Source organism: Elaeis guineensis, chromosome 2 (assembly GCF_000442705.2).
Source record: "Elaeis guineensis isolate ETL-2024a chromosome 2, EG11, whole genome shotgun sequence".
NCBI classification, from domain to species: Eukaryota; Viridiplantae; Streptophyta; class Magnoliopsida; order Arecales; family Arecaceae; genus Elaeis; species Elaeis guineensis.
In genome coordinates this window covers 86,627,262-86,699,350 of record NC_025994.2, presented here as the reverse complement: position 1 = coordinate 86,699,350, position 72,089 = coordinate 86,627,262, and the positions used below count along the sequence as shown (strand labels likewise).

Here is a 72,089-nt window from a genome sequence, read left to right as displayed (position 1 = left end):
ATCGGTTCAAACGGTATATCGACGGAGGAGGAAGGAAAAGAAAGAAAAAATGAGAAAGAGAGAGAGGAGGAGAGGGAGGGAAGCGGGAGCCGTTGGAGGCCGATGGTGGCCCGCTGCGGCCACCGGAGGACCGCGAAAGCGTCCGCGGCTCATCGATTCGCCCAATAGGGCTTCAAAACGAGCAAGAAAGAGAGAGAAAAGAGGAAGATCATCGAAGATGGGAGCGGATGATGTCGCGATCACGGATGTGGGCTTCATCAGGGCTGGGGGAGGGGGTGGCGGAAGCGATGCGGACGGCGTCGCGATCGTGGAATAGGAGCTGTCGCCCCTGTTCATGTAATCCTCTTTTTTAAAATGAAGATCAACAGTGAAATCGGCAAACCATTTACCGGCTTCACTTGAGTTTCGATTTTTTTTAAAAAAAAACTATGAAACAAGGGCGTCACCTCTGTTTCACACCCGCAGCACCGTGCGCCTAGACTGCGCCATCCGACGGCCACGATGGCCAGTCGGAGAACATCTGATGGCCCCGCCCCCTCCTTCCCCTCCCTTCTTTTCTTTTTTCCTCCCTCTCTCTCTATTTCTCTCTCTTTCTCTTTTGGTTCAGATCCAATGCTTTCGTCGGTTCGCTACCGATTTGGTACAGTACGGAACCGTACCATCGATCGATCGAAACGACTGTCGGTACCGAGACGACGAACCTTGACTAGGTCAATGATTTTTACAAAAATTGACCTTAGAAGCGGATATCACCAGATAAGGATTAGGCCAGGAGATGAATGGAAAACTACCTTTAAGACAAAAGAAGGTTTATTCAAGTGGTTAGTCATGCCATTTGATTTAACAAATGCTCTAAGTACATTCATACGTATCATGAATCAAGTACTTCGACCTTTCATAGAAAAGTTTCTCATGGTCTATTTCGACGATATTCTGATTTATAGTAAAACCAAGGACAGACACCTAAGTCATCTTAGGCAAGTCTTAGATACTCTAAGGAGAGAAAAACTTTAGATTAATACCAAGAAGTGTGCCTTCATGCAACCTAAGGTTGTTTTCTTAGGCTTCGTGGTATCTGTAGATGGAGTATCGGCTGATCCTAATAAGGTCAAAGCAATCCAAGAGTGGCCCCAACCTCAGAACATTCATAAAGTTAGAAATTTCCATGGGTTAGCCACTTTTATCGGAGATTCATTTTAGGTTTAGTACAATTATGGCTGCGATTACGAACTATATGAAAAATGAAGAATTCAAGTGGACTAAGGGTGCAGATAAAGCATTTAATGAAATTAAAAAGCATATGTCTACTCCATCTATTTGAGGTAGCCTGATTTTAAGAAGATCTTTGAGGTTTCTTGTGACGCATCTGGAGTAGGAATAGGTGGAGTCCTAAGTCAAGAAGGTCATCCGATCGCTTATTTTAGTGAAAAGCTAAATGAGGCAAAGATGAAGTACTCCACGTATGATAAGAAATTGTACGTAGTTGTACAAGCCCTACGGTATTGGCGACATTATTTGTTACCTAAGGAGTTTGTTTTACTTTTGGACTATCAAGCCCTTAGTTATTTTAAGTCGTAAAAGAAATTGAATTTATGACATACCAAGTGGGTTGCGTTTCTTGAGGAATACACTTATATTCTTAACACATTTTACTGGAGTCGAAAATAGAGCTGCTGATGCCCTTAGTCGTGTTGTTATGACTTTGCATGCTGTGAGAGCACAAGTTATAGGGTTTGATCGAGTCAAAGATGATTATTCAACATGTCCAGATTTTGGTGAGACTCACAAGAATCTTCTAGATGGACAGCATGATAACCCTGATTTTGTTATTCATGAGGGATATTTATTTAAGGGTAGGCACTTGTGCATTCCCTAAGGCTCATTGAGAGAGTTTGTGATTTTGGAGTCGCATTCTGGAGGATTAGCAGGACATTTTGGCAGGGATAAGACTATTCTTTTAGTAGAAAACTGTTTCTTTTGGCCGAGTCTTAAGCAGGATGTTGCACGTGTTGTTGCCCAATGTGGTAGATGTCAGACTACTCAAGGCAAAACGAAAGAATACTGGTTTATATACACTTTTGCCCATGCCTCATGCCCCATGGCAAGATTTGAGCATGGACTTTGTTTTAGGACTTCCTAAGACTATTCGAGGTCATGATTCGATTCTAATGATAGTCGATAGGTTTTCTAAGATGGCATACTTTATAGCATGTAGGAAGACTTCTGACGCCACTCACATAGCAAAGCTTTTTGTTGATCAGGTCATAAAATTGCATGGATTACCCAAGACTATTGTGAGTGATAGAGATGTGTGATTTGTGAGTTACTTTTGGAAAACAATGTGAAAACTAATGAACACTAAATTATAATTTTCTTCGTCATATCATCCACAAAAAGATGGCCAAATCGAGGTTGTCAATCGAAGCCTAGGTGACTCATTGCATTGTCTAGTAGGTGATCATATTAAAAATTGGGATAGTATTTTGTCTATGGCTCAATTTGCTTACAATAACTAGGTTATCGCACTGTAGGGGTGAGTCCATTTGAGATTGTCACTGGTTACAACCTAGAACACCCATTGACCTAATTCTTTTACCGATAGATTATAGATCAAGCCAGCATGCCGAAGCATTTGTTCAACATATAAAAGACTTGCATGATAAGATAAGACAAGCAATTGTTTTAAAAACTGAGGTTTATACAAACAAAGCAAATGAACATCAGCGTGAAGGAAATTTTAAAGGAGATATGGTTATGGTAAGGATTCGACCAGAATGATTTCGCACAGGTACCACAAAAAAGCTATATGCGAGAAATTTGGGTCCATTCAAGATCTTGAAGCGACTAAATCTAAATGCTTATGTCTTGGATTTGCCCACTGATGTTGGTTTTAGCTCAACGATCAATGTTGAGGATCTTAGCTACTATCATAAATCTCTTTCCATCAACAGCCCCAGTTCCACAAGTATACCTCTACCACCACTTCCACTTCCGCCTATACCTAATATTCTGAGAAAGAAAGAAGAAATTGAACAAGTTTTCGACGATCGACTTGTTATCACACAATCAGGTGATTCGCATAGCTTTCTGATGAAGTGGGCATTCCGATCTGATGAAGAAGTAACATGGATATCCGAGCATGAGCTGAGAAAAATTGCCCCAGATCTCTATGAGGATTACATCAGCCATAATCCGTCAGAGTCGGATTTTTCCAAGCCGAAAAGAGATAATGCAGACCGAGCCCAACTTGCATCCACATCCAAACTTCAGGTCTATCAAAGAAGGCGGCACAAGTCAGCACCCGAATCCACTATCTGGATTTGAAGATTTTGCTGAATTTTCTATTTAGAAAGATTTTTTTCTTTCTTTTATATTTAAAAGATTTTATCATCTTTCTTTTTTTATTTAGGAAGATTTTATTCTATCATCTTCTTTTTAGAAAAAAAAATTATTCTGTCATCTTTCTTTTCTTGCTTGAGAAGATTTGGTCAAAATTTCTTTTTCTGTTTAAGAGGATCTTGTTTGATCATCTTCCTTTTTTTTAGATAAGTCTTTAAATTGAAAATATTTTTTTTTATTCGCAGAGGTGTTGGTCTATAAATAGCCTACAAGGCTTTGGCTATGGGGGAGAATGATTATTGAATAAAATTCAAGTTTTGTTAAAGAGTTGTAGTGAAAGCTTTGTTTCTTTCTTGGGGTGTTACCGGTTTTGACGAGATCCAAAGTTTAGTTCTTCTTTAGATATGTGTTCTCCTCTATTTTCTGTAAGTTGTGATTACTTATTAGTGAGATCTGATCGAGATTCGAGAAAATTTGGAAATTTCACAAAGTAGGAAGAAGACGGAGGTTGAAGACGAAGATCTTTTTTTTCCTTCTCCTTGTGCGTGCTATCCAAGACGTCCGACCAGCCATCCATACCAGCAATCTGGGCCAACTTCAACCCAAAGTCAAGTATTAGCTCTTCTTTACTTCACAAAAAAAAAGGTTATAGTGCTAATTTTTCTGTCCAGATCCAGATCTACACGTATCATCTATTGGTAATAAAAGCTGGGTTCATAAGATAGTTTGATTTCTATTTTCTTTCCTCGAAAAATTTATCATATTACTTCTTTCTAAAAAAAATCAGAAATTAATTCAGTCATTTCCCTTCCTACATGATACTTGATTGTGATTGTTGAGCAGGAATTGACTACGTGGACATCTACAAACTTAGCTAAGAGATCATTGTGGATGGACTGTGAATTGATCTGAGTTAATCATAATAGCATAACTGCATGCTTGTTGGACATCATATGGTATAATTTCTTATCTAATTTAATCTCTTTACTTTATTATTTTCTTTAGTCGAACATTTTTTCTTTATTAAAATTAATTTCAAAAAAAAAAATGCTCATTTAATCTTATTTTGCAATCAATTTTGTATGCCACATTTAAGGGATAGCAATCAGTAGGATAGGTTTGACATCTTATGTGCTGTATTGATGCATAACATATAGAATTTTGGACCGTCCAGCATCACTGTTTAATAATACGCACTTCATGAAAATGCAATATATTTGCATCACTTTTGTTCCTCGTCTTGAAGATGGCAGACACAAGATTTTAGATCTAGCAATAAAAAACTTTTAATAAATCAGCATACAGATATAAATAAACATGTATGCCATTATATGTCATATAGTGGTATGAGTATATCCAAAGTTCATCGCTTCAGTACCGGACCCCGTACCAGTACCATCCTATTACAGTGCCGATATGTGGTACAGTATGGATACAGTGAACCTTGGATATATCTATGTGTTCTAAGTTTGTATATTTACTTTTTTATGATTTAGTTGTTCTTGTGGCCCATGATTGGAATGAACTAGAAAAGAAGGCTTTGTAAAGCTAACCTAATGTCAAATTGGTGGAATGAGGTTTGGTTATATAGTTATGTATATAATAAGTTGATAGATGTTAAACATGTTCCATCAAAAATATTTTGGTTACATCAAAGATAAGGTAACTAATTGATGGATTAATTTTTTTAATTGTGGTTCATAACTTCTACTTTGTTCTGGTGTTCATCTCTTCCTCATCATCTTTAGCCTCCCTGCTTCATGGTCCACAAACCTCTTCCTTCATTCCCTTTACTTGTTGGACAATTTTCATCACAATAAAAAGAATCCATCATAAGCTACTAAATTGGTGAAAATGGAGGTTAATTACTAAGGGTTGAGAATGTGGACCACGACTAAAACTAAAAACAAACGATCTTTATGAAGTTAACAACTAAAATGATGTAATCTATATCAGAAGTTGATTATATTTGAAAGAACAAATTTAGAACCAACTTATTCAACTGCGTTGATAGATGATATATGAATTTGTAAAGAGATATGGTAGTCTGACCATGCAATGGATCTCAATATAGTGATCGAATTATATTTCAGAAAAAGAGATTGGCACCTAGCAAATTCAATAGCAAGTCAAGCTCTTATGGCTATATTATTCCATTTAAATGGTGAGCAATCAACCTATGACCGTAGATTAATCCCCCTATAAAGATTTGACCATATAATATGCAGAAGAAGTAGAAAATGAAGGAACAAGAACTAAAATGTCGATTTCTAAGAATATGGAGCTTAAGCCTTTAAAGAAAGATTTGGGCTTAGTCCCACAGTGATGCTATAGGCTAACTAAAAATTGATATAGGAGGGAAGAGTAATGATTCTGGGGAATATGATGTATGAAGAATCAAAAAATGTAAGAAAAAAGGGTCAATAACAAGAAGCAACTCATCAACCATGTGATAAAGTTAAATAAACAAAAGGCATATGCAAGGACCTAGGTATCAGGCCCATATCATACCATGCCATTTAGTCCAAACCATGCCGCATAGATACCAGCATGATTGAAAGAGTGCATGACGGTTCTAGTATCAGCATATACCAACATGTATGGGACTATATACAACATGTCTTGCTAGTACCCACTGGTCCACACATGCAAAAGTTGTTCAAAGCTTGTAAACCAAACTTGAATCCAACCTAATCTAGCCAAACTTGGATATACCATTAAAGTTCGTTTCTTATTTTCCTCTCTTGAAACTCCCTAGTAATATCTTTTCAACTTCTTCAATGTTATTGCTTCAATGATATACTCTGATCCAAATTCATGCTAGTTGTTTGTGAACCATCTAGACAATGCAATGCATATGTCCAGTATTATCTGTGAAACTAGCACCAGCCTTAGTAAGGTTTAAGATGATAATTGGATAATTAAGGAGTGTGATGGGTTAGAAATAAGTCTCCTTCCCGCAAGAAAGAAATCAACAACAGCCCAAATGGGAAAAAGGAAAAAGAATAAAGAAACAAGAGAGGGGCAAAAAGGAAAACTAGACCATGTCGGTCTGATAATTGTGGATCTGACAGAAATCCTTTGTCATATTTTGTATTAGTCAAGGATAAGTTCCACCAACCTACAAGATAACCCCATAACTAGCCCAAGGCCACAAGTGAAATCCCCTTAAATATAGGGGGCACAGCCATACTAGTCATTTTCAATTATGTGAGTCTGACCTACTTCAATGAAGTTAATGAACTCTACTTCTATGAGGTTTCTTTTCAGAATTTTCTAATGATTACGTGCAGGCTTAACACAATGGTCACATTTTAAGGGGACAAGAAAACAGTCTGAATCCTCTCAAGTTCAGAGAACAAATTTGACAGTCTAGTTCCCCAGCCATGGCTGTCCCTCTATTGTGGGACAGGGTCCAATGCATCATGGCCATCCTGCAATATACAGAAAGTCATAATTACAGAACCTGAGATGGTCTATAAACTTGAGAGGATCCCTAACTTGAAAGAGAAACATATGAAGTTAAACCATCTCACAATAAACCTGCCGTGCCTTCTTTATGAGTCTAAACAATGATCATTGAGCTCCACCGCCATCAAAATTGAGAGCAAGAGTTGGATGGTTTTGCCATGATTCGATGATGCACTATGGGAAAGAAGAGCTCAACAGATACAAGTTATACAAATGTAGTAGCATATATCATTTCATCTATCATGTGTAAATCATAAATTGCTAATTGGTAACGAGAATCAACAAGACTAATGTTTTTTTCCCCCTTCCCCCAGCCCTCCACCTCACAAGAGTTTTGCATGATGGCTTCATAAACACACTCCTTTTTGACAAGATACATCAACCACCCAACCTCTCCAGAAATTTGTATAATTGGAATGTTTGATTCAGTTGTGGGGTGTGGTCCTTGTTTTTCTACGTAAGTTAGTCCTATCACAAGTTCGTGATCAGAAAACCAACTGAACAATGGCTTCCTTTACTTTATCTAGTGCCCGACAACAAATAGCGACACACTTGTTGTTCCCTGACATCGATTGCTGGTCCCATATCCACAAAGATTAGCCTTTTCCATTGTGTTTTGACATAAAGATTTGTGTTATTAGTCTAAGCCCCGGAGTATGACGTATTAGGCTGAAGTTCGCTACCAAGAACAAGATAATTAGCCATTCTATACAAATGCAAATCCTCAGATCTTCCATCATATTATATAAACCCCACTTCCCTCTCAGACAAGAAGGCATCGGATCCTATTAAATTCCTCTATTAATTTCCTCATAAATTCCATCCAATGCTATAATTATTCCATGACCAATCCTGATGTTTTCCAAGATTAAGAAATCAAAAACGGAAAGAAGGAGAGAGAAGATTGAGGAGTACCTTGTTGCACCGATCGCACGTAAAAGGCAAGAAGTCGATCTGCCGGCAGTCATCAACGTTGCAGTGCTTACCAAGATCGGGGAACTCTGGCGTTCCCATCGATGGCAAGAGGGAGACAAGATCAATCAGAGAAGAGGCGAAGGAGATGGAGACGAGAGATACACGGCGATAAAAATAGTCCGACTCCAATTCGGATCGCCGTCCTCCTCTCTCTCTCTCTCTCTCTGTAGCTCTCGCTCCCTCCCTCTTTTCTTTTTCCTTTTTTTTTTTTTTTCTCTTTGTTTTTGTTCTTTTTCTTTTTGGAGGACGGGTTCAACGACCGCGTGAGGGGCTGCGCGGTCGAGGAACGGAAGAAGGTAAGATTTTTTTTTTTTTTTTGGTAAGAAGGAAATACTTTCGTATCTGAACCAATAATAGGTTGCCACGTAGAAGAGTGGGGGCGATATGGCGTGGGGCCTACGCGGTTTTGAGGCGTTTATAGGGCGGTCGTGGCAATGGCTGATTGTGGAAAATTTTGTATTGGGGTTTGTAGGGGATCTGGACCCTTTGAGGTTTCGGACAGAGAAACACGGATATGGGGTTCGCCTGCAGCGTTCCTTCTCGGCTGACCTGATCACGACTTCTTTTTGTTGGTCTATTGTCGTATCTACCGTCGGATCAGGATTTGACGACTAGTGGTGACCTACGCTCCACGATTTGTTTCTGGCGTGAAGGACCTGCTACGGTGGCCATGAGTTGTACCCCCTCTCGGCCTCTCCCCGTCGGTACGCATCTTCTTCCGACGGTGAACAGCTGCGGCGTTCTTGTCTGCGTCATGCTATGTTTGACTGAATCACGTCACTGAAAATTTTGAACATTGGACCATGAATGACTCGTACACTGTGCAAGTTGTTATATTTTATCCGAGTCGTTTCTTAAAATAGGGATTTTTTTATTTTTCTTTTCTCAATTTGGTGTCATTTCCAACTTATCTCTGACAACGGGTTAATTTTAGAAAAATCATTGCAAATAATATTTTTATTATTAAAAATACCATCCCAAATAGCAATTTTATTATCATATCAGCAATCCTTCGGTTCACGTAAAATTTTTTTAAAAAAAAAATTAAAAACATCATATAAAATAGTACTTATAAAATCATCATTAAAAATGATGTTTGTAAAAATATCATTCCTAATGATATTTTTAAAAATATCATTTCAAGTGGTATTTCTAGAAGCACCATTCACAATAACATTTTGTCAGTTTTTCACACACCACAAAATTTTGATGGTGTATCACATGGCACACAAAGGATAAGATTTGGTTTATTGACCCTTATACCAGCACCATTCAAAATGATGTTTTTTAGAATCCCTGATAAACTTAGAAGAATTGGAGTCGATCCCAGAGTAAGATTAAGAGAGTAGAAAGAGAAATTCAATTTGTTCATTTCCTAGAGAACCAAGCACTAAATTTAATAAAGGGTCATTAAGAATTATTTTTTCTTTTCTTGTTTTGTAAAATTAGATTATATAAATTATAAGAATGGAATCTGAAATTTGCTTTCAATTAGTACTTCAAAACAATTATGAGATTTCATTATGTCCCTTATAAACCATATGCTGAAGGCTTTAGCAAAATTTCAACCAAATTTCGATAGTAACTTTCTTTATAAAGAGGACAACTAAAATCAGTAAAACACCTACAATGGCACATCCATGTTTTTTTCTTGTAAATAAGATATGTTCAACATTCACAAAATTTATAAAGTAAAAAGACCAGCTATCTCAGACAGGTAGCAGGCATAAAATAATACAAATATATATAACAAAGCTAGTTAATTACTTAAACAATTATATTCATACAACTGACCCAAGAAAACTATGACAATATAACCTATGTATCACAAGATTATGGTCTCCCCCTTAGTCACTTTGACCTTCTTTGAAAGATCATCAAAGGCTGTTGGAAGTCCTTCTGAATTATTTGCAATACACTCACTCCTACATCAATAGTAGGATCTACCATATCAATATCAGTATGAGCTAAACCTCGCCCTCGCCCCCGCCCTCGATCTCTACACACATGTGCCCTATCCTCTGCCACAGCAAAACTAGCCTGTGGCTTAGATCCTCATGATCATCATAATGCTCTGAATCAAACAACCCCGATAATGGAGTAGTATCTATCTATTCAGTGAAAGATGGCATCGACGATGATGGACGATCCCGACTGCTCGTACCATACTGCATCTCAGAGATATGTGGGGAGCCCAACTGCCGCATCTCTGAAAAATATGGTGATGCCACTGGAACATATTGTGATGCTGTAGGTGATCCAGCATGATAAATGGGGATATAGTCAGCTTACCCAATATCCTAATATGTATGTCTGATAGTGTCATTCAGTTGGCCCAATATAATTAATCGCTTCAATTCATCATTAGCAACGATGGCACGTTGTGTGAAAATTACTATCTCATCCAAACGCTTCGTCTGCATAAATCATACAATATAGTTAACAATTAAAAGTAAAATAAAAATTTAATAAATTAAAATTCAATATGACATGACATAAAGCACAATTTCTTTGGCCTTACCAAAATGCGCATGGTAAAACTCTCACTCTTATATCTTGAAACTGTATACCGAGGCTGTCCAATGATCCGTACTGTAATACTAAAAAATCAAGCCATGTAGTCCTCGATATAAGGATGGCCTCCCAATATATGATCATCATAAATTATGTGATCTCACCGTGCATTCCAAATGGTGATATACTTAGCATGCTTGATACGCCAGTCAACATGAACTCTCTCTCATCGATCAACATGATGAAGTTGCTGATTGATATCAAACTGCTCTGAAATACCCTGAATCTGGCCAAATTACCACAACATACAATCTGAAAGGTGCCACTCCACCATATTAAAATAAATAAGTGATACTCTAGCAGCCCATATATCATGTCCATCTGTACACATCTGTAGTAATATGGACAATATCTCATCTGTGTATGGCTCCCAGAAAAACTGATAGAGTTAAAATAAAATTGAATTAATAAACTCATTTTTAGTAGATTATGAATACTATAATATTGTACGTAAATCAAAATTATCCATCTATGTGTACTAACTAATGTATTCAGCTGGCATCTATAAATCCGTGCCACCTTCGTCGACACGTGGTGAACATTGAATGCAACGTTCTATTTGTATGGCAGTGTATTCATATTAATTGAACTTCATTGGATTAAAAGCACTAAGTTTCAAGTAATAGAACCAATATTTTTATACCTATATCTTTAAGATGCATCTAGCCTGAATGGAATATTGAGCTTTTATTGCTCTAGTGGCATCTCAAGCAATTATCTCTATAATAGGCTGATAGTCGGTATCCTCTCCTATATCCAAATCTGTCAATTTCAAATAAATCATACATAATATGCCCAATTAGAACTACAATAGAATGTAGAAAATTAAAATTTTTATATTACATATCTACAATAATATAAAAAAAAATCATCAATCTCTAACTGATCATGATAAGAACCCCGACATATAGCTCTGTACACACAAGCTAGTACTGCACTACCCCAGCTGAGCCTACAAGTAAAATCTAAATCTTTCAATAATGAAAAAAATATCAACTTCATATTGTTAAATAAAGTATCAGATAAAAAGGTACCTCCTAGAATCACAGTATCTAGCCCTTGACATATTGTTGCACCATCTCCTCTGGTGCGTCATCTCCAATGTGTAAATGTCGATAGTGATCATCCAAATACTCAATTCTCAATCATAAATGATCAAAGAACTGAGCTTCGGGCTCAAACCCTAGTAACCGGAAGCACGTAGCTTGCCACTCTGGAATGCTATACATGGGATCAACTCCTATAACTACATCACCATCAACTGGTAGTCCAGTGAAGACACTAATATCCTATAACGTGATGGTCGCCTTACCGAATGTAAGGTGAAATGTGTCTCTAGACACCATCTTTCAAGAAAGATAGTAACAAGACCAACATCTAACTGTATCCGATCAATCTGATACATACTATAGAACCTTAGGTATCGTAAATAATCCACAACTCTACCTAGTATGTTCTCCGTCCTCCATAAGTCACCATTGGCTCATCATAATCGAAGGTGTCTAGGCTCCTGCAATAAGATAGAATAATTACATAACGTATATGACTTTAACAAGAATGCTCACATTGCTATCTAATATGGCCTATGACCGATGGATATCCTGCAATAAAAAAATACTACGACCTCGAGGGTTCGGATGCCATGAATCGTAAGTCATAACATACTAATAAATCTAAAATAATGACATACATCCCAAGTTTATTAGAGCATGAGAAATATGATACTAATTCATTACATGATAAATATAATTTTTAATACATGAAAATGATGATGTCACTAATTCTCACTGTAGAACAACCCATAAAGCCAACATTATCACATCATACAACTCATATAAAGCACTATATAAAAGATACTACATAAGATCAAAAATATTACATAAAAGATACTCAAATGAAAATAATAGTTAATTCTCAAAACATGAGGCCAAATATACTACATAAAGCACTAAGATCTTCCAACCCATTCACCCTTGCTAGGACATCTTTGCCATCATGACCTTCTTCTTTGCAAATGCCACAATGATTTTTACGGGCACCTTGATTTGAATCCATCTTATTTTGAATGCATGTTGACTTAGATCAGCCCCTTTGCTTTGGTCTCTCTCTGTGTGGATCAAGAAGTAGTATGTATATATCCAGATATATCCAATAATCTTCATGAGCGACTGGATGAAACTTACCATTCCAAGTGTTAATATAATTTTCAATTAAGTACTTATCATCCACGTATTGAGCAAAATGTACACCAATTTCTTGGGATACAGTCAAAACATGTGAACAAGGATATTCGTAAATTGTCCACTTTCCACGTGTACATGTCTTGATACTTAATGTCACGGTTTGGTTATTACCTCCAGCCTTTATACGTCCAGATTACCTATGTGTAACAACTTGATACATGCCCCAATTCAAATTGAAAGGTATAACACTATGTTGATTTGCTTTTATTTAATATTGAATAATCTTTATGGCAATATGAGATGTGAATAAACCGTGGTTGTTCTAGCATATGTTTATTTACCGGTGCACGCTTGACATGAAAGTACTTAACTAATCGATAGAATGTCATCTGCACACATGCTGTAATCAAGATATTTCTAACTCCTCGCAACACACTATTGAAGACTTTGGATAAATTTATTGTTAAGATGCCTTACCACAATCCACCATCATGTGCAAATGTCTAACTATCACGCACCGAATCCAGTACCCAGATCAGACACATGATGGTTGCACACTCCTTAAGGCAAGGTCTTAAAGAATATGCAAGGTCTATCTTTTTATCAATATACAATCCTATGCTCTTCATTGTTCGGTCTCAGCCTATAGAATCTTTCAGATCTGAAAAAAAAATAAAAAGAGAGAGTGAGCTTTACAAACTTAGTAAGTTACCAATATCTTTAAAAAATTAAGTATAATTATTTTTTAAAATATAATAATTTATTAATAATATATAATAACATAATTTTTTTCAAAATATACCATGCACGTTAGTAAAAGTCAAAAATTCTCTCTCAGTCTTCGTTAACTACGGCTACGATCAGTCCCATGATAAGGCCCAAGAGAGACTAGCCTCTAAAATACAGAACACTCAATCCTCCAACATGTATCAGAGGAAAACTAGCTCTAATTTATATGGCCACGATTTGTCCCATGACAAGACAAAGAGATTAGTCCTAAAATAAGAAATACACTGTGTATCAGTATGTACCAGCGATCAACTCTGATTGGTTAGACCCAGGAGGACTACCCCTACCAGTGATTAGCCCCAACTGGCTAGATCCAAGAGAAATATATTTCTGATGTGTAGTCAACGATCAGTCCCGATGGCTAGATATAAATCATAGTCTAACTAGAAAATTTTTCTCATAATTTTATCATAACTAATTTTTTATAAATAATCATACTTATTTTTGTAACAGTATCAACTCAAATTCTTATATAATCCAAAAGAGCCATAAAATAATTTTTATTTAAAATTTCATGCATACATGAATATGTATAATTTTTTTTCTCAAAAATTATGCAATATTAATACAAGAAAATCATCTTTTTCCAAAAATTTTGTACCAAGCAAGGATGACATCATGCTTGATCCAACTTTTTAAATTATTTTTCATGCATAAATACATACTTTTAACTTTAATAATTTCTTAATATTTTATGCATAAAATTTATTTTTAAAATTAAATATGTACAAAAATAAATCTAGAGATAAGAAAAAACTTACAGTCAGTTGAATTCAAAAATCACGATCTTTGGCATGTGGTCTATCCTCAGATCCATGCTTTTCTCAAACCAGATCAAAATCCTAGATCAGATTTCATTCATTGATCAAGAAAAGTTAAACTATTTAAGCTCGATCTGGTTAATCAGCAAAGGTACAAGAAAAAAAATAATCAAGATCCAATTTATTTGATCGGACTCAACTACCTAAAGAGGAGAAAGATGCTTGGTCTAGATCGTGATTTTGGTCAGATCATGGGCGAATCTAAACATCTCGAATCTGTTCCTTTTTTTTTCTTTTTTTTTTTCTCTCTTTCCTCTTCTTCTTTTTTTTTCTTCTTCTCTTTTCTCACAAATCTCTCATTCTTTCTTTCTCTCTTTGAGCAATTCTTTTGCACTGCGCACGGTGCAAAACGCACGCACCACACACAATGATTGGATCATGGGCGGGGGAGGGGGGTGGGGTGGAATAAAAAAGGGGAGTGGCTCTGTGCACGCCAATCACCGCATGCGGTGCAGCTCATTCTTCACCACGTGCGGTGCAATAAGAATTTTGCTTCTCTTTTTTCTTTCTTTCTCCCATCAAGTTGAGGGGGTTCCACCAAAGGGAGGGTAGAGGGGAAACAGAGATGGGGTCGACAGTGGTGGTGGCACGACAGCTATCCAGCTGGCAGCGGTGATGGCTCGGCTAGCTCTGCAGATTCACAACAAAACTAGCAAAGAACAAAGAAACAGGAGGAGAAATGGGGTTTCGAGTGACGACGGCTTGATTACAGAGTTCGACGACTATCGGAGGTAAGGAAGAAGGAAGAGAGAGGCGAGGGGCTTCGGTGATGGATCACTCGAGAGGGAAGATGGGTTTTAAATAAAGAAAAAGGGAAAGGGATAAGCTCGAGGTCCTCGGATAAAATCAGATTTCACCTGTGTATCTGACCAAATAGCATTCAGCTATTGCTCATTGGTGTACAGCACTCCTTGGCTCCCGCACGGCCTTATCCTCCTTCATGGCACATGATTGGGCAGGGGATGAGGTTCTCCTATTCCGATGGATCTCTTCTCCTCCTTTTTTTTTTCTTTTTTTTTGAGAAGCTCCGATCATGTTGAACCAGGTTTAAAGAGTCTGATTCTCACATTCTCCTCCTCTTACAAAAAAATTCATCCTCAAAATTTGAAAAATCTATATCTTTCGGAGTTAAAGATGCTCAACCCAAAACTTACATGCACCAAATTATCCTGCTTTGGAATTTTTGTCAAACCAAACACATGATCACATTGCTAAAATGCTCGCAAGCAATCTAACCCCTCGAGTCAACCATAATATTCATGTACATTTCTATATCAAAGCACAGGATCTTTCTAAGAATTCTTCACAATTCAGTACCTCTACATCAATTCAAAAATTTGGCCCTATGATATATATAATAAAAATCTCAACTTTCTCCACCAAAATCAGTGTGATTACCAAGTCAAAAGCTTTCAATTGCATTAAGATTAAAATATAGATTAATAAGATCGGCACTAATTGAGTGATCAAGACTTTGAGATGGAGATAGATACATATTTATAAGATTGAGTTAGAATCAATTGGATGCAAAAATCTAATAGCAAGATCGATTATTATAATCAATTTGATTTGCTATAGGGCTTGAGATAAATTCTACACAAACACTATGATGAAATTTTGATTTCATAAAAGATAATGATCCATCTTGATTAAAATCAAATCATCAGATGACTTTGAAAGTGATCATGATTATATAGCAATCGCTTTAGACAATAATGATCCATCATAATTATAGAGATGATCTTAAAATTGAATCATAAAAACTAAATCCAAGAAGATAATGCATCGATATCATGATTCTTATGTCAGAGTTAAGATCTTAAGGAGAGAACGAATCACACTGAATTTATTCAGATACTTGATAAATAGTAAATAGATCAGATTCAATTAATAATCATAGTAAATAGATCAGATTCAATTATCAATCAACTAATCTTAGCTATAAGGTGATTAAAACTTTCTTTAGCAAAATCATATCTTCTATCATATTATATTTCAAACCACAATCAATATTTTTGATCAATTTTAAGTGAGTCAACCACCACACTTCCACTGCACAGCTCTGATTAATATTCTCTAAAATTTCTTAATGATCCCAAATTTAAATTTTATAAAATTTGAGTAAAGATTTTGTTGTCAAGTACATTAAATCATAATTATCCCTCAAAATAATTGTCATATTTGCAACATTGTATGATCATGGTGTTGACTTCTAAAGTTGATTTGAGTCAAGCCAACAATTCAATTAGACAATTCAAAATTAATTTCTTGCTTTTGAGAAAATCAACTTCTGACTTATGATCTTATAAATTGTTAATGCATAATAATTAGAGAGGCAAATCAACTTTAGAAGATCCACTCAAAATATAGGTAGAAGAAATTATTTTGATAATAATTTATTAAATCTTTAGTACCAGTAATTATTTCAAGATATTTAATCAAAATCCTAATCTACCCTTCTCTCACTAACTTAAGTTCTCATGATTTTAACTTAAGCTCTGATACCACTCTGTCATACCTCGAATCCAGCATCCGGATCGGACACGTGATGGCCGCACATTCCTAATTAGGTCAAGGCCCTAAAGAATATGCAAGGCCTACCATTTTATCAATATACAATCCTATGCTCTTCATTGTTCGGTCCTAAGCTCCATAGAATCTTTCAAAACTGAAAAAAAAAAAAAAAGAGAGAGTGAGCTTTACAGGCTCATAAGTTATCAATATCTTTGAGGGATCAAGCATAATTATTTTTCAAAATATAATAATTTATCAATAATATGTAACAACATAATTTTTTTTCAAATATGCCATGCACATCAGTAAAAGCTAAAAATTTCTCTCAGTCTTCGTTGACTATGGCCACGATCAATCCCGTGATAAGGCTCAGGAGAGACTAGCTCTTAAAATACAGAATATTCGATCCTTTGGCATATACTAAGAGAAAATAGCTCTAATTCATATGACCACGATTTACCCCATGATATGGCAAAGAGATTAGTCCTAAAATAAAAAATATGCAATATATCAGTGTGTGCCAGCAATCAGCCCTGACTGGTTAGGTCCAGGAGAAACGCGTTTCTGACACATAGCCAACGATCAGTCCTGTTAACTAGACCAAATCATAGTCTAACTAAAAAATTTTCTCATGATTTTATTATAACCAATTTTTTTATAAATAATTATACTTATTTTTATAACAGTATCAACTCAAATTCTTATATCATCCAAAAGAGCCATAAAATAATTTTTATTCAAAATTTTATGCATAGATGAATATGTATAATTTTTTTAAAAAAATTATGCAATATTAATATAGAAAAATCATCTTTTTCTAAAAATTTTATACCATGCAAAGGTGACATCATGCTTGATCCAATTTTTTAAATTATTTTTCATACATAAATAATATTTTCAACTTTAATAATTTTTTAATATTTTATGCATAAAATCTATTTTTAAGAACATCAATATGTACAAAAATAAATCCAAAGATAAGAGAAAACTTATAGTAATAAAATTCAAAACTCACGATTTTGGCATGTGGCCTGTCCTTAGATCCATATTTTTCTCAAACCAGATCAAAACCCTAGATCAGATTTCATTCATTGATCAAGAAAAGTTAAATTATTTAAGCTCGATCTGGTTAATCAATAAAGATACAAGGGAAAGAAGATCAAGATCTGATTTATTTGATCTGACTCAACTACCTGAAAAAAAGAATGATGCTCGATCTAGATCACGATTTTGGTTAGATCAGGATAAATCTAAACATCTTGAATCTACTCTCTTTTTTTCTTTTTTTTTTTCTCTTTCCTCTTTTTTTTCCTTCTTCTCTTTTTTCTCAAATCTCTCGTTCTTTCTTTCTCTCTTTTCTTTCTTTCTCCCATCAAGCCAAGGGGTTCCACCAAAGGGAGGGTAGAGGGGAAACGGAGGGGATGGGGTTGACGGCGGTGGTGGCGCAACGGTAATCCGACTGGCAACGATGATGGCTCGCCTGGCTCTATAGATTCGCAACAAAACCAGCAGAGAACAAAGAAACAGGGAGGAGAAAAGGGGTTTCGGGCGACGGCGGCTTGATTATGGAGTTCGATGACTATCGAAGGTAAGGAAGAAGGAAGAGGGAGGCGAGGGGCTTCGGTGATGGATCAATCGAGAGGGGAGATGGGTTTTAAATAAAGAAAAAGGGAAAGGGATATGCTCGAGGTCCTCGGATAAAGTCGATTTCATCGGCATATCCCGACCAAACAGCCTTCGGCTATTGCTCATCGGCATAGGCACTCCTTTGGCTCCCACACGGCCTTATCCTCCTTCGTGGCACACGATCGGGTAGGGAATGAGGTTTTGATGGATCTCTTCTTCTTCTTTTTTTTTTTTTTTTTTTTTGTGAAGCTCCGATCACATTGAATCGGGTTCAAAGAGTCTGGTTCTCACACCAACTTTCAGACTCCAACATAGACAACCAATTCCAAGCCTTCTCATTTACTGTCTTAATTCTTTTTATAATGAAGTTGAACTTACATACTTGATGAGTGCTACCTGCTAGCCAAACCATCCTTTTAAGTTGTATACTGAAAAATCAACTGTTAAATTGGTACATATATACCTCAAACAAAATCGATGATGTGCACGTGGTGGACTCCGTCCATTTGATTCATCCATAATGACACTTAAAATTTCAGGATGCCGGTCAGAAATTAAACATATGCCATCTACTTCATCCACAAAATAAATTCTTAAATTATAAAGAAACCAACTCCAGCTGACGAGTGTTTCCTCATCGATAATGGCATATGCGAGTGGAAACATTTCATTTTTACCATTAGTATCTGTGGTAATAAGCATTTTACCTTTATACTTTCCATAAAGGTGGATGCCATCGATGTTGATAAAAGGATGACAATACTAAAATCCTTCAATGGATGCCTACAAGACCAAAAGAAATAGTTAAGAAGTCTTACATCAGAAGCACCAGTATTGCAGAAATTCCAACAGATAATGGTACCGCGGTTTGCATTTTGGTGGGCTGTTATGTAATAAGGCAACTTTGTATAAGAGGTGTCTCACTCTCCATAGATATCAACCAAGGCCTTCTACTTTCCATCCTATGCCTTTTTGTATGAGATAATGTAGCCAAATTGTCTTTGGCACTTGCTATAATTGCTTCAATATTGACACTAGGATCTTTCTCCATAATATGTCGAACCATAGTACCAATGAGTTTTGAACTCATATGCTTGTGGTCTCGACTTAAACCTTCATATAGGCAAGTATGAGAACCCTCATATCTACTGACAATCCAAATTTTTTTTTTTAAATGAAGCACGTAACCTCTACTTGCATTCATTTGCACTGCCACATGATACACACTGGATTGTCTAAGTTTTTGACTTGGACTCAACTACGATGTATGTTCGGTGTTTCTTTATATGATATAGATCAACAGTTCTTTTCAACTCCTCTTTACTTAGAAAGGCCATGCCTATAAAAAATTTATTCATTTCTGAATTTCAAAATAAATAGCCGTCCTGCAAGCATCAACTAGTAGCCATTCCACTACCATTAGGCATGTCCAGACTAGTAAAAAATTATGGTGGGTCATGCAGTCGTTCAAGTTGGTCTTCATCTTGATCTTCATCATGATGCATACTATCACCAGGCCAATATTCATCTCCATGATCTTCATCTGACTCAATACCTCGGTTAGCAACATTGGCTACAGTGATTGCCCATTCATGACCTGTGTTAATTTCATCAGTTTGTCCCATATATGAGGATTCATTGATAATAGGATATGTCATCATAGGGCTTGTCATAATAGAACTTCTGATCATAGGTCTTGTCATCATATGACTCCTCTCCTCGTCATTCCTCAAAGAATCATAGCACGATGGCACTGTGGTAGGGCAGCGGGACCCACATCCTATAACCATGATTAATCGTGGGATTTGACCAGCCATGTATGGACCTTGGAGAAAGTGATGGAGTATTTCCTGATTGTGTTAGTAAGCTTCTAAAATACCCTTTATTGTGGATGGTGGCTACAGCATTTGCAATATAGGAGTAGACTTCCTCTTTCTCAATATATAATTTCAAATACTTGCATTCAAAATTTTTTATAGAAAATAAAAGCATCTCCTCCACAACTTCGTCATCCTCAACCAATGTCACAGTATATTTAATCTGCATCGACGGTCCAAAAACAATAGGGCAATGCCATTTCAACTTTAAGTTGTTGTAATCCTTAATCTGATTGAAGAAGTAGGATGTACACTATATTCTACTCCATCAACACAACTCTATATTGTGCTGTCACAATACAATAGCATATGAACACATTCTGTAGCCATCAACTTAACAAAAAACAACCAACAAAAATATATCAACATTAAGCAAAAATGGGCAAATATAAAAGAGAATGAAATGAACTTGTCTGTTCTAACTACATATTGCTAACAATGACATTTTTCATTTTGGATTAAAATAAACTGATCTGTAAGGGCAGAATGAAAATGTTTTAACTAAATATCTTAGATTACGCATGCAATGTAGGGCAGAATGTGAAAAAAAAACATATGGGCTTCATAGGAAAATATATTCCCCATGTGAAATGCTAGATGAGAGAAAATGTGGGAAAAAAAAACCTAGTAGGGGGTGGGGCCACATTTTTCTTTCTTTTTTTTTTTTTCTATGCCGCAGGCGCTCAGAGCCACAGGGGGTGCGGGCTTCACCAGGGCCGGTGCTGGGATGGGGGGTGGAGGGTGGCGGAGCCGGCTGTGGACGACGTGGTCGCAGGTGGTGTGAGGGGGGAGGTGGTCTGGGGCGTGCAGAGGTCGGGGGACTCACGGTGGAAGAAGGAAAGGGGAGAGGGGGGGAGCTGGCCGTGGATGACGCGATCGCAGGCAGCACGAGGGGGAGGCGGTCGGGGGTGCGCGAAGGTCGGGGTACTTACAGCAGAAGAAGGAAAAGCGAGAGGGGGAGGGGAGCCGGCCGTGGGCGATGCGGTCACAGGCGACATGAGGGGGGAGGCAATTGGGGGCGCATGGAGGTCGGGGGACTCATGGGGGGAAGAAGGAAGGGAGGGAGGGGGGGCTGGAGGCGGCGTGGGGGACCTCGTCTCAGGCGGTACGAGGAGACAGAGTGAGTGAGATAGAGAGTGAGTAATCGGGATATGTGGGGACCAAAAAGAAATGCCATTGATAATGGTGTTTCTAAAAACACCATTTTTTTTTGGCGTTTCTTAAAAGCGCTATTCTCAATGGCGTTTATTCAAGGCCATTCTAAATGGTGATTATATGATTTTTTTATTTTTTTTTAAAACCGCAAAATTTCAGCATAGTGGTGTGGGGTGCTGATTGGGCACTAAAAGCGCCATTTCGAATGATATTTTTACTAATAGAAATGCCATTTCAAATAATATTTTTCAAAAAGATCCCATTCTCGGAAATAAAATGAAAGCCACAATATTTTACCGATTAAACACCATTCTAAATGGTGTTTTTCAAAAGGATCCCATTCCCGGAAATAAGATGAAAGCCCAACAAACCAGGAAAAAAGCTTAAAAAATTCCCTATTCTAAGAAACAACTCTATTTTATCCGGATCAAGGCAACCTAATGTCTAACATATCCTTTGCATGGGCAAGCTTAGTGCGTTATCTACGATTCTTGACATTATAATGCAATAGCAACACTAAAAGACTTTGGTGCTAATGTTAGTTAGCTACCGCATTTGTTAAACCTCGGGCTGAGATTAATTTTATCCTCTCAATTCTCCAAATAGAGGTCAAGAGAAGTCTGTTTACGGCTCCTCTCTCACACGCGCTCACTCTTCGATTTCTTTTGCTGGCAGTGTGACATTTACTGTTATATGGCATATAAAAGCTGTGTTTTCTTCTGGGAATGGTATGAGTGGAATTGGAATGGTTTTTTCCTTTTAGGATTGCTATTCCATGAGGTATTGCTAGAATATCTAGATTGGCTTTAGCTTAAGGGCAGTTTTGACCATGTCAGGTAAAAAGGAAAGCACGAATTAGTAACAACATGTTTACCTTATAGGTAATTCCAGTTGCTCTTGCTTCGGAAAGCTATATTGCTTTTATTAAAAAAAAAAAGCTATATTGCAGGTATAAAAATATATTCCAAGCCATAGGTTATTCCTCGGACCAAATTACTGTTGAAGGGGAATTTAAATTTAAAAATTCAAAACTTTTTAAATAATTTTCTCCAAATATATTTTTTTTTGACCGTCTTGATTGAGATTTTTTAGTCCTTATCCCACGTTGAAAATAAAAAGATTGTTTGAGTCCTTTATATGAGAAAATAATTTATTTAATCCTATCCCATCGTTTGATTCATGGAGGTAGAAGATATCGTTGTATTTTGGATGATATTCTTACATTGCTACATCATTTTTTTAAATTTTTTATAAAAAATAAATTTTGTTAATTATTTTAGATAACATTCAGCAAATTTCATGAACCATGCTTCAACAACTACCTCAAGATAATTGGCTATATGTTAGAAGAACCGCACTATATAACCATAACAATCAAGATGAAGCTATCCACATAATTCTGTTATCAGAGATTGGGGTCATATTAATCTCTAGAGAAATGCTAAGATTTTTCCATGATAAGGTGCAACATGAAAGCACCAAGATACGTACTACTCAATCAAGTTGATGGCATTATGCTAATATCAAGATCAAGATATTCTACTCTAGAAGGTTAGATCTGTTTACAAGCTATTATCACTCCCATTGGCAAACGAGTCAAATTGCAATTCAAAGATGGACGCAAATGGCAGATTTGATACTGTCCTCTTGCCCATATGCAAATTCGATGTTTCATTATGCTAAACAACATCTAATCATTCCAACTAAAATTTATAATTAATCATACAAACCATAACATCCATAAATTAGCCATTTAGAATGCTATTCCAAAATGGGCATGTGTCTTAAATATAAAATGATGATCATTAACAAAAATTGAAAAGATTAAAACTTGCCAAATATATTCCTAACCAAATCTGCCTCTTAATTGTAGTACCCCCAAAGATAAGACAGGCGAAGAGCACCACCAAAAAGCATCTTGCTTTGTATGTTGATTTCTGAGAATCATCATCTTTCATTGCCCTCCCTCTGCGACTCCTACACAAATATTCATTGACGTTAACCCCATCTGGCAAGCATTCCCGTTATCCTCCTGCAGCAGAAAGTGGATGGCTTAGATTCTTCCTCCTCTCATCAAGATTCTCACAACGTGTCAATCCGGCAAATCCGCACCGCAGACCCCTCTTTCCTATCTTAATCCAACAACCGCCCCAACCCACGCATTTTCTCCCGGTCCCCTGGCTCATTTCTCCTGACTATATTTTCACCACCCATTCCACCCACCTCGCATTTCCTTTTTTTTTTTTTTTTTTTTTTTAATATTTTCATTTCGTTTCCCTTTTCAAACAAATCAGCCGCAGCGCGATGCCCCGCTTAAACCCAAGAGCCTTTCACGTCGCTTGCCCGATCACTTGGTTCGCATCTCTCTTCCTCCCCCCACCCCCCACCTCCACTCTCTCTTTAGACCCTCCTTTGTTCGCGTTTCTTTTTAAATAGTTTCGTGAGTGTTGGCAGCCGGCTGATATGCGACTGCGAGCTCGGGTTCCCGGAGGAGCTACGGAACCCGCGGGCGAGGAGGGAGTTCGAGGAGCAGGCCGAGAGACTCGACGAGTTCTTGAAGGACCCGTGGCTTGTGAGGGCCGGCAGCGGTGGTGGAGGAGGGGGCACCGTGCAGGTTCTTGTGCTCAAGGTCGTGCCAACGCCGGCACCTCCCCTGCCGCCATCGGCCTCGGTGGACCATGACGGAGGCGGGCAGGATGCGCTGTCTTCGGCGCAGGCCCGGCGGGCTGCTGCAGCGGCAGGCGGCGGCCGCGTCGATGGCCGCCGAGGATTAGGTCTGGCGATTGGAGGCCGTCGGGGCCGCGGTGAGTTCTTGTTGGTTCTTTCGTGTTACTTGATTCATGGGATGGGGTTTCTTGTTTGATCGGGGTTTGATTCCGTCGTCCGTTCGGGGTTTTGGGAAGTTTTGAGGTTTTAAATGAATTTGACGGGGAAAAGATTTAATCTTATTTCTGACTTCCATGTTTTCGTAGTATATTACTTTTGCTTTCATTTGCGCGACAAATGCAACGTGTAGTCTCTTGTGATTTCTCTCGAGTCAGTTTTGAGATAGCATGCATCGCTAGATCCCCCCCCCACCTCTCTTGCTCTTAAAGCGATTATCAAATTGAGCTAAAATTGAATTGGTATATACTAATCTCCATTTTTGCTAGAATTGATGCTTATGTGCATTAATGACTTTTGCTGATATATGGTTTTTTTTCTTTCGGGATTTAATTGCCGCTCCCCCCTTTGACGCCACTCTAACAAAAAGTTCCTATTGACTAAAAGTGTAACTCCCGATCCCTCCTTTTAGGTTTACCATTATAGGACATCCTTTTGGCGCCATTTAACTTTTAAAAATACTTAAGTTACACTTTGACGCTACTCCTCTTTTGGAAACATTCCTTATTCCTTGGATTTCAGATTTTTTGGATGTTGTATTCCATGGTTCCCTGTTTTTTTGGAAGTGCTATTACATCATAAAAACCTGCTGATTAAGATTGGAAATAATAGGGTTTAAAAGTTGCCCCGTTTAGGTGTTCTTGGTCTTCCCCTTTTGGCGAAGTTACCCATTTAGAAAATCTGCTTAGCCTTGCCAAATCCCATTTCATTCACGCCGAAATGGTCAGAAATAACAGGGTTTAAAAGCTGCCCTATTTAGGTGTTCTTAGCCTTTTCCTTTTGACGAAGTTACCCCATTTAGAAAATCTACTTAGCCTTGCTGAATCCTATTTCATTCACGTCGAGAATATGGTGATACTAAGATTTAGGTATGTATGAAGTCTCTCCTTCACGATAAATTTTTTTTTTCCTGTTTCATTGAAGTGCTCAAGTCCTAAAGGTCTTTCCTTTTTGAAATATTTCATTTAGGTTTCTAATAGTCATGAATTGTCAGGACATTGAAAATCCTCTTTTTATGGCTGCGCTCTTATGGTATCGAAGTCCATATCATTTCAATTTTTCAAGATACAACTCTCAATTATATTTTCAATGAAATAGTGGAGAGATGGAAGTATTTATCCCCTACAATGATTGATATAAAATTCTATATCCTTAACAATTCGAGAATGCTCGTTACGCTCACGACAGATAAGGATGTTGGGAATATATACGAAAAACATCTAAAGTTAAAAGCTGCAATAATTGACATAGTTGTATATTATTCTGCGTGGTAACTGAATCGCCTAATGTGATAATCAATATAAGGTAATACAAAATCTATTTACAATTTATTTAGATTTTTTTTTTAATTAGATTGAATTGCCTAATATGATAATCAACATGATGTCATCTTTTTATATTGCAGGGATAGCGATCCATCCCAAAATGCTGAACCTATACATTGTTCCAAAAATTGTCAGAAGAGCAATTCATCTCATTTTTCCTCGTTTTGCAACTCAAGTATTTTTATTTGAGTAGTCGAAGAAACAAGAGCTACCATTGAAGATGAACCAAGTCCAAAGAACACATTGGATGCTTGGAAGAACTCTATAGAGGTATAGGTCAATAATTCAAGGATGTGGAAATCCTTCGTGATACAATTCGTAATTTCTGTATTGCAAATTGTAGAGATTTTGTATTTGTGAAGAATGATCATCAGCGTATGACCGTTGAGTGTGCATATAAAGGATGTGGATGGTGTATTCATGCATCTCGCCTTGAAAATCAAGATAGATTTGCAATTAAAATAATGAACAATGAACATATATACAGAGTAGGATTGCAAGGTCAATCTCATCCCAAGATTTCGAAGCATTGGATTTTAAATATTGTGAAGGAGAAAATTCAAGATATGCCTTTGTATAGGCCAATTGAAATTGTAAAAGATATTCGTCGTGAATTTGGTGTGGAATTGCCATATCATCAAGCTTGGCATGGGAAAGAAAGAGCTATCAAGGAGCTCTGTGATCAGAGATCAGTATCTTATGAACGGATAGGTGGTATTGTGATGCCATTCTTGAGACCAACCTTGACAGCATACCGCAGTATGAAACCCTTGAAAATCGATTCAGACATCTATTCATTTCTTTTAAAGCCTTAATCAATGGTTTCATGAAAAGGTTGTAGACCTCTGATATTCATGGATGCAACATTTATTAAGCATAAGGATGGAGGAGTTATACTTGATGCTACGGGCAAAGATGCGAATGATGATATCTTCTCTATACCTTATGTTGTTGTTGATATAGAGAACGATGACAATTGGGATTGGTTTTGTCGGATTTTGAAAGGAGCCTTGGAGTCTTGTGTCGACTATCATAGACAACCATTCACGATTATGATAGATAGACATCAGGGGCTTATGAAAGTAGTACTGAAGTACTTTACTAATAACTACCACTCCTACTACATCCGTCATATCATTAAAAATAATTTTAAAAATCAGGTATGCAGCATCTTTTTTTGATTTTTTAAGTTTCATCTTTAAAATATTTGAGTATGTTAACATACAAGTGCCGTATATATTAACATTTCATTGTTTTACATGTAGGTGCTTGTCAATTATCGTGCAGTTGAAAGGAAGTGGTTGGTTGATTTATTAAATGCTGCTATATATACTCCAAGACTGAATATTTTTCAAAAATTAATGAGCAAACTTATAATAGAAGTCCCAGGTGCAAGTAATTTTATAACATATGCGAAGTTGGAGCGTTGGGCAAATTCAGTCTTTCCAGTTTCGCACTGGGGTATCATGACATCTAATGTAGCTGTGTTTTAATAGTTGGAACCTAAAGGCTCGACATCTTCCTATTCCTCAGATGATTGATTATATAAGACTCCAAATTATGCAATTGATGCACAATAGACGGACTCAAGGTTATAGCATCCAAACCCATCTTTGCCCCAATCCTAAAAAAGTGTTGTACAGAAATGCAGAACAAGATCGGAGGTTATCTGTCTTTATATCAAGCATCATGATTTATGACATAAAGGACACAAAGTACTCATGTAAAGTTGACCTACACGAATGCACTTGCTCTTGTGGTGAATGGCAAATCTTCTGGATGCCATGCAAGCGTGCATGTGTATGCATTGAGAAGGCCGGTAGATCATTATATCACTTTATGATAATTGTTTTCGACTGAAATGTATATAGCAACATATACAGAATCTATCAATCCAATTTTTGATATCGAGTTGAGTCATAGTACATCAGTTGAGATACATATTTTACCTCCTATCACGAAGACTCATTCTGGCAGCCTAGGAAGAAGAGAAGAGCTTCACAGATGGATTCATCAAGAAATACAAAATGTAGGTGATGTGGGAAAGAAAGACATAATAGAAGGACTTGTAATAGGGCTATTGAGTAACATGTAGGATTGGAGTTATTTTGTGAGAAGTAGAATGGTTGAATGTTGCAAAAGTGCTATCTGATATGAACTTATAAAACCTAACAATATGTATCTATTTCAGTTATTCAAATGCTTTGACTTGAACTTATATGCATTTTTTTATTGTAAATTTTGTGTTTTATCTTAATAAATTTGAATCAAACAATGGTACACAGTTAAATTAACATGGTACACAGTTAAATGAATACTGTATACAGTTAAATTAATATTGTACATAGTTAAATGAACATTGCACATAGTTAAATTAATATGGTACATAGTTAACTAAATATGGTACACAGTTAAAATAACATGGTATGCAGTTAAATGAATACTGCATATAGTTAAACTAACATGGTATATAGTTAACTAAATATGGTATACAGTTAAATTAACATGGTATACAGTTAAATAAATATTGCACACAGTTAAATTAACATAGTACATAGTTAACTAAACATGAAACATAATTAAATTAATATGATACACAGTTAAATTAATATGGTACACAGTTAAATTAATACTGCACACAGTTAAATTAATATGATATACAGTTAACTAAACATGATATATAGTTAAATTAACATGATACATAGTTAAATGAGCACTGCACACAGTTAACTAAACGTGGTACACAGTTAACTATATATGGTATTGTTGCCCATGCTATGCAATCCATGAGGGAGGGGGGTGAATTGGATTCTTTAAAATGTTTAAGTGAAGAATATCACAAAATGTGCTTTAAAAGTGATATGTTTTGTGCAGTGGTACACAGTTAATCTTCCCTAATTTTTGGAATACTCAAAACTTGTACACACAAAAAAACTTATACAACATCAATTAACCTAAGCTCCTTAATGAGCACAATGATTAGGGGATGACCTTAGGTGTTGATCTCAGAAATGATTTTCATGATGACCAAACATTAGAGTATAAAAATATACTAATATCCTTCAAGTTTTCCTTAAGATTATTTTTGTAAAGAGAAAGCACCATTGAAAAAGAAGTAGAAGCCAATTGAGACAAGGGGTGGAGTCAAATTTCATGTGTAAGACCATTTGAAAAGGTTGAGTCGACTTATGCCCAAAATGGATCGACTTTGGCACATTTTGGGATGGCACGCAGGACTGGCACGGCATCAAGCTGACTGGGAACCAAATCGAGTTGATTCCATCTTAGAGAACAGAAGATTAGTTTCTGCGGTCCGAGACTGAGTCAACTCTAAATATTTTCAAGTTGACTTGAAATGGAACCGAGCCGACTCCCAGCAAAATCGAGCCGACTCCGTCTCAGAGGATAAAAAATAACAGAGAGCCGTATTTCTGCGATTGAGAACAAGTCGACTCGAAGACCAGCCAAGTCAACTCGAAGACCAACCAATGAGATACACAGAATTTGCTTATATGATATCAATTGCTTATATGATAATAGTACCATTTTGTTTAAATTATATTTGCTTTTGTGATATCAATTTGTTTTTTTAATGTTGCACAGGCTGATGAGATACACAGAATTTAAACAGATAGAAGTTGAAGTTTCATCTTTAAAGGATGATGCCTCCAGCACCACCGGCATTGGCACACATGAGCAGAGCAGTTATACGTACCTGGTACAAATTGAATATTGAACTGTAAACAATTACATTGCCACACATACACAGTGAATATAATATTTACCTGCTGCACATTCGAACATGTCATATTGTAGAAAAATTTTGGATGCTATTAAATATAATATATGTATCAAAATGGTACAAGAACAGAATTTACAAGATTGTTTACATTTGACATAAACTATCAAGATTGTTTGCATAGTACATCATGTCCTAATCTTTTGTATTTATCTTCTTCTCATACCATGACCAAAATTTTTTATATGTAACACAGTATCCATGGAAAAAATATTCCTCGCAACCCAACTCCTATATAATGAAGCATCCTTAAATTCATCGTGCAATGGTCTCTTGCTACCTTTTGTGAGGATCTCTGCAAACATCAGCATATGCACCCACAATCTAAGGCATCATAGTGCTGCTGCGTACAGTCGCGAACATCTCGAACTTGAGCTTCAGGGATATGGATTCCTACTCGTTCTGATAACCAAAAACGCACGAATGTTGCCTACAAAATATGGTACAAAATATAATATATTAGAAATAGATATTGTTATAAATAAAAGCAACAAACAAATATTAAACAATATTACACACATATTTATTTGCATCATCTGATACGTTGAAGCTCCACATCGAGTTGTAGCATTCAAAACATTGCTCCTTCAAATCCAAGACTAAGAGGTACTAATGCCATGATGTGTTCATCAGGATGAACAAGTACCTATAGTGCTCGAGATCAACTAATCGGATATCAGCCATCCATTTTTGTATACTCGGTAGTGCTGAATCTATGATTTGATTGGTGACTTCATGGGTCACCATTATGTCCCTCGAAAAGCATTGAAGCACAACAGACTACATAAAAAAAGAAAAAGAGATGAGTAACTCGTGATGTCCGTTAGTTGAAATAAGTGTGCATGCTTGTAATAAATTTTGTACCTGTATCTCGCAATGCAAAAATAAAGTAGCATTCTCCACGGACTCCCTATATTCTACATGGAATAGTTCCACAATACGGAAATATACATTAATGAGCTGTACATGATCCAGAAAAAAATTATTAGGACCAAAAAAAATACAGGAGCAAGGAAAATAGGTGAGCAGTTAATTTTTATACATCACTCCGTAGCAGTCCATCGTGAAGGAGCTGATCCAATGAATGACATGTGTAAGAAGGTTTAGATGTATCTTGGTCCTTCCAGATAGTCTCACTACATAAAAGATGCAAGTATTAACAAAAGAACTCATACTGAACAATGTGATATAGAAAATATATTCTATTGACTTACTTAGAGTGATCTCCATTGACATAGAAATCAATTGATGGTTCAAAAATGATGGAAGTATACCTTTCTCCTTCTCGTGATAGGTGCGCCTCCGTGCCAATTGTATTGGCTATCCGACAGCACCAATGTTTCAACATTTATAACTGTACTAGAATCTCGAATATGCTAAAAGTAATGAAATATAAGCAAATATTTTGAGTAAGTATATTGAATGTTTAATATATGTTATACAAGCACACGATACAAAGACAAAAAACATCACAGCGATTTAATAATTAATACATGAAAAAAATTCTAAACCTCTTTAGGGGGATCTATCTTCTTGGTCCTTAACTGATTGACGTAGCTCCATCAATGCAGTAGTGATAGGCTCTTAAAATGAAGATTGGTGAGCATCTGGATCACTTCGCTAGTGGGTAAGGCCATACTTCCTTCATCTATGTTCCTCTCTTGTTGTTTCTTCCTTGCACATTTATAGATCTTAGGAAGGTATGATATGGCCTTTCCCTTCTCCATAGGCTTTCTCTCACGAGCTCCCATTTTCCTCACCTACATAATGAGGACACATATTTCGTGGTGGTGCAATCCTTCTCACAATCAACTTCAACCATGAAACTGACCTGTTAAAAACAAATATGTTGGACACAATAAGGATTCCTATTATAATATAAAATCATATCTTTGACCATAAATTAATAAAAACTACCTCCACAGCTTCACTACTACGAGGAATAGTAGGGTCCACTTCAGCTGAGTGGGGCTCTTCATGTGCAACAAAATGCTCTGCCCTCACCTAATAATTAAGATTATTTAGGTCAGAAATAACATCATATCTAAATTTTTGTATTATAACTATAGCATCGTACTCACCTCAGCAGGATCTGCATCCATACCTACAATGTCATCTGTCGCATTAAATCTTTGTCACGGAGCATCTTTTCGATGCACGAAAGCCTCCTATCGAAGCAAGAATCTGTGCATCCTCCGTTGCAAATCCTTGATAGGTTGAGGATCCTCTAAGTGAAAACTATGACAAATCAAGGACCTCTCAACCACTATCATACATGTCTCTAAAGCATGAATTGGATGTTGTTTGGGCTGGCTAGATGACGGTACTTGAAACACCACAAAAAATCTTAAAGATTATATGCAATAGGTAATGTGCAGTGAGGAGCTATATGTGTTCCTACATAGTGAAATTTAAGTGTGCCATTTAAATATAGTGTACCAAACAGCATGCCGGTGCGTAACAGCTATGTGCCAAACAGAAATAAGTGTATGGCACATGAAGACAATTACATGGTACAAAAATAAAAAAGAATGTAGCAGAATATCAATTGTGTGCAATGACATTATAAGTGTGTATGGGGTGGACTTTACTGTGTGCCAAATGAAAAATAACATGTGAGTCATGTAACTAATATGAAGTATTAAAAATATAAAAAATTCAGATTTTGTACGTGCCTGACCCTGTATCGGAACCACCCCCTGTGGCCTTCCTTGTGATAGGAGGTGCAACTCATCCTCCTTAGGATCTATCCTCTAGACCACCTGTCAAGGACAAAAGAAAAATTTTAGTTATGCTTTTTTTAAAATTTGTATGATGTTAGATACAAAAGTTAATACCTCAAATCTTTTTAATTTCTTTATAGCTTCGGTGATTGCCTCCACCTTGCGAGAGAAAGGGCATTGCTCCAACGCAAGAGACGGGGATAGATGAATGGTGATCTATGATTTTCAAGCAGACTGTTGGCATGCCTAATAGCCCATGTCTGCACAAATAAAGCAATATAAGCATTATATTTTAGAGGAATCTAACTGCATACCATACCAAAATAATATTAGATTAACTATGTACGATATTAAATTAACTGTATACCATACTAAAATAATGTTAGATTATTATATACCATAATAGATTAACTGTGTACAATATAGATTAGCTGTGTACAATATAGATAAACTGTGTACTATAATAAATCAACCGTGTACCAATATAAATTAACTATGTATCATAATAAATTAACTATGTACCATAATAAATTAACTGTGTACTAGTATACATTAACTGTATACCAATACATATTAACTGTGCACCAATATAGATTAACTGTTTATCAATATAGGTTAACTATGTACCATAATAGATTAACCGTGTACCAATATAGATTAACTGTGTATTATAATAAATCAACTGTGTATCAATATAAATTAACTATGTAACAATATAAATGAATTGTGTACCATAACAAATTAAATTATACTTATATATATTAATGTGTACCATTAGTAAATTAACTGTGTATCAATAGAGATTAACTGTGTACCATAATAAATTAAATATGTACCATAATAAATTAACTGTATACCGATACAGATTAATTGTGTACCAATATAGATTAATTGTGTACCATAATACATTAATTATGTACCATAATAAATTAATTATGTACCGTAATGGATTAACTGTGCATCATTCTATATTAACTATGTACCATGCTAGACTAATTATGTACTATGCTAAAGTAACTGATATTATATTAGATTGACTATCAAATAACTAAATTAAAAGTAAACATAGACAAGCTTACCACTATAGCCATTGTACATCCATCCATATACCCAGTAGAGCCTCTTCCGGTCGTATTTTTTATGCGCACACTCTCTGCTGGGCTAGAATCTACTGTCGATGAAAAGAAAAAACTGCAAGATCCCAACTAAATGATCCTAGATGATCCAAATCATCAAGATATGGACATAATGCCTTAGGAACATGGTAGCGTCCAGTTGAAAAGAGAATAGTTACAAAAAAATAAAGAACCCAACACTTAGTAAAGTCCTCCACATCTTGCAACCCAAACTTTCTAACAAAAGATGTCAATTTATTTTTAACTAAATTCCTAGTAGTCTTCTTGTGGTTACCATCAAAAAATCGGGTGATGAGGTCCGATTGAACCCTCCCCTCTCTATATAATTCAACCTCATCACTCGTAGCCCTCAAACCAAGGATGAGGGCAATGTCGGTCCCTACAAAAGAATCACAGTCTTACCAAACCTAAAGTCCTCATTCTATCATCTCAGACGGAGAGTAATGTATCTAATAATGGCCTGCTCTGCTTGATATATGGAAGTCGGAGCAAATGGCCAAATAGAGTGCAGCCACCTTGCCTTCTGCTCCTCGGACATAGACTTCGTAAGTATGTCCATAATTTCGATGTAGTGGCTGAAATAGCACCTTCCATTCACTATATTTGTTGGGCCAACACAAAATTCTTTGCCTCCCCTTGAACTACCCATCTTAATACTGCATCAAAAATCAAATTCAAACGATACATATTAGAAACATCATTGTAATATTGTAAACATATATCAATCAAAATAAACTCAAAAAATCTAGAAAAAATTATGAATGCAAAGCTATGCTAGAAAAGCATCATTCTATTTCATAAATAATAATGGAATCTTAGGTCAATCTAGTAGCATTAAGAAAGATAGAAGTCCATGATTGATGTAATATGTTCAAAGGAATGATTGAATCTTAACAAAATCTGTTTGAAAGCTTGTGAGCAAATTATTTTTGTAAATCCTTGCCAATTGTTTTTTATTTGACATGAAATTTTTGAAATAAGCACTAATGGAGGATTAGGCTATCAAGAGAACCCCTGCTCCACAAAATGCAGTCCTATTCAGAAATAAGAGAACCCCTGCTCTAATAACACACTGAATGAAATTGCTAAAATCCATTGAGAGAGAAGAGAGGGGGAAAAGAGAGAAGAGAGATGAGAGGGAGAGAGAGAAAATTACCGGCGGGCCTTGCCTCCACCTGCATCCGCCACCTCCGTCGTTGTTGCTGTGAAGAAAAGGCCACGGAACAACGCCGCAGCCCTTGCCACCTCCATTATCATTGCCCTCGCAGCCCTCGCTGCCGATAGCGTCGAAGAAAAGGCCACGAAACAGGTCGCTGGAGCTACTCGTCGAGATGAAAGTAGGGAGATGAGAGCCGAAGCTTCTCGCCAGGAAGAGGAGAAGTGGAAAGATGGGAATCGGAGCTTCTCGTTGGGAAGAGGGGAAGTACGGAGACGGGAAAGAGTTTCTCATTGGGAAGAGGGGAAGATGGAAAAAAGTTTTTCGTTGGGAAGAGGGGAAGTAGAGAACTGGAACTTCCGTATTTGTTTTGAGGGTAGTTTCGTCTCATGAGGGACTTAAAATTTAATCTCTATTTCTGATGGACCAGAAGTTACACTATTGGTCAATAGGGATTAAAAGTTGAAGTCCGGTCAACTAATGGAGCGGCCATTAAAATCCCTTTTTTCTTTTCCTTAAGAAGTCGAGTTTGTCCTAGAGCCAATTGAAGATATTCTCATATCGCACTCACATTGTTAAAGGCTGGGCATGATGCGGCACTTTGACATCATGTACCAGAGATTGATGCATGGGAATTGAAAGATACGATGTGCTGTCAAAGGATGCACTAATTTAATCTGGACTTCCAAAATTTCCCTTTTTCCATGATAAGCATGTATGATTTCAGTGGTGGAATCAGGGGAGCTGCCCCCATCACACACATTAATTTCAGGCATCATAGCCTCTTTCCTTATTATCCTGCTCAATCCACAGCATCCTTTTGCACCTGGTTAGAAGAATCCCCATCGACCAATTTCTTGTTATACTTTCTTAATTTTTGGTAGCTCCCTGAATATACGTTTAGTTAGTTGTATGACATGCAGCCCTCTATCTGCAAGAGGACAGGATTTATTGGAATTTCTTATGAAAGTTTGTGTTTAAACCAACTTGTTGTTTCCTCAGGTTGCCAGCCTATGTTACATACTGAGTAAGGACATGATAGGCATGAGATGACATGTAGTTCTACTGTTCTAGTATGATGTCAAACTGTTACTCACAGGGTTTAGTAAAGGATGGTTCTCTCCTACTAATGTTAATTTATGTGAGATACAATATTTATCTTTAGGATGAAACATCTATATATCTTTATAGTAGGTTTGAACACTCCCTTCAATAGACAGAAAGTGCAGAAATTCAGGTTGATAGGCTCTATTTTTTTTGGCCTTTGAAGTATTCTGTTTGTTGCATCCTTCCTTGTAGTGAAATTGGCATGTCTGGCATGCCTGACTGGTTCAAAAGTGCTATTTGATGAATGGATGCAACCAGATAAATTTTGATGAAGACACATTGTTATGATGCTTTTGCACACCACTTACATGTCTCTTTGCAACCCTGCTGGACTCTTTCTCATTTTTCCTCAACTCTGAATAGACTCCCTAATGTTTTTGGCAAATTATCCATATGATATGTGTATGTCCACCTATAAAAGGTTAAGATTTATATGCTTTCTTATTTATTCTAATTACAAAAACTCCTATTTTTATTGTGAACTTGGATTTCAGGCCTATGGTGTGTGTTGCATGAGGGCATGCTTGGCATGGCATGGCATACAATTTCCTATAATGCGTGGATTATTACCTAGATTCTGGTCAAAAAATAGTTCTATTTTGTTATGCTATTTGGTATCGATATTCATTGTCTCTAACTTTGATATAGTCTGGTAAAGGGACAGTCAAGTGAAGTGCATGCTGGTGTCAGCCCCTTTGTTAAACAAACTACAGAAGATATCTTTGTGAAAGTTTTTCCAATTCAGACTTAGAAAATGAATCTTTTGTGTATTTATGATAAACCTCTAAATATCTGCAGTATTTCAGAAGTAGCCAATCAGAGAATGGACATATTCTTTTTGATAAGTTGTATTGGTGCTGCTTTTGAATATGCCTATTTAAAAACCTTGTTGTAGTAAACCTAGCAACTTGGTGTGCTTGATTGGTTTAGATGGATGGTTGCAAACATGTGATCCGGCACTTGGTAAGAGATGCCGAAGATACATGGTTGGAATGCATGATGCCCACTTAAGACAACTTGAACCTGACAACCCCTTAACTGATTATGATGCCTCAAATAAATATTTCTTCTGTAGTGGCCCTTGCTGCACGTGTAACCCTTCATTGGATCATTTTTAGCACTGCTATTCATCATGAGAGTGTCTTCATATATCATGTCATATCATTTCATTAAGAGACATGCAAATGCCTTGGAATGAAATATGTGAAAGAAAAGCAACCTCCTTTGGAGTTATTTTAAGCCATGTTCGAAGAACTAACCTTACCACACTTCTGTGTTCTTGGCTGAGTCTTTGATTGTTTTGAACATTTAGACCACAACTTGTCTTCCCCAAAAAGGAATGTTATTGTATTTTTGGTTAAATATTGATAATTATGAATATAAAGCCAAACTGGAATGAATTGTAAGATCCAGGTTGGATTGGTTCCCTGGATAAGGATCAATTTTTATCATAAGATCCACACCTGGAGCTTGAGACCTGGATGATGGATCATACGATCCTTGGATCATCGGATCCATATCTAGATCACCTTGTTACATATGAAAGCATTTATATGATCCATCTTTTACAATCTACTCGATTTTTTTTCTCTTTTAGAACGACACATTCATCTTTAATGAGCTTTTAAAACATGAAATTATTCGGGATATTAAATTTCAAAAGTAAGGAAAAAGAGTTTTAGTTATTTGAAAGCTAAGACCTAGAAGTAGAGTTTGATACCTTTGCAATCATTTTTGGTTATAGATTCCTTTTCTTCTACGATCTTCTACCTAAGGGATTTGGTGAAAACTCACTGTGAAACATATTTTGTTGGTTATTTACAAAATCAGGATTTGGTTTTTTCTACATGTGAGAAAACTCCATGTTAATGTGATGTCTAGGGTTCGTTGAGGAAGACAATTTTATTCCTCAAGAAGCAAAAGAAGGAAGGCAATTTTGCACTTTTAACTTGATGATGGTGATGGTGATGATGATGACATGTTGCTTCTTTTTTCTAGGCTTATTTGATATACATTGTTTAGGAGTCAACTTGAGATATCTATGGACTATATGGTAGTATACAACTATATTATACGATTAAGCATAATGCTTGTTTCTTGGATATGATGAATATAGGATTACTAAAAAGTGAACTTATATCCTCTTTTTTTTTACTCAAATATAATTCAGTCATGTTTTTCACTTGTCATATTTGTTGACTTTAACCTTTAAAATAGATAAAAAAAATCTGACAGGTTTTTTACATCATGACATGATCTTGATGTTGATATGAACATATGTCAGAAGCAAAAAGTTGTGTTAACTTTGCCCATAATGACAAAGCAATATTTACAATGCCATAATATTACCGTATATAGATTATTTTATATGGGTGAAACTGAAATAATAAACTTCCATCTTTGTTCTTGTTAATAATATTCCCATCCCAAGCTACCCCCCTTCTCTCTCTCTCTCTCTCTCTATATATATATATATATATATATATATATATATTGCATGAGCTCATCTATATCATTGGTTGTTTCCTTCTTTTCTCACTTTTCCTTTCAATGGATCCAAATTGACCATGTTGCTCCTTCCTATTAGTAACAAATATTTAAAATAAGTTGATCTTACCCTTGTGGGCAGTGAACTTGCCATATCTTGGTAGAAATAAGAAATCAAATGGGGATGGTGGGGGAGTATAATATACAAGGGTATCCCTTATATGGAGGGGAGGAGCAGTTGGCTTGATAATTTGGGAGAGAACCCTCCTAACATTTGAGTTGGTGTTATTAAAGGCGCGACTCAGGTATAAAAGGCGCAAGGCGCAAGAGCTGTCACCTTTGTACCCCCTAGGTGAGGCGACAGCCCTCAGGTGCAGCTGCGCCTCAGGAGCATGCCTTTGCATTGTTTAGAGGCGCAATGAGGTCGGTTATAGTATTAATTTTTAGTTTTTAAGGAATAGAAAAGGTCAATTATGGTACATATGAAAGGTCAATTATAATACATAGAAAAGGTTAGTTATAGTTCATAGGAAAGGTCGGTTATAGTTCGTAGGAAAAGTCAGTTATAGCACATACTACATAGGAAAGTCAGTTATAGCACATACTACGTAGGAAAGGTCAATTATAGTACATATGATTCCAGCAAGTATTAGTTTTTAATTTTTAAGAAATAGAAAAGGTCAATTATAGTATAGGGATTGGAAAGGCATCACTGAAAGTCAAACGGGTTTTAAAAACCTACATGAGGTCAATTATGGTACATGGATGATGAGTATGAGCAAGATATTGGAGAGGAATAAGAAGAAAATGATGAAGCTGATTTGCTTGATGATGATGAAGAGGAGGATTAGCCAATTAGGAATTTAGAAATCACTTATTTGATTGTTTTTGAGGTTAGAGCTAGTTTTTACATGTTAAACTTCTTGCTTATAGCTTGATCTTTTTCTGCTTTTACTTTTTAAAACAGGATGCTAGTTTTACTTGCTGAAATTCTTGCCTATAGCTAGTTTTTTGTTTTTCTGTTTTTGGCGCCTGACTTTTCTCAGGCGCGCACCTGCACCTTGCGCCATGCACCTAGGCTCCAGGGACCCGAGTGCCTAGGTGCGCCTAGGGCCTTTAACAATATTGATTTGAGTTAGGGTTGAACTCTCCAACTACGTCTCAGGATCAGACACCAAAATTTGTTCAATGATCTGAATGTATTGAGCTTGTAAGATTAGTTGCCTCTTGAGTCCCTCCTACTTCTTCCGTCTCCTCTTCCACCCATTCCTAATTAAATTAAGGTCTTATCTTTGTATTTACTGCCAATGATTTTCACATTGACGAAGATATTAGTTTCTACCAATATATGGAATTCAGCAATACTATATGCAACCATTTTCATCACACACTCGATCTTAGCCCTTGTTATGTTGGCCAATGTAACTCAAAATATTGTTTGAATAACAATATCAATAGATTAGTGTAGATTTTTCAATCTTTTTGAATAAATTTAAATACTTTTAATCAAGATTTGCCGTACCGTATCGAACTAGATAGTATACGGATACCACACTATATTGATCTGGTACCTGTATGCAATACGGGTGGGTATGCCAACATTCGATACACCAAACCAGCCCCATACTGACACTGTAATTGGTTGGCATTGATACGGGGTACCAAGATGGCGAACCTTACTTTTAACCATTAAAGATTAAAAACACCTCCTTAAAAGATATTTAGTTTTCATATTAGTGATACTTTTGTATATTGGTTCTTATTCCTATATATTGGCAGATTTCAAAATATCTCAGTACTTTCCAAATTGTCTGAATTCTTTCTTGGTTGAAGATAAGATAAGCCTTGGATTTGTTTTGGTATCAACCACCCTTCAAGATGGCTGAGAATTGGTATTTAGAAAATCTTGTTTAATAACCATATATGAGATATTACATAAATTTGGTACCTCATCATGGTAAATTACGACCTTAGTTCATTTTCATATCAACCACCCATTAGGATGCTGAGATATCGATTTTTGTAAAATCTTTTTTTTTTTTACAACCATATAAAAGAGATATTATATAAATTTGGTATCTAGGCATCTAAATGCCACCAAAGTACTGAGAGTAAATATGCTACACTTGGCTTTTAGTTTTGTCCTTAGGGAACAGACCATGGCTTCACCTTTTGTTTCAAAATAACTATTTACGACAACGTTTCTTTAAGAAGCAATATGAGAAGTCTTGAAATCAACACTAATATCTGTCCAAACCTTCGGCTTTTATCAGCCTTCCACACTATGAATCCAGCAGCAATTTCCAGGGCGTCCAAACTATACAAAATTTTCTGCTAAGCTGTTGTCAACTTATTCTTTTTGAATTTGAGAAATATAGTGGGAATGCCACCGTCTGGTTTTTAGCTGGAAGCCTCTCCCCAGCACATGGAATTACAAGAGGGGTGCCTGACAGTGGACCCAAGTTCTACTGGCCATTATCACATTTGTGTTTGGTGGGAGCTTCAACACTTCTCCCTGTATAAAGTTTAACTGATGTTGAATCTGTCTGTCCTATGATATTTGTGCTTCAATACTTTTCTGTTAGAATCAATGTATGCTGGGTTGTTGATGCAATGGGTCGGTTCAAATTCAGATTGAGTTAGCCTTACTGAAATATACTACAATTTTTTTTTTCCTAATCTCTTGAACTTTGCTTGACTATGTTGCCCACTTTTTTTCTATTTGGTCATTGGTTACATGAATGAACTCATCATTCATTTATTTCGGGACTTGTATGAAAATTTCTAAAATAAGTTACGATTTGAAGATATTGAAATGTTAGCAACATATGCAGCTATACTGCAATGCTCCTGCATTGTATATGCATATATATGATTGACTTATTGGATTGATGTTCTATCCACAACTGACTCATTTATCTTCCTGGGTCAATTGCATGGTGGTGCTGGATATTTGGTCCAGATATGTCCCCTAATTTGCTTCATATTTGTTTGGCAATTAGCATGGCACCCAAGTATTTGATTAACTTGCTTTTTATTCAATGTTCTGACGAACATTTAATACCTGTTTATTACTTATTTTGTAGTTGATGAATCTCTCGGCATGATTTTGACTTGAGAATGAAATTCCAAATAACTGATGATTCACTTGGGTCCTTAACTGAGTCATCTGGAACTTTGCTATTTAACTATGGGAAGTTATTCTCGCATTGTATGAATTTGTGAGCTTTCCCTTCGTTTCCTTCATCTCATTTCCCTACTATACAGAGTTCATCTTTAGTAAGTAATTTCAACTTTGATGTTAGTGCTAGTTATTATAACTTTATTGAGCATTTATGCATCGAAATAAGAAAACATTCTTGACTTTGTGATGAGGATCAGGTTGCATTATCCTGAAGCACATAATTTGATTTGAACGTCCTTATGATGCTTTATTAAATAGTTCAGTTTGTGAACGGATTTCTTACTATGTTGAAATCCAGATGTCAGTAATTTAGTTTTCAATCTGATAGGAGTGAGGCATCACTTGAATATTTTAGTTTTCCTATTTGCTTAATGATTTCTTTTGAAAGTGTAGATAATCCTTTTGAAGGAGTTTGACAAAGTTGCTTGTGTTGTCCCAGGAGGTACCAGGAGAATCAGCTAATACTCTTGTTACAGAAGATCAATGTTGCTCAATCAAGGTTATGTGCCGCATTTGCTTTTCTGGTGAGAGTGAAGGCAGCGAAAGAGCTATGAAGATGCTGCCATGTGAATTCTGCCATAAGAAATACCATAGGAGTTGCTTGAAAGTTTGGGCTGAATATAGAGGTTTCTGCTTAAACCTCTGAGTTCTTTTAGAAAACCATTTACATCTACTTGTGTAATTAAACGTACTGTACTTGCAGATCTATTTCATTGGAGTTCATGGGCATGCCCCTCTTGCCGCATTTGTGAGGTTAGTTCTATGTTGCTCCAAGGTATTAACTTAACCTTCTATACATAAAAATCCACAATGATGCATCATGAGTCACATGAAGAATGTGCATTTTAGTTTTAGTCTACTCTTAAAACTAGGCCCAAGTTGTAGGGATGTTGTTTACTGCTTGTCAATATGGTTTAATGTTTTCCTCTTTGGAATATATAACTTTTTGAGATTTGGAAGGACTCTTTACTCTCTTCTAACCGTTCATTTGTTTGATGAATAATCTCCAGTTGTTATTTTTCCTACTGCTGCTGATCTTGTTTTGGACAAGTTTCTTAGGCTTCAGGAGTTGTGCCTTATCTCGAGTAGTTCTTTCCTGTGTGAGAAGGCTTTGAGCTCTTCTACTCTCTCTTGATTATCTACTTAACCTTATGGCATGATACCTAACTTTTAGATAGTAGGGGGTGGAATTCCCAAAAGAGCTTCTTTGTAAGTTTTCATCATAAGAGGAGAAAGACATTGTTGAGTATTAAATACTTTTTGAGGTAAACATCTTCTTATGGTTCACAGGTAAGTATGTGGACTTATGAAGTTACAAACAAGAAGAGGTGGTTAGAGAAGTTGCTCAGATTTTGCCTTTTGGGAGAAGAGACTCTTGAACATACACAACTTTTTGTTTTTTTATATATATATAACTGTTCAAATTTCAATCCTCCATTATTATGACTTCTTCTTGAGAGATCCACTGATTAATATGGTAGAACGAACTATGAAGTCTCGGTTGCTCCATGTTATAAATCCTGGCTTTCGATAAATATGGGATTTGAACTAAAAAAATGGAGAGATGGATGTGAAGTTAAGGCCAAAAGAGATTTTTTTTTGCTGGACATGGATTAAAACAAATCAGTTTCATCTGGAACTAAGCTGAAACTAACCCACAAAAATAAGTTTCTGTTAGTTTCTGCTACTTCCAAGGTTTGGCTAACAAATGTATGGCATAACAACCTTATTATTGTACTGCTTGCCTATTTCTGTTGGTACATAGCATGGATGTTTATTCCATATTGCTCAACTCGCAGCAGGTTGGAGTTTTGCTTGCAAAGAAAAGTTTACTACCTTCCAAATAGATGTACTGAAAGTAATCAGGTAGCCTTTGCCAGTAGCCTGGACGTCATGTAGGTGTTGATGTCAGTTAAATTTTTGTTCTTCAGATTTGTCGAAGTGCTGGTGATCCCGCTAAGTTAATGTTTTGTTAAAGGTGTGATGGTGCTTACATTGCTATTGTCAACAGCCTCCACACAAGGTGCATTTGGTTCTTTGGTTTAGTTGTCAGAAAATTTTGAAATAACTAACATTATCTTTTTTTGAAAAGAATTCAGAATGTCGTTTGTGGGCCTTATTTATGTCCAAAACATACAAGATGTCGTAGCTGTGGATCTACTGTCCCTGGAAGTGGACTTAGCACAAGGTATTGGCTGTTCATTTTTGTCCAAAGGTTTGTGTATTTACGTGTTGTGTCTGGGGACTTTAGGCTTCTTTTGGTTGGATCATTGATGCATGAAGTGTTTTTCAACAACAATGTTAATGAAATCAGTGTATATGTTGGTACAGTAACTTGTTCTGACATGGCATGATGTGTTTGTTGGTCATGCAGATGGTTTTTAGGGTATAACTTCTGTGATGCTTGTGGAAGATTGTTTGTGAAAGGAAAATTTTGTCCTGTTTGTTTGAAGGTACTGGTTGATGGTTTTTAGATCCATAAGCAAACTGATTTTCTACTGAAATATCTCTAGTCAGAATTCAAAATTAGTGTCTATGGAAATGTTCTTGCTGTTGAAATTGTGATTAAAAGTTTTTTGGTAGGTAATGGGCTTTTGGTTTATATGCTTGGTTTTCATGCTTAGCTGCTTCTGTTTCAAAGACACTTTGATATATTGTAAAACAAAGTTACAGATACCTCAAGACATGTAGTGTAGGCATACCTTAAGCTTAGATATGTTCTCCCCTTTCATTTTCTGAACTTCTTTTCTCGTTTGTTGCTGATATGCATGCAGGTGGAAAGTTTTGTCCATTCAGATTTAATGAGTGACTAAGTTTTCTCATGTTTAAATTTTGTAGGTCCACAGAGATTCTGAAATGACACCAATTGTTTGCTGTGATGTGTGCCAAAAATGGGTGCACTGTGTATGTGATGGCATCAGGATTGTATTAAATTGTCTAATGGCTTACTGCCTTTTAACATTTTTTTCACCCTTATCTCTCATTCTGTTTCATTTATCTTCTTAAAGAGCGACATTTGCATGTTCAGACTATGTATAGATAGGGACTATGTATGATATATATACTGGTAGTTAGGTACGTACGTATATTGTGATTGGCCTTGGAGTCCTGCATGTGTGTGTTGGACTCCAAGAGCTTCTGTGTTTTAAAGGAGCTTGGAACAACTTCGAACTCTGAATTCAAAAAGTGGAGAGAGAACAGGCTCTCCTAAAAGAAATTATATGTAGCCTCCCTCAAAGCTGAAGTTCTGCATCCACTTTCCATCTTATCTAAAGCACATGTGGTATTCTACCTATTAGCAATGGAACTATTATTATTGTCAGTTAATTATGACAAAATCAACACATGGTTGTTCGTCAGTATCACGAATGGTTTGGTACAATTTATTTTCTAATAAATATTATTAATACTGGTTGAGAGGTTCTTGAAACATGGACATATGTGCGTGCGTGCGTGTTGTATATATAGCTAGGTTAGAATCAGGTCGATTGGATTTGGACTCAGATCCGATCAGATCAAAACTCTATAATAGGGGATCCTACATCAATGATCCAAGTCGTTAAATGTAATCTACTATTTCAAAACTGCTTGCACACAAAAAAACATATGATTTGAAGACTCCTGGCCCATCCATCAAGTAGTTAAAAATTGGATAGCCTAAATAAAATTGCATTAGATGTATTTTTTGATTGCTTGATGCATAGGCTAGAGGTCTTCAAATCATATGATTTTTGGTGTGCAAGCAGTTTTGAGATAGTAGATCACATTCAACGGCTTGGATCATCGATGTAGAATCCTCATTGTCCAATTTTGACATGATGTATCTGAGTCCAAATTCGGACGGCCTTACCCAAATCTGCCCCTATATGGTTTGGTACAATTTATTTCCTAATAAATATTGTTAATGTTGGTTGGGAGGTTCATATATATATATATATATATATAAAATATAATATATATATATATATATATATATTAAAAGAGGTTAACTATTCTTGATGTGATGATGTATTGGAAGCAAACCTGAGTCCTGGATCCAACTTTATTTGCATTGAACATTTGATGCATCTGTGAGTTGACTGCCTGTCTAAAACTATAGTTTTGTGGAAGAAGAATTATCTTTTTGTATTATCAAATTTGCTATACACAATCATCGGCTTCTTGTCTCAATCCACATTTCTTGCAGTGATGAAAAATACCAGCAGTTCCAAGCAGATGGAAACTTGTACTACAAATGTCCTGCATGTCGTGGAGATTGTTACCAGGTGACATTTACTGTTCTCGTAGTTGGCAGAAAATTTTCTGTAGCCTGTTTGTGTTATAACTGATGCACTACATCATGGTTAGGTTAAGGATATGGAAGATGCTGTTCAAGAGCTTTGGTGGAGGAGAGATAAAGCTGACTGTGGTCTAACTGGTCTAACTGCAAGCTTGAGAGCTGCTGCTGGACTGCCAACTTAGGAGGAGATATTTTCTATTTGTCCCTACTCACATGATGAAGAAAATAGTCCAGTTATACCAAAGAATGGTTATGGGAGATCATCAAAATTTTCTGTCAAATCTTTGACAGATACATCAAGCAAGAATTCTAGCGAACATGGAATAAATTTCTCCAAGAAATCATCCAATAAAAAAAATACAGATAAGGAGCACCACGTGCAATTTTTGGGTAAGCCTGAAGAGCCATATCAACATAATGAAAGGCAGCATGTGATGAGATTACTGGAGAGCAGCCTCAGAGACCCTAAGTTTGATGAGACAAGGCCATACAGAAATGACGCACAGGACGACTACTCATCTCTCTTGACCAGAAGTCTAGGAAATGATAAAGGGAAATCTTCTTTTGATCAAATGGGAAGTAATAACCAAATGTTTATTGAGGAAGTTGTAAGTAACAACTCTGATAAGATGACTAAGTTCCATATAGAAGGTAGCAAATCACCAGGCCTGCATGTGAAAGAGGGTGTTGGAAAAGAATCAGGCAAAACTGAGGCTGTGAAAGGAACTAAATTAGTCATACATATAGGTGCAAAAAATAGAAATGCACCCCCTAAATCTGAAGCTTCAAATTTTCGCAGGGATCAAGATGTTAAAACCTCCAAAGGTATGTGCCTTTACCAATTATTCACTCAATTTTGTTTTCTCTGATCTTAATTTTACACCTGGTTTGGAAATTGCCATGCTTGTTTTTGTCTAGTTAACATTGTGCTAAGGCATGCCATTATATCACTGTTTGCAAGAACTTGTCACCACCAATATCAATAATCAGAAATCAATCAATTCATCTGCCATAATTTTTTTCAAGTTACATACTAAGCTGTTTTTAAATGTTATTGGTTTTAGAGCATTATCTTTCACATCTGAGGGTTTGTTTGGTTGGGGTAAATCTGGTGTAGGAAAATAAATCCATATCAGATTATCATGTTTGGTGTGAAAAATAGAAGAGAGAGATCGTTAAAAAAATTGATGGGTCCCATTTTTATTTTTCGGGGAGAGAAGGTAAAACAAATATCATAAAGGTGTTGGTATTTAGTAAATTTTCGAGTGGTGGTAATCTATACTTGACAAAAATACCTCCAATATAATCATTGAATTTGTTTTGATGTCTTCCCAAATTCATTCAATAAAAAGCTCTTGCAAAAAAATAAGGATGTAGATGGCATTGCGCAAAGGGCCATGTGATTATAGTCATTGTATAAAAATTGATTTGAGATGACGATGCTATCCTGGTATTAAAAAATAATTTATATTGATAGACATATTTGTAAATTTTGTCATATTCTTATATAGGTTTATCTCCAACAATATATAATAATCTTTTTTCAGTATCATTTTTCAAAATAATTTTTTCACTAACCACACATGGTAAAAATTATTTTTCTCTGTAATTATTTTTTCAGATAAATGATTCTCAGGAATCATCTAATTGCCCTATAATTTGACATACCTCAACCAAACGGATCCTAAAAGATATTGGTTAAACTCTCTCTTATTGATTGAAATTAAAAAAGCTTACGCACGGGATCAAGTAGCGGCTGGTTAATGGTATAGTACGACCACTCGACACTCCTATTGCCCTTAGTCTGTGTGATTTTGACAAGTTCATTGCTTCAATAGTTTGAAAGCTTATCACAAAACATTACCTAACTTTATTTGGTCATGTCGTTGAATTGTTTGATACTCATAATGTATTTGGCTGTAGCTTTATCTATTGCATGCACCGTACTTGTCAAGCAACACTGATTTATCATTATGATAAATTACCGCAATCGAGGTATTTCAACAAAAATTTGTAGTAGTAATGAACTTATACTAAATTTGCTTGAAGCTACTACTTCTTCTTTCCTTTTTCCTAGGGAAACTCCTCGTAAATTCCCTTTATCCCTGCTTTTTTACTCGGCTGTTGAATCTTTATTGAGCCATTGTATTGACAATAAAACAAAGATATGAACCTACATTTTGAAATTTGAATAATCTATTTAACTGTCGTCTTAGTGGCAGTTATCTTACCTTGGTTACAGGGAGTGAAGGCATGAGCCGGCCAGACGTGGAAGAATCTAAGAACTATGTTGTTGATGCTCATCCTGTAATTGCCAGAAATCATGATGGAAAAGGTAATTTTATCATAAGTTAGCTGATTCTTTCTTGTGTAGTGCCTTTTTCCTGCATTAAATTTTAAGCAAACTACTTTCGTTTGATATTTTTTTTCTCAGTACCTTCTTGCTCCTCTGTATTAATAAAAGCTGTCAACCCTCTCATGATGTTATTTAATTGACTAAATTCTTAGGCAGAAAATCTTAAGATAAGTGTCTAATTTTTTCAGGAGTTAAACTTGAAAACTCAACTCAGATTAGAAGTTCAAGACATGGAGATAAAGAAGAGAGTGTGATAAAGCTTTGAAAGATATCTGAGACACACAGGAAATGATATATTGCTGAGTGTGAACCTACGACCACTCACAGAAGTCCTCTTACGATAGGAAAAGCAAGCACAGAGGTAGACCCTGCAACAAAGACCAGGTCTCAGACCACATTGACAGATAATGATGATTTGCCAAGGAAAAATTCTTGGAATACAGTGGTTGATTTGCCAAGTGAAATCCATAATGCGGGTGAAGCACCATTTACTTCCAACTCCAGTGATCCCAAACCATCGTTGAAGTTAAAATTCAAGAACCCATATTTTGAACATCGAAGCTCTTGGGCACCTAGTGAAGGAGAGGAGAAGAATCCTGTCAAAGGGCAGAGATCAAAGAGGAAGAGACCATTGTTTCAGAAAGAAAATAATCAGGTGGATGATAACAATGCACAGCCAAATCAGGAAGATCCAATAGATGAAGTTGTTGATGCAAACTGGATATTGCAGAAGATGGGCAAGGATGCGATTGGAAAGAGTAAAAGTTCATGAAGCATCAGATAATTCATGGTGAGTTTTGCTTTAATACTTAGTATGCAACCATAATATTACGACTTGTAAAAGCTGGACATAATATGCAATTCTTATTATAGAAATTTGATGAACAATACAAATTCCTCTCAGGTTGATATATCAGAGATAAGCTGAAGACCTGTATCTTCTGGTAGTCTAGAGGCCACAGTATCATGTGTGCCTTCTTGACCATTCAGTTTATCCTCTAGACAAAAACTCAAACCTTGCATTTTCCGTTCTCCATTAGTTTATCATTGGATTCAATAAAATCTGAAAAGTGCTGCTTAATGCTAAATGAGAAATGGATGGTTTGTTACATGACCTTGATATGTGGTTGTTAACCTTCTTGGAAAACACTAATGCATGCTGAAAAATGTTGCAGAAAATTCATATATTTATCTTATGGATGTATCTGAAAGTTTCATGCTTTCTATCAACTATCATTGAGCCATGTAATAAAGACAGAAACCTTGCAGTAAATAAATGGGGTGAATCCCATGCAGAAGGTCAAAGGCTGCTTTTAGCATTCCATGATTTAACCTACTGGTTGGTAACTCCGAAAAATCACAGATACATCAATTCACATGTTTTGTCTGGATCGGATACATATCGGACAGCGGTCCTTGCTGGATACTCCTCGGATATGTGTCTGATACTTATGTAGAGGATTCTACTTTTCAAAATAACAAATGCTTCAGATAACACACTTGAGATACTTATTACTTTGATGCCTCCAAAAATTAGGAGGGTGTTTTCTTTCTTTTTCTAATGTCAACCTTTTAATAATGCATGGTAAGTTTTGTATGATATGATGTTAATATTAAAATATAAACTAGTAATTGGGGTCTGTGGATTTCAATAATGACTAAATAATAAGCTTGTAAAATTGATGCTATCACCTAAAGTAGGGACTGTTATTTTGATAGCTTATTGTTATATTTGGATGAATTTTTACATGCATATAGATGCATGCATACATATATATTATTATATAATTGTTTTTGTGTATGTACTTATGCATTTATGGATGTATAAAATATACACCAATTGATGTATCCTAGCTGAATTGTAACCTACCTTTTTCAAGGTTGGCATGTCAGCATATTCATATCTCGTCATATCCGTATCCTGTATTCATGCCTGTGGTTTATTGCTGAACTTTTTCATCAGACGGTGTTATCACTATCCATATTTGATATTTTTTACTACAAGACAGTAGTCTACTCTCTCGATGGGAGGCAACAAATTTGAGCTGGTGGTCCAATCATGGAGATGGCCCATATTGTTGGCTAAAGTCTAAGTTTCTGTAATGTAGGCACAAGGGAGTGGTTTCTTATGCTATTGAAGGCACTTCATCTTTATCAGTTTGTCTAGATGATGGGAGTTCGAGATTGGAAAGCAGGCAGGTCGCATGGGTGCATTGGTGCACTTCATCTCTCAGAAACATAAAAAGGCAAAACTGTAACACCTTCATGTTCTGTACTGCCTCACTGTTGTAAATGTTGTCGCCTGTATTTTCTGACTGCAAGTAGCTTTCCCTGTTAACATGGGTGCATTGGTGCCCTCCTTTATTTCGTCAGAAGTGCAGCCATTTTGGTGTTGGTGTGCAGGCACAACAATGCTAAGGCAAACAAATAACCCGTTCAGTATGGTCTCATCTCTTGAAGCTTGATGATTCCTCCAGTCAAGCATGCTTTTGAACTGTTGCATCAAGTTCAACTTGGAATAGTTTCATTGCCTTAGTATGGCATGAACAAGAAGCTCCTCGTTGCCCTATTCTCCTCAGAGGTTATCTCTTGGTGACTTCGAGTTTCTTTTTGTGTACTGTTATTCTTTTATGATGTGGTAGATGCAATACTGTTGGTGTTCATGGTTAAATCGAGGGAGGGGAGGGGAACGTGGCTTTGTTTTTAAAAATAATTGGCTGTATAATCTGCAGCATAAGGCTGGGTAGGAGAAGCTGAACCCTTATTTATACCCTGTCAAATTAACCTGCTGTGTCATGTGCCATCTGACGAGCCCAGTAGAGTTTGACACTGACAGGGCGTTGGCACGTACATGCAGCCGGATGCTACGGCATAGAACTGGTGCATCTCAGTGGGCGGATGATGATGCAAGATGATTTGGCTATGATAAATCTCAATTTCTGTACTCCGTGGACTTGGATAAAGTTTAGGTGTTATACTTTGCTTTTAAGTTCTTTCTGCATATTGATTTTCGGCATATATTACTCTTTTTTTAGCAATTAATCATACCCCGGAAGATGCTACCTACTGCTGATTTTTTTTTTTTCTTTTGGAGTCCAAGGTCATTAGGTTGTAGCTGATATTGCATTATAATTGGAGCTGGATACCAGCATAATTTGTTTTGGTGCCAAGCAGGTGCAGCTGTAGTAACTCGTTGTTTTGGTTGCTAATAATTAGAAACTAAAAGTTCAAATTCTGTGTTCGGTTGTCTTCAAGTGGAAAAGAGTCACAAATAGTACCTATTTGTATGAATGGGCTGAAAACCTTATTGCATTCATGGATTGGCTCAGTGCAACTAGTTAGATAATAGGAGTACAATCTAGGCTAGGCTTATATCCATGACTATTCAGAAATAATTTTGGAGTGGGCCAGCTCGAATCTGATACGAAGGAAAAAAAGGATTTTACGGACATGTTAAGGGCTTTTGTTGAGCTAGTCAATCCTTCTTCAGCAATATGGTTAGTTTTGTGGTTGTCACATTGGTAGTTATCCAATGATAGGCCTTTTTTTTCTTTTAACCTTTCTATAGAATTCGAGCCGGTCCACCCCAAAAGCATTCATAGGTACTTATGAATATAGCCTTAGCTTAGCCTGTATTCTTATTATCTAACTGGTTGTAATAGTCTAATCCATGAATTTAATTGGATTTTCTATCTATTCATCCAAACAAGCTTTAAGACTGTTCCATTACCTCCTAAGGTTATCCTGGCCAACCTGTTTTGATTTGTACACTGTTCAATAACTACCTTAGTGGTTATATGAGTTGTTAGATCAAAATGACATGTGTTGACTTAGATTGGTCTTGTTGATTTACTTTTACCATAACCGATGAGCATGACTGATGCTTATTCCTGGTTGAATCGGCCAACTCTTACACCAATGCTAGATAAATTAGTTTAATGCAGAATAACCGTAGTAGGGCTTGGTCTAGGGTAATACTGATTGGTCAATCAAATTTTGCCGTTATAGCTTTCTTTTATGTGAAGTTAAAAAGTTGTTATTAAAATATGGAATTCTGACCACAACATGGATGTACATGTTTTTTTTTTGGTAGGTAAGAGGCCGAAGCTGTATTGCAAATAAAATGTCAAGTTTACAAAATAGAACAGAAGAAAAAGAGAAGATGATGTACAATGTAGAGGCTATGAGCTGAAACTAAAACCAAAATAAGCCCAATGAAGCCCCAGTAACGGAGAGTATTTGTGGCAGACTCAAAAACTGCAAAGAGGTAGTTTGCTGCATTCAGCAGTATGAGAAGAAACGACCAAATCCTGTATGCTATCCAGATGATAGCAGCAAAGTTTTGGTGACAGAAAACAGCAGCCAGATAGAAGCCTATATGCTGAGATACATGGTTGATATTTTAAGCGAGAGACATACAACAAAGAGTTGTGATTTTGATTGTCCACACCAGAGACAAAGCAGCAAGAATTCATAACATAAGGAACGGTATGAAATATAAAGCAATTAAGTGTATCACCAGGAGATTGAAGAATACAGCTTGAAGATACGGCTTGGTAAGGGCCTTGCAGTGATGTGTCACAGTGGACATAGCAGGCAGTGATATAATATCTAATACAAGGAGACCAAATAGTAGCATGATAAGGTATGGAAAACAATTCAAGGTGAGCAGAATGTACAGAATACACAAGAAGCAAAGCTAGGACTGTAGATCAGTGAAGGCATGCAATATTCTGAGAGAGAAATCCAAAAATGAAAGTAAGTGTGACCATGAGATGCTTGCCGCAGACCCAACATAAGTAGCGCCATTGCAGGTAGCAAAGATAGGTTGTGAGCACATAAAAATCTCCGGAGATCTCAGGGCTCAACCGAAGGCAAATCACAAAGCTACACCCGATGATAATGAACACCATAATCATCTGCATATAAAATCAATTTGCATTGAGAATCCAAATCAGCTTCAGAACACCAAAGAAAATCACCTTTCGGTGCTGCATTAGCCATATAATCAGCAAGTTGATTGGTCTCTCTAAATATATGCAATATCTTAATAGAAGAAGGAACCAGCACCCAAACCTGCAAATCCTGGAAAAAGGGAATACGCTGCACGGTAGAATGATGTTGAGCTTGGAGCCAAGAGACAATTGTAGCTGAGTCTTCTTCTAGGATGAAATTAGTAGCATGGAGCTCCTGCACAGCTGCCTTGATATCAAGCCAAGCAGCAAACAATTCAGCAAGGTATAGATGCATACATGAGAGACTTATCCCTTGCCTGAACAAATCTGCCATAATGATCTCTAATGACATAGCCCACTGCTGATTTCAATAACTCCAAAGGGAGGGGTTATCCAAGCCACTGTAGTTGACATAGAATTTGAGGAAGAAGAAGGAAAAGGATTACCCCAATACTCAGATAGAGCCATTGAAGATGAATATACCATAATTCTTCAGACTAATGGAACTGCAGAAACTTCAGCTTGATTGAAGTTACGATCATTTCGGTTTTGCCACAACAACCATGCAAAACATGCCATTACTATTTTCTGATTCAGATCTACCAAGGCATGCTCCATAAAATATCACAATGTTGGCAAATCTGCAAAATAGAATTGTAGTTGGTACATATTGCATAGAATCCTCCAACATTCTTGAGCCAAGACAAATGAAGTAATAACATGGGAGCAATCCACAAGAATGCTTGGGCATAATTCACGTGATTGTGCCTGAGAGGAAATAATATCGTACCAAGTAAGCAATTCCTTAGTAGGTAACTTCTCTCATTTCAATTACCACCATAAGGTTTTAACCTAGGGGACACTTGCATATGCCAATTCCAGTTAAAGGAAGAAGTATGTTAATTGAAATGTTGTCTAGGGACCAAAGTATGCATCAACAAGTGAAACCTTAGGCAGTTTAGTGTGTTCCCACACAAGCTGATCAGCCCATAAACCCTGCGCTGCGCAAGAGGGATGGAAGTAATAAGGGACATCCTCAGCAGAAAATAAGAATGCAAAGTGATCCAAATTCCAAGTCCTATCCAGCTATCCTCATTAATCAAATTAGCAACATGAAGATCAAGGTCTTTCTAAGTATCAATATTTAGATAAGTAGGCCAGGCTATCAAAGCCAAACCAGACAACTAAGGATCAGTATATACATTGATCTCAGTACTTGAGCTCACCATCCACTGAATCTGGAACTGAACCTGAAGGCCTACAGTTCAAATTTTTGCCCAAATAGCTGAAGACTTCAAGGGTGGATGATAAGAAACTCAATTGCCAGCAAAATGATATTTAGCCTGAATCAATCGAGCCCGCAAAGTCATAGGATGTAACAGCAATTGAGTTGCCATTTTACAAACTGATTGCTGCCTTTTAGAGACTAACAAAGAAAATCCCAAACCCCCTTGAGCCTTTGGCCAGCAAACTTTATCCCAAGCAATGCAATGAAAACCCCTTGTGTTAGTTGAACACCCTCACAAAAAATGCCCTGAACTCCTTTTCCAACATCTGGATTAGATCCAAAAGCACATGCACAAATGAGAAAACATGAAGTGGCAAGGATGACAAAATTGATTGAAGGAGAACAAGGCGACCAGCAAAAGATAGATGTTTCCATTTCCAATAAGCCATTCTATGATTAACCTTAGCAATCAAAAATTGAAAATCACTAAGAGATAAATGATCTACCAACAAACAGAACACCAAGATAATGCTCAGGCAAAGATTTAACTGGCACACTTAAAATTTGCAAGACAGATTATTTGATGGCTAGTGGGGTAGAAGGATTAAATATAATGCTAGATTTGTTGTAGTTCATCGCATGGCTTGAATACGTATAACATGCATCAATAAACTACATCTTTGACTGCTACTTGAGCTAGTAGAAGAAATCATCAGCATAAAAGACAAGTGAAATAACTGGATCATCTGGTGGTCGACAAGCTTTCAGTAAATGAGATTGTACAACATGGTGTAAGAGCTTAGAAAAATCCTCATAGAATAAGATAAAGAGATAAGGAGATAAAGGATAACCCTATCTAAGTCCCCTATAATCAGCAAATCATGTTGAAGTGAGCCATTGATTGATAAAGAGAACTGAGGATGAAAAACACAAGCCTTGACCCAACCTATAAACTTAGGATGGAAGCCATAATAATAAAGAAGTTGAGAGAGAAATTACCAATGAACTCTATCATAGACTTTTTTCATATCAAGTTGGATCATCATTAAGCTTCTAGATGGCAGTGCCCGGACAACTGAATCCATAATTTTTGAGCAAGTAAGATATTATTTGTAATAGATCTGCCATGCATGATAGCTCCTTGCTCTTTAGAAATTAGACTAGGAAGGATGACTCTAAGCTGATTAACCAACACCTTGGCCATAATTTTGTACTAGTATTGCATAAACTAATGAGGTGACAATCAGTAACTAAAGTAAGATTAGACTTTTTAGGAATAAGAATGATGTAAGTTTGTTTCCAAGAGTGTGGCATACAAGCAGTAAGAAAGAAATGCTTTACAGCATGAAGAACTTCTGGCTTAATAGGATACCAATACTGTTGAAAAAAAGGTAGAACTCTATCAAGATTGGATGTCTTATCAGGATGAAAAGACCGAACCACCATTTCAACCTCTTCATCAAAACAGAAGCAATGAACCCTTCATTTTGAACATCAGTAAGAATAGGAGAAATCAAAAGGGAATCTAGAGATCTAACAGAATAATTAGCAAACCAATGGCGCATAAAATGACTCATCAAGATATCAGTGATCTAAGCCTGGTCTGTGATGGACACCCCCTCATTATTGCAGATGCTATGGATCTTATTTTGTCTTTTGCGGAGCATAGTAGCCCAATAAAAGAACTTAGTATTAGCATCTCCCTCTATCAACCAACACATACAAGACTTTTGGTGCTACAATATTTCTTGTCTAGTAAGCAATATGTTATATTCTCTCCTTTTTTTGGTAGAAATGTTATATTCTCTTAAAAGGTGCATCAAGTGCATTTGCATAGGGACAAACAAAGCACCAAACTGGCCTCTTGATTTTGTAAATCATAGATCTGATTATAGAGTTGGTTGGTGTGAGTAAAAATTTTTCGATTCTTCTCTTCCATGAAAAAATAGCTTTATGAACGTTAGCAAGTAATAGAGATTACTTCACCTTAGGTGAGTGATGACCTTGATATTGCTAAGCTTGTTGAACAACTTCCAAGACTCCAGGATTTTCAAATCAAAATGGAATGAGCCTCTACTAATCATATTCATTATGGAGATAAGTAAGGGATAATGATCAGAGGCAAATCGAGTAAGGTGTGATACAGTGGATTCAGGATACTGATCTAACCAAGATTTAGAAGCACATGCCCAATCTAGATGCTCCCAAAACCTAATCAATCCAAACTGATTATTGCATCATGTAAACTTAGGTCTCCGATAACCAAGATCGAGAAGACCAGTAGATCAAATAAAGGCCCTAAATTCTCTAATTTTCTGATCAATATTGAAAGGCTTATCCCCTTATCCTTAGGTTGCAAGATGCAGTTAAAATCCCCAACTACAAGTATAGGGATACCAAGACTCAACACTGGGTGCACCTGGGACCAGACCTGATGACACATAATAAAGGATGTACTAGCATAAACCACACCTAGTAGCCAAGTGGGTTGATTAGGAATGGAAATGACCCCAAATGCAATTTGTCTATCTACATGCATGAAGTGAATGACTTCAAGATTCTTATGCCAAGCTACAACCATACCCTCAAAATTACCAATGGATGTACATGTTTCCTTATCATCTAATGAATACAAACATGACTGGGTTAATTGGTTGCAATTGCTTTCAATTGCTACACAAAATTGGCTTCATATACACAGATAACCGGAGAACACAGAACCCTAGTGGTTTTGTTTTATGACAAAACTTATTTTCAGAATAAAGAGAAATTGGCATGAATCATGATGATCAAACCAGTATTGTCCATAGTATGATAGCTTTTAGTAATTCATAGTCGCTCAAAATTCCTGCGCTAGTCTATATCCCAAGTTGCAATTTTCATTTGGTAAAAACTATCACATGCTTTAAAGAGGTAGAAGGCAGGTTAATTTTGTCGCTGGTTCATTGTTGGTGTACAATATATTACATACTCGGCTAAGATCTAATACAACCCTAATGCCCGATCATTTTCTATGTATTGGTTAGGGTTGTAACTTTAGATATTAGAGCTAGCATGATGTTTGGAGTTCATGTCATGACCCACATAAATGACTCTTTAGAAGAAAAAGGCTAGAGCGAGAGCTACCTACGGAAGGCACCTAATAATCAAAGTGCAGCCATCATAAGAATAGGGTGGACAATCGGATTAGATCAGATGTAGATGGAATCAAAAAAATTTATCTATCCAAATTTGATGTATTTATTAAAAAGATTAAAAATTTAGATTTGAGTTCGACCAATTTACTAAATAGATAAATTGATCCTATCTACATAATCTATTTATTAAATAGGTTAAGTTCAGTTAAATGGTTATACATGTTAAATAGGTTGGTTGAACAATTCAGAAATAAGTTAAGCATATTTCAAACAGCTTAACTAGATCAGATTATAATCTAGTCCAATTATTAAATGGGCCAAAACGGATTAAATAGGTCAAAAATCTAAACCCAAACTTAATCTATTTAATAAATATATCTAAATGGGTTGATCATTTTATAATCTAAATCCGTTTACGTCAAACCTAAACTTGCTTAAGGCAAATCATTCTTGGGTCAGGTTGGTGGGTTGGATCATAAATTTTTACTCTTATATAGGAATAGGGCTACCCAGTACTGCTAGGATGAAAGCAGTAACATGTAAAGGATAAAAATTTGAAGAATTTGGACATATGTCTGTATAGAAAATGTTCATTCTGAATCTATCACTCAGGGGTCTCTTGCCCTTTACCTATCGTTTTGATGGTTAGACATCGGGCACACTTCATTACCAATCGATCGGACTCACTCCTGGCTCAAAATTTACTATACGAAATTCTTTCTATTTATGTAGAATAACCGGTCTAATTATCGGTTTTCATTTCGGGCCTGCTTCTTGCTTTGCTTGCTCCAAACATTGGTCCTTCTGACTCAAGAAAGAGATGATTTTTCATCCATGGATCTCATTTCTCTACGAAACTATGAGATTCTTCCGGAGGTGCATCCATTCGTATTGCGTAGCCTAGAGTCAGAGCTATCACAAAGTTTGCCAACTAGGTGTTGCCTGTTAAGCATAGTAGTCTGTTAAATACTTGGCTAAGAGCTAAATCTAATGTAACTCTAATGTCTAAGTGTTGTTGGTTTATTAATTGGATTTGATATAATACTTGATGAATTGATTGTAGAAATGTTTCCCAAATGAAAAATGCTGAAAAAGCAGAAATCCAATGCAGAAGTTTGTAATAGCTGCTGCATAATTCTTTCATCCGACTCATTATTGACAACCTAAACTTTTAGGAACTTACTGATTAAACGAATCTGAAAAAAATGTTGTTTGTTTTCAGATTTGCTGAAACCTTACTGATCTTTCTATGCTACACTTGCTATAAAGTGGCCGATCAAACCCTATCAAATGATGCAGCACAATTTCTAGTTTAATTTAGGTGAGTAATTCGTCTACTTAATCCCCAAAGTGGCAGCACTCTTGTAATTAGGGATGTGCATGGTTACGTTCGGAGTCAATTTTCAAACCAAACCACCTTGAATTGATTTCCTAAAATAGAAGCCAAAATTGAACCGACACAAAAAAATCAATTCAAACCAAACTGAAGAAACTGGTTCGGTTCAGTTCAGTTTATTAGATTGTGGGCTATTGTGTTTATGTCAAATTAACAACTTATTAGATGGGCTAAATAGGCTGCTATCTATTTTTTCTTATTATGCTAAACAGATTGTTTATTGGATAGATTAAATGGGTAGTTTATGAAATGGGCTAAATGGACTAGATATAGAATTGAAAAATCAGTAGGATTAGGATAAAATATAAGTGAATCGGTGGCTGTTCATATAATATGTGTATATTAATATACACTTATAGATTGATTCGGTTTAAATCATATTTTTTAATATTGAAATCGGAGCTGGATCAATTTTCTAGGAGTTTTAAAATTTTTAAACCAAAGCCAAACTAAATCTTAAAAAAATCGGTCCAAATCAAATTAAAATTAGCTATTTGGGTCCGTTTTGCAATTTGATTGGTTTGCTTGCATGCCCTACTTGTAATTGGGTAAAAGGGTGTATTAGTACTAGAGGGCCCATAATTCGAGCTCGAATCCGGCCCATAGAGAAATTTTTTATACATCACATCTAGTGTAAAAAAAATACACCATCCTATTTGATTGAACCACGTAGCCACCACTTTTCAATATGTATTTAATATCTATAATTTTATTTTTTTTTTTAAATTTGAATGATGAAAATGATCTTCATCGTCTAAAAAAATTATGATATCTTGTAGCCATATTATGACATCCTGCGATCAAATTATGACTTTCTGCATAGGATGTCATAATTTTTCTTCTAAAAGTTATAAAGAGAGAAAGACATTTTCGTCATTGAAAAAATACGATACTTTTCAATGCGTATTTAATCCTTGTAGTTATGTTTTTTTGTTTCAAATTTTGAATGATAAAAATATCTCTTCTTTTTTGAAAAAATTATAACATCCTATGACCATATCATGACATCCTATGGTTAAATTATGATTTCGTGTATAGATGATATAATTTTTTTTTTAGAAATCATAAAGAGGGAAGAATATTTTCATCATTGAAAATTTATGAATTTTTAAATGATGAAAATGCCTCTCTCTTCCTTATGACAATTTTTTCATAAGAGGATGAAAATTTTTATATTTCAAAATTTTAAATAAAAAAATAAAATATAAGTATTAAATGTGCATCGAAAAGTGATGGTTACATAGCTCAATCAGATAGTGGTGGTATATTTTTTCTTTATATACCACGGATGGTGCAGAACCGTATGTACCACTCACGATGATTAGTTTTCACGCATGGGCCGAAAGAAATTATTTTTTTTTATACATCATATCTCAGTTCCGTATATGAGTTAATCATCGTGGATGATGCGTGCGTTGTGCATCATGGGAATTTCTCTCTCTTTTTTTTTTTTTTTTTTTTTTACACATGCTGCGGTGTACAAAGAATATCTCCCGGCCCATAACTATCCTGTCTTAATCTTAACCGTCGACGGCCCGGCCCATTCGATGCCCTACATCGGGGTTACCTGAAAAGAAAACCCTAGTGTCCCGACTATAAATATCCCTCTTCCTCAGCATTGAGCCACGATACTCTCAGGCGCTCCGTCTACTTCCCAACTCCACCCAAAACCCTAAACCCCACATCTCCACACCCCCGATGGCGGAGAGAGGCGGCGACCGTGGAGGCTTCGGCCGTGGATTCGGCCGCGGCCGTGGCCGCGGTGACCGTGGGCGGGGTGACCGCCGCGGCGGGCGTCGCGGGCGGCGCGAAGAGGAGGAGAAGTGGGTCCCCGTCACCAAGCTCGGCCGCTTGGTAAAGGAGGGAAAGATCCATAGCCTTGAGCAAATCTACCTCCACTCCCTCCCCGTGAAGGAGCACCAGATCGTGGATACCCTCCTTGGCCCCCAGCTCAAGGATGAGGTCATGAAGATTATGCCGGTCCAGAAGCAGACTCGCGCCGGTCAGCGGACCCGGTTCAAGGCCTTCGTCGTCGTTGGCGACGGCAACGGCCACGTCGGGCTCGGCGTCAAGTGCTCCAAGGAGGTTGCCACCGCCATCCGCGGGGCTATCATCTTGGCCAAGCTTTCGGTGATCCCAGTGAGAAGGGGTTACTGGGGGAACAAGATCGGGAAGCCCCATACCGTGCCGTGCAAGGTCACCGGAAAGTGTGGGTCGGTTACCGTTCGGATGGTCCCGGCCCCTCGCGGTGCTGGTATCGTTGCTGCCCGTGTCCCTAAGAAGGTTCTCCAGTTCGCGGGGATCGAGGACGTTTTCACGTCATCTCGTGGTTCCACCAAGACCCTCGGGAACTTTGTCAAGGTTTGGATGATAAAAATTACTTCTTTGTTTCCTCAAAAAAAAAAAAAAAAAGAACTTTTTTTTTTTTTTTGTCTTCTTACTTCTCTTGAACTATTGGATTGGTCGAAGCAAGTAGGTGCTGAATATTCCCTACACCCCCCTTTGTATACCTGCAAATTTTTATTTTAACTTATTATTAATTGGATTGGCAACGATGTGTTTGCGTCGGATTAGCTACATTTTACTTGGTTTGTATTATGTAATGTCGGAGATGGTTTGGAAGAATGTCTTTAACGATTTGCTTGCTGGTATTCTATATGTTTGATTTAGAATTAGGAGCTTTGATATTGGATTGCGTTCTCATTGGTTATAAAAAGTGTTTATGCTAAATTTTTTTCGGATGAATAGTCTTGGAAAGAGGATGCAATGTAAAAACGACTTTCATGACTTCTCATGGTTTAGAAAATAAAATCTAACGGTACTAGAGTGAAAAAGTTATGCTTTTTTATTCCTCTGCTGTTGTCTGTAAATATTATCCGTGTTATGTATATTTTTTTTAGGAACTTAGCTGTTTTGTCTGTTGATACATGGTGGTGTTTTTCTAGTGTTGCTTCTGATCTTTGAATCTTGTTCTTTCAGTATTGGAAATTCACAGTGATTGTATTTTCAATAAAAAGCTAGACACTTGCACAGGAAGAAATGCTGGTGAATTTGATATTTAGTTAAGCACTGCTGTCTTATTATTAGAGACTTTTGATTTTCATGTTGGAGTCTGGATATTTTTTTGTTTGACTTTGATTTGCCCTAATGGATAATTTTGTTCGAGGAAATCTATGTTTAGATATTATTCAGTTGTAGGAAATAATGGTATTTGGCAATATTGAGTCATAGGCTTTTATAGAAATCTGATGTATGTTACTTATCTAAACCTGTCTTTTTCCCTCCTATATTCATCACTTTATTCGAAAATCTGCCAACCAATTTGTTATGCAGTGGATATTCTTTAGTCTATTTGCATGTTTTTGGTATAAGCTTCTTAAATAATCAGAAATGGTAATTTTTAGCCACTTGTTGAAACTCATCTCCATGCTTCATGTGTCAATTGCCTTGATTTGTATGGCTCATGTTCAATGCAGCATATTTCTCAATCAACCGATAATGTTTGTGCATTGTAGCATTCTTAGATGATGGTTCTATTATTGAATTATTTTGGATGTTGTCACCAGTTATGCTAAAAATAAGCAGTTAGCATGAGCAATGGCATCTAATTTAAATTTTATCGAGTATTTGTGGCATTTCAATCATCTTAATTTTTTTAATCTGAAATTTGCATGAGGTACTGCAACTAATACCAGTATGATGCACTGAGAAACAAAGCTGGAAAGCTTTTAGTGAGATGTTATCAGGAGTCTGCTTGATGTGCAGTATAAGGCTATTTTTGGGGCTTCTATCTTGATTGATGATCTTGAGATGCCTCTTTTTTCTATCCTTTTTTTTTTAATGTTACATAATGTTCTTTCTTATAATGTGTTCTAAAGTTCCATTTAAATTTTTTTTTCCTGTTGAGTTTTTGATTATCATGTATTCTCTTGTAGCCTTGTCAGTATATTTGAGTAATTAGTGTGTTTTAAATTTTTTATTATGTAAAATGGAATTAATAAAAGCTCATGATGTCTAAATTTAACTCACACTAGGAAGATTTAAAATCCATCTAGTTGTCCAGATTACATGTACTAATGAACCTACATAAAGTGTTATTCCTATTTTTTTAAGCTTATGAAAGAAATTTGTCAATTTCAATAGATCAGCTTAATCATCTTAGACCACCCATTATGAGGTCAACGTAACAAGATTAGTGTGAGGGAATATTATTGCAATTTTGCATGATAAATTAATATCTTATATATTCTAGCATTTGTGGATTTGAAAATCATGATTGAAGCTAATAATGGTTATGCAGGGGCAGGTTTGGTGCACTAAGGTTATGAAGATTTAGAAAAAAAAAAGAGAAAAAGTCAGTGCTGTTTTAAAACGTACATCAGATGACAGTATGATCTAAGGAGTTCACTAAACTTTATAGTTTAATTAAGTTAAGAGTTAATATTCTATTTGAAGGAACACAGGCTTGAAATTTTCAGTGGCCTAGTTCTGGGTTGTCGGAGGGGTGGAGATTTGGTAGCTTGAGCTCTATATCTTTTAACCTAATTGATCCAGCCCAGTCTTGTTTTGCAATTTATTCTATGTAACTCTAAGCTAAATAAAGGAGGGTTGCATTAGATTGACAAGTAGTCAGGTCTACTTGATTTTGGTAGGTCAGTTTGAATGTATACTCTGTAGAGAGATAAAATGGCTATTATATATCTTGTTATGTTTATATTTTTATGAACAAAGACATATTACATACATATAAATATTTAAAAACTTTGGGATGAGCTAGGTTGTGCTGCTGCGGGTTGACTTCTGGTTGCATCTGGTGGGTTGCTAGGCAGCTGAATGCAAAATCTATCTCCAACCCTGTGAGCGGGGTTCAGGTTGATCACTGAAGTATATATTCTATATTTTCTGTTTATATAGCCATTGAAAATGATGTTGCTATCATATTTTCACATGTTGGTTGCCATGTTATCATCTTTACCATTTGACATGGACACCTGTGTATGACCATGTTTCTATGAATGTGGTGATTTAACCCAAGTCATTTATTAACCTCTGCATAAGTATCTGAATGTCTTGCATCTGCATACAGTTTAGTTTAGGCTTGATTTGATAAAGTTTTGATGCGATATAAAATAGGATAAATGTTGTTGCAGGCTACTTTTGACTGTCTCATGAAGACCTATGGATTCCTGACACCTGACTTCTGGAGAGAAACTCGCTTCACCAAGTCACCACTCCAGGAGTATACGGATTACCTTGCAAAGCCCACCAAGGCAATTGTCATCGAGGATCCTGAAAGAGTGGAAGCTTAAAATGCTGAGAAATTTAGGTTCTTTCATAGTTGCCAGTTTTGTCCGTCATGCGTTGTGGTTTATAGGAGATTATCAGACCTGGATGATGCGTAGACAGCAGAATGTTTAGTTATATAAGTGCTTGTTTTGTGTCGTAAGAGTTCTTTTTAATGCATAGACAGCTGATGGGTTTTTATTTCAGTAAAATATCGATGGTGTTCTCCAGGACCGAGCCATGAGTTTTATCATCTATGCACCATTCTTTTGCCTGCTATATTGCACTTTGTTTACAATGGGCCCCTTGGTTTTACTTGATTTTCTTTGTTTTTTTAAATTAAATAAATCTGTTCCTTTATTATCCTTACGGTATTAACTGAAGATATGGGTTTGAACAATCTCTGGTTCAGCACACAAGACTTGTCCCGCAAATTGCATGTTATCGGCTTTGAAGAGTGATGCTGTTACCTTGCCCATGCTTTTTCCCCGAGGATGCTGGGGGTCGAGTGAACGAGTTATGTGGTCTTTCTTCGTTCAAATATTTCGTAAATTCTTTTTTGACAATAGATCATAGCAGGAATTCCCAGATTTTCTTTCGTGACAAAATATTTTGCATCTCCTGATTTTTTTTTGGGCTTATTTAGATTGTTGGATCCAAAATCTCATAGAATTCATAGATTTGACTGGTATAACAAACAAAAATATTGAATTATAGGATAGAATAGGTTTATGTCTACAATAATCTAGGGTTGGTTTGAAAAAATGACCTCCTCCCTCTATCAGATTTGAGTCGGCCATATAAAAGATGGTTCTGGATGGTTGTAGGTATAAATCTAATCCAATTTATGATTCAATATTTTGGATGATTGGATCATGAGTGTTATGTGATTTTGGATCCAATTATCCAAACGGATCCTCAAAGTGCTGACCATACCTTATGTAATTTGAGAAGTTAACTTTAATGGTATTAGGATTTGGGACTTCAACCACCAACACCTCCCTCCCCCAACCCCAAGCCAACACATACAACTATTATCTAAATATTGTCTTTGCTGGTTAGGGTGTTGCATCGTTTGCAGATTATATTGTATTTAATTTTAGAAGTCAGCTTTAATGCTATTGAGATTTAAAACTTAGCTTCGCGGATTTGTTTGGTTGAATATATCAGATTATAAAATAATTTGATAATTTTTTAGAATCATTTATTTAAAAAAATAATTATAAAAAAAATAATTTTTATTATATTTGATTGGTGAAAAAATTATTTCAAAAAATGACATTGAAAAAAGATTATTATGTTTAGTTGGAGGTAAATTTATATAGGAATATAGGTTTATAGTTAAATTTACAAATATATCATTGAATATAAAATAATTTTTTAATATTAGGATAGCATTGTTATCTCTAATTAGTTTTTATATACCGACTATAATCATATAGTTCTTTACGTGGTACCATCTCGATCTTAATTTTTTTTGTAAAAGTTTTTTATTAATAAATTTGCAAAGATATCAGAATAAATTTAATAATTACATATATAATTTTTTTGAAGATATTTTTGTCAAGTATGGATTACTGTCACTCGAAAATTTATCAAATACAAATCTCCCATGATATTTGTTTAAACTTCTCTTTCCAAAAAATATGTATGGAGCCCATTAATAGTTTTACTATCTCTTTCTTCTTTTTTTCATATCAAATATGATAATCTGATATGAAATCATTTTTCAATATCAGATTATCCCAACCAAATGACCCTAAATTTGAAGAATTTAACTCTCTCTCTCACGCACACAACTATGTATCAAATATTGTCTTTCCCAATCAGGGTGTTGCATGGTTTGCAGAGCTATTCAGAGGTTAAAGTTACATTTTAAAAGTATCGGTCCTACCCCTAACAGGTTTCATGTACTAACAGTATCGACTGTGTTAGTACATGTTATCTGATCTCATCATCTGAACATGCGGCAATAGATTATTATCTGAATCAAATATTCTTTCAAGTCATGTCGGTAGTTTACTGATCTATTCCTTTAGTATAACATCCAGATCGAACTAACTCAAAGCTGCTGTTAAAAAATATAATGTCTATCTCAGCTTATGGTTGATCCGTGGTAATTTACTTCGGTATTCAACCGATATGGTTATTAATATCAAAGAAAATGTGATACTCAGTTCAATTAGTCATCGATCTCAGCAGTGTCACATCGGCTTATAATTAATGTGCTCCAAAAGTACAGACGGTTATTCGATAGCTGTCATCTAGTTCGACATTAGCTATTTTCTAGCTACACTCCAGTTCATCACCGTGTGGGTAACCATCCCACGATCTCTACATAGTTAGCCATTCTGTTATAACAAACTAACGGCCTAACAAACTTGTAATGGGTTAACAGACTCATAATGGCCTAACAAACTTTCCTTAAGGCCTAAGCAAGCCCCCTCTATATAAACCGTGATAAGGTACTCTTCAGGAGGTAAGTGAAAAACTCACAGAGCTCAGACTCTGCTGAATTTTTCCACTGAAGAGAATCAAAATTCTCTCCACCTCAAACTCCTACTTCTTGCTTTCTACTTTTTTATTTTTTACTACCCGTTCTTAAGACCTCGATTGACTTATGCATCGGAGGATCTTAAATCGGAGGGTACCCCATCAGTTTCAAGACTTCTTTTACAAGTTTACTCATGATCTATATCGACTTGACCCTTAACAGTACTCCAGCTCAGTTCAAGACCGACCTCGCTATCTATCCTCCGGAGCCTTGCAGCAATAGATTGACGCCAGAGGAAGGATATTTTCTAAAAAATCTTGATGAAAATAGTGAACAAGAAGGCATCGAATCATCCTTTACCTCCTCCATCTTCTTCTGAAGATGTGTAGGAAAATAATCAACCATCAATCACTGTTGATCCATAATAATTCTGTCTTCTGGTCTAACAAGTCTAAGCTCTTACTATTGCGGTATAGCAGCTTCAACGTACTACTGAGCTGCAACAAGAAGCAACCCTCCAAGTAGTTCAATCACACCATTCTCAACAATTGACTCCTCAAGATCCTTGCCATGATCATGCTCTTGATCTCACTGATCAGTCCTTGGAGGCAGAATCATCCATTCCAAATAAAAAGCTGAATGTGGAAGGAGATCTTAGACAACAGATCCAAGATCTTAAGAAAAAATTAATGAAACTACAGATTGAAAATCATTCTCAAGGAGGAAGGGATTTCAGCCTATGACCCCATTTTTCTCAACAAATCCTTAAGGAACCAGTTCCTCTTCGATTCAAGATGCCTGTTGTAGAATTATTCGATGACTCCGCTGATCTCTTAGACCATTTTGAAGGTTTTAGGGCCATTATGAGGCTGTAAGAGGCGTCTGATGCCTTACTCTGCATCACTTTCCTGATTATCCTCACAAAGTCTGCAAGAATCTGATTTTTTGACCTCCAATTAGGATCTATTTCATCCTTCGAATAGTTGGCCAAACTATTCATCACCTATTTTGGTAATAATCAGGTTCACCTAAAGAATACAAATAGTCTTTTTATTATCAAGCAGCAGGAAGATGAATCTCTTTGAAAATATGCGGCATGCTTCAATGCCTCCACACTGGAAGTAAAAAATTTCAACAAGTTCGTTGCAATAATAGCTTTGAAGTAAAAACTCAGAAGTAACCATTTGATTTTTTTTCTTAATAAAAACTATTCGAACAATTATGAGCAAATGCTGATTCGAGTTCGAAAGTATGCTTAAGCTGAAGATGAAGAAAATATACTTCATCAGGCAAAGAAAGAAGGAAATGAAAAAAAGCGGCATCGAGAAGAAGACTGTAGAAATTAGCAAAACAAATCTGATTGATATCAAAAAATTTCAAGGTCAAGAAATCCACCTTGACGATTTGATTCTTACACTTCATTATCTGCTCCTCGAGCTTAGATATTATTGAAGAACGAAGATTAGGGGTATCTCTGCCGACCTAATCATATGAAGGCTCCACCAGCAAAGAGAGATAAAAAAATACTATCGTTACTATCAAGACCATGGCTATGATACTGAGGAGTACCGACAGCTAAAGGATGAAATTGAGGCTCTAATCTGCCGACGTCAACTTAGCAAATATATCTGAGATCAGACAAATCAAACTACCGACCAACAACAAAAGCCCAATAATAAAAATGATCTTAATAAACCTACTGCTGGAGTTATCAACATGATTTCAAGCCTTAGAGAAACTGAGGAGACAGCTGAAGTGATTAGAAGCCTTCCAAAGCTGCAGTGCAAAGATAATATAATTTTATTTTTTGATGATGATGTCAAAGGAGTTCAAACTCCTTATAATGATGCTGTTGTTGTCTCTATAATAATAGCAAAATATGATGTAAAAAAAAATATTGATTGATAATAAAAGCTCTACTAGTTGTTCTATAATGCATGAATACGACAAATCAACTAAAATAGGTCAGCATCCCTCTAATCGGCTCTTCTGAAAATTCTGTAGCTGTGGAAGGGGAGGCTACTTTGTCGGTCACTGCAGGAGTAGAACCTCATCAGTCAACTGTTAGACTCACTTTCTTGGTTATTAAAGTATTATAAGCCTACAATGCTATTCTTGGCCGACTTAGGCTTAACATCTTTAAAGCTGTAGTCTCCACTTATCACTTATTAGTCTAATTTCTAACTAAATATGGAGTTAGAGAAATGCAGGGAGATTAGATACTTGCTAAACCGTGCTTTCTGATAGCTACAAAAATGAAGAGACCTGTGGAAGCTCTGCCAATTGAAATACCTGATCAAGAAAATAAATCTGATGTTGGTAAAAATCGAGGAGAACCGATCGAGAAACTTATCATCCATTTTTTTGGGTGATGATCCAGAAAAAATAGTTCAGATTGGATTTTTACTAGAGCTTGACCTACGAGAGAAATTGATATCTTTTCTTCGAATAAATGCTAATATCTTTGCTTGGTTAGCCTCCGACATATCCAAAATTTCAGCAGATGTTTTATACACAAGCTTAATGTTGATACAAAGTACAAGCCAGTATAGCAAAAGAAAAGAAGCTTCGCTTCGAAAAGACAAAAAGCAATATATGAGGAGGTTGACAAGCTCCTAAAGGCTAAATTTATCGGAGAAGCACAATACCCAAAGTGGATTTCAAATATCATCATGATTAAAAAAGCCAAAGAAAAATGAAAGATCTGTATTGATTATACCGATCTTAAAAAAGCTTGCCAGAAGGACGGCTTTCTTTTCCTAAAGATTGACCAGCTTGTTGATGCTACTTCAGAATATAATTACTAAGCTTTATGGATGCTTTTTCTGACTATAATCAAATTAGAATGGCACCTGAGGATGAAAAAAATATAGCCTTCATCACTGAAAGAGGTTTGTATTGTTATAAAATGATGCCTTCGATCTTAAAAATGCAGATGCCATATATCAACGCTTGGTGAATAAGATCTTTAAGCAATAAATTGATCGTAATATAGAGGTCTATGTTGATGATATGTTGGTAAAAAGCACTGAATCAGATCCGCATATTGCTGATTTGGAGGAAGCCTTTGGTGAACTTTGAAAATATCAGATGAAGCTTAATCCCAACAAGTGTGCTTTCAGAGTAACTTTAAATTTTTTTTGAATTTTCTTATAACTCAAAGTAAAATTAAAGTCAATCCTGAGAAAATCCGAACTCTACTCAACATGAAACATCCAGGCTCTATTAAAGAAGTTCAGCAGCTCACTGGACGAGTAGCATCACTCAGCCATTTATTTTTAGGCCAGCTGAAAAATACCTTTCTTTCTTTAAAATTTTAAGGCAGATCAAAGATTTTAATTGATCAGATGAACGTCGAGTTGCCTTCAACAACAAGAAATATCTTAGAACAGCTCCATTGCTATCAAAGCCGATGGAAGGTGAGAAATTATTCATGTATTTATCTATTTCAGTTAATGCTGTTAGTTCGATTTTAGTCCGAAGTGATGCAGATATACAAAGATCAATTTATTATACAAGCAAATTGCTTAGAGATGCTGAAACTTAGTATTTTAAAATTGAGAAGATAATTTATGCTCTCATTATATCGACAAGATGATTCTGACCTTATTTTCAAGCTCATTCTATGGTAGTCTTGACTGACCAATCTCTAAAATTGATTTTGTAATGACTTGATCTTTCGGGTTGGATAGTCAAGTGGGCCATTGATTGAGTAAATTTGATATTCGTTATCGATCTTGATCTTCATTGAAAGCTCAAGTACTAACTGATTTTATTATCAAATATTTTATTCCTGATAAAGAACTAATCTTGAAAGGTTTGAAAATGTCAACACAGACTCTTATTAAACATTGCATGTCGATGGAGTCTCAAACTTGAAAGAAAGTAACCCTGGTTTAGTTCTGAGGAGCCCAGAAGGCATTGTCACTAAACACACCTTGAGATTTAATTTTGATATATCAAATAATGATGCAGACTATGAGGCACTAATTACCGAACTTGAGATGGCTAAAGAAGTCAATGTTTAAAGACTCCAAGTTTTCATAGATTCTCAACTTACCATTGATTAGGTATAAGGTCAATTTGAAGCTAAAGATTTTATAATATCTTAATATTTACATAATGTAAGAGAATTATTAAAAAGCTTCAAGGATCCTAAGGTCGGAAAATGTCCGAGCTGATGCCCTATCTCATTTGGCCATGTCAGGATTCTCCGAGCTTAATCAAAGTATTTTCATTGATATTCTTGAAAAGTCCAGTACCAAGACCTTGTCAATTATCCAAATTGAGCATGAGCCAAGCTGGATAAATTCATTAATGGAGTATTTTACTAAAGAAATTTTACTAGCTGATCCAGTTAAAGTAAGGAAGATTAAAAGACAGGCCATATAGTATGTCATTCTAGACAATCAATTATATAAGAGGCCGTATTCATCCCCACTATTTTGATGCCTGAGACCGTCAAAAGCTGAATATGTCCTTCAAGAAGTTTATGAAGAAATTTATGACAATCACTTGGGGGGCAGGTCTTTAGCTTATAAAATAATCCGATAAGATTATTATTGATCTACTATTCTAAAAAATTCTATCGATCTTGTTAATAAGTGTGATCAATGTCAAAGATATACCAATATTTAACATCAGCCTGTCGCTGCGCTCATTTCTATTACAGTGCCATGGCCTTTTGCTATATGAGAAATGGATATTCTGGAATCTTTTTCAATGGCCACAGTTCAAAAAAATTTTTGGTTGTGGTTATTGATTATTTTATCAAATGAGTGGAAGCTGAACCTCTAGCACAAATCATTAAGAAAAAGATATAAGATTTTATATGAAAATCAATTATCTATTGTTTCGATTTATCTCGAGTCATAATCATTGATAATAGACGGTAATTTGATAATCAAAAATTCAAAAAATTCTATTCTAGCTCCATATTGATTATAGATTTACTTCGGTAGGTGATGACACAATCAAATGGAGAAGCCGAAGTCACTAATAGAACTATCCTTCAGAGTTTGAAGGCAAGGCTTGCTGAAGCTAAAAGACTTTGGACAAAAGAGCTTTATAATATTCTCTAAGTATACAGAACTACACCTCGAAGATCAATTAGAGAAACACCTTTGAAACTCACTTTTGGATCAGAGACCATAATATCAGTTGAGATTGATCTACCTACATCCAGAATAGAAAATTTCATGTAGAAAGCAATTCAGATCGATTGAGGAATGATGTTGATCTACTTGATAAAACTCGAGGAAGAATCTACATCCGTATGGTGGTTTATAAATAGAAGGTGGCCAAATATTATAATTCTCGAGTAAAGCCCAAAATTTTCTATAAAGATGATTTGGTTTTTCGATGAGCTGAAGTCTCAAAATCAATAAAGCATGGGAGACTCGCTCTAAATTGGAAAGAACCTTATCAGGTTACCAAAGTAATCCATCCAAGAGCTTACCGAATTGAAAATCTGGATGGTACAATCATCTCTAAAATATGGAATGCTGAAAATCTCAAAATAAACTATCAATGAAATTTTTTTAATAAAGCATTCGATTTCTGTCCTAATGAAGACAAAGTTATGATCACAAAGTTCTATTGAAGATTTTTTCTTCATCCAAACCAGATCGATAAAACTGATCAAACGAGAATGATGATAAGAAGAAAATTTCAATGTCCAAACGAGGTCGAGAAAAGTCAAACTAAGGCTACGAAAATCCTAACCAAATCAGGACAACCTGACATGAGACATTCGATCTTTAGGTTGGATCTCACAAAATGATATGAAATACCTGATCTCTGGATTGGACTTCACCAAACAATGTGAAACACCCGAT

The 72,089-nt window shown here is 36.2% G+C and overlaps 1 protein-coding gene and 3 pseudogenes across 1 annotated transcript; 2 read left to right on the top strand and 2 right to left on the bottom strand.

The window, feature by feature from the left end:
• The window catches only part of LOC140855677 (zinc finger AN1 and C2H2 domain-containing stress-associated protein 16-like), a 14,393-nt pseudogene extending 6,329 nt beyond the window's left edge, over positions 1–8,064 (bottom strand).
• A 15,481-nt stretch (positions 8,065–23,545) lies between these two features.
• On the top strand, positions 23,546–50,312 carry LOC105056635 (uncharacterized; annotated as a pseudogene).
• On the bottom strand, positions 29,286–31,433 carry LOC140855563 (uncharacterized; annotated as a pseudogene).
• A 9,788-nt stretch (positions 50,313–60,100) lies between the features above and the next one.
• Positions 60,101–63,992, top strand: LOC105056627 (uncharacterized). Its single transcript, XM_010938891.3, has 2 exons — positions 60,101–60,836; positions 63,626–63,992. The coding sequence occupies exons 1-2, from the start codon at positions 60,174–60,176 to the stop codon at positions 63,782–63,784; spliced, it is 822 nt and encodes a 273-aa protein (XP_010937193.1). The 5' UTR covers positions 60,101–60,173; the 3' UTR covers positions 63,785–63,992.
• The last annotated feature ends 8,097 nt before the right edge of the window (positions 63,993–72,089 follow it).

Excerpts from the sequence above, each read along its gene's own strand:
- LOC105056627 (XM_010938891.3), top strand. The coding sequence starts at position 60,174 with ATGGCGGAGAGAGGCGGCGACCGTGGAGGCTTCGGCCGTGGATTCGGC. Across the intron at positions 60,837-63,625 it reads CCCTCGGGAACTTTGTCAAG|GCTACTTTTGACTGTCTCAT; the intron begins GTTTGGATGATA and ends ATGTTGTTGCAG.